This window comes from Neopsephotus bourkii, unplaced genomic scaffold (assembly GCF_033783945.1).
Source record: "Neopsephotus bourkii isolate Nb327-2 ecotype Australia unplaced genomic scaffold, CSIRO-AGI_Nbou_v1 NB_565, whole genome shotgun sequence".
NCBI lineage: Eukaryota > Metazoa > Chordata > Aves > Psittaciformes > Psittacidae > Neopsephotus > Neopsephotus bourkii.
In genome coordinates this window covers 787578-859666 of record NW_026901066.1, presented here as the reverse complement: position 1 = coordinate 859666, position 72089 = coordinate 787578, and positions in this window count along the sequence as shown.

The window sequence follows — 72089 nt, the reverse complement described above, 5'->3', positions numbered from 1 at the left end:
CCTAGTGCAAGTAACTTCCATGTTGTCCTGGTGGAAATCTCTGCTGCAAAGAGATTTATAGGAAGTATCTGCTCAGTATTTGTCTTTCTCAAGCAGAAAGTATACAGAGTTCTACATTTTACTCTGAATATATATAAAATGTAGATTCTAAGTCTAAAGCTTTTCTTCCCATGGTACATTTTAAACCTTCATTAAAAAGGAAAGGATCTCTGGAGTCAGCAAGAGCAGTAAGTTCCAAATTAGCTTTTTATCCTTCATGGACAATAAACATACTATATGGGTAGAAGGAATGAGAAACTTACCCTCCCCTTATATGCATATTCCCCATATTGATATGTGTCTTCATAGTACCATTAATTTCATCTTAAAAACTTTTGATGTTACATATTAATCTCAGTGGAAAATAGTCTTGTAAAATCTCAGCATTTAAAAAAAAATATTCTGTTCTGAACTGTAATTAATTCAAGGTTATTTTCATCCTAGGGTATGGGTTAAAAAGAGAGAGTATGCCAAAAATCCTCTTTCACATTGATGTAACATCAGATGACTTAAACGTGGATCAGATGACTAGGTGGATCTTCTCACATCTACAAAGAGTGTTCAAAATATCAAAATACAAGTGACGGATAGGTGTTTATTTTGGGAGCTGTGCAAGTCCATTTTTTTATTTCTGAAAACTGTCCCAGGGAAAGGATTGGAAAATACCACAATGGCAAAAGGTTTCAGTTCCAGTAAGCCTGTATTTTCTGGGAACAAACCCCAACCAAACCTTTAAAAACACTTTATTTTCAAGCCACTATGATTCAGTGTATCTTAAAATGCAAGAATAACATATGACTCCATGTAATCACACCCATCTCTCTTCTAGCATTTGAAGATCAAAAGCAAATTGAACTTTGGTGAGCTTTTGATGAAATCAGTTAAACTACAGCTGGCTTAAATTTGATCCTTTATATCTGCTGAAATTTAATATTTCACATAAAAATAAAATTTTACATGTGATATTCAAAATGTGATGTATAACAATGGAAGGAACTGGCTTAGTGTATGAGAAATGATTCACTCAGTTTCTAGGAATCAATAAGCCTGGCTTCCAGCTAGCTCCGTTGCAATCCAGAAATCACTTTCTAGAATCCAGGAAATTAACACTAGCTCATAATCAGTGAGAGTGGAAAACAAAACTTTGGTGTTCCTCTAAAAAGAGAAAATAGAATGGAAGAGTAGGAGGGCTGCATGGATAGACATGATTATTCCATATTTTGCAGAAGTAAATGAAAAGCTGGGACCACAGGCCCCTGTCTTTAGGAGCTTACAGCCTGGTAGGAGAGAATTGGGGCAAGACTGATTCAGATAAATAAATGATGCTGATACATACTGGTTATCTGTATACTGGGATACAGTTTTGTCAAGCTATATGTAAATATTAGCTAATTCCTAATTATCACAAATGCCTTTTTTGAAACTGAGGTAAAATATGAAGTGACATAAAAGTTGAAAACGTGTGTTTTAATAATCAGTAATGTTTTCTTCCTGAAACATTTCTACCTTCAACTCTGCTATTGCTCACAATTTGTAAGTTCCCTCCTTCCAAATTCAATTAAAAGATGTCAAACCAGTCAGATTTTATAAAGGTTATGTTTTATATGCATTCTTAAATTCTGTAGTATTACAGTTTGGCAATTTTGGAGTACTTCACCACTCCAGTTTTACAGGAAATAGTAGTTTCCTGCTCTGCAACCTCAGTCCGTAGTCATCATATATTTCACAGATATAGAATCATAGAATCATAGAATAGTTTGCACTTATATTGAACCACAAATCGTGTTTTGATCATTTTACATTTATAAGTAAGGTGTTTATTCCTCATCCATGGTGTAAATCTGAAAAAGGACATGCTGGCCCTGTCTCATCAAATACAGCATTTGCAAGAACTTATCCAGTTCAGCATCAGGGAAAGCGGTGGGAATGTCAAAACTCTTCAGCTTATGTATTTTCTTGGATGCTTGTTTGCTGAAGGGATAATATTATAATTTAGGGGTTTCATTTGCTTAGTTAGTGTTTAGGAAGCATGTAAAAGACCCACAGTGTTGTTAAATTTACATCCATGACTGTCTGAGATGCAGGTGCTCAACATGTACAGCCCTTTGCCTGTTTTTTGCAACCCTTTTTTCTATTTCATTTCCTTTTCCACTCCCCATTCCCATTTTTGCTGTCCTATAGCACAGCAAAAAGGGTGAAGCAGGTTAATCTTCCAGCTTTAAGTCTGGTTATGACTATTTCTGGAAATTGGTTTGCCCTCTCTGTGCTAAAAGTATATGAGCCTCTAAGCTTCGTCTGATCTTTATATTCCCTTTCTCCCCCCCAAGTGGAATTACAAATGTATTACCAAGTAAGACTGGCATAGAAATGCAAGAGATACTATGGCTTTTCTTTTCTTTTCTTTTCTTTTCTTTTCTTTTCTTTTCTTTTCTTTTCTTTTCTTTTCTTTTCTTTTCTTTTTTTTTTTTAGCATGCAGTTAAAATGTTCGTAACTTATCCATGAGTGTTTGCAAACTTTTTATTCAAGTAGATCGTATCAAGAAGCTCTTTACCTAGTATTTTATAGATTTTTTTTCAAAATTTAGATAAAGGAACTGGAGAAGATTTGTACCTGGCTACCAAAATTTCCATCTATAATTTGCCATTTCAGATAGGCAATGAACAGTAGGATTTTTACCTCTGCCAAGATTATGCTCCAATTCCAGTATCAACATCCTAAAATTCAAGTAATCTTTATGCCTAGTAATAGAGGATACAAAAAAACCCCAAGTTTACTGTAAGAATTTGTTAGGCTTTCAGACTTTTCTGGCACTATAAACAGAAGAGAATGCCTCAGGAATCTCACTGTAGCTGTTGGGCTTTCAGCTGCTTATCAGCTCACCTGGAAAATCAGTAATTGCAGAGTGAACTTCACAGCAAATTAACTAACTGTAGCTGTTACTGTGAGGCAGCTGCCAGTAGCTACTGTAAACATGATGTATTTAAATGAAAATATTATTGATAAGCAATTAATGTGCATAACTGGCAGCCAGTTTCTTAGCTTTAAATAATTCAGTGGTTTTATCCTTAAAAGCAAGATCTGTGTTTGTGAAAGCTCTGAGACTGGCAGGCAGTAGAAAATCAAATCGTATCTCTGGCTTTCCACTGAACACGCACTGCATGCCTGGGACAGCTCTGCTCTCCCATGCATTGACAATGTGCCTGACTCCTTCCTGGGAGACCAGTTATACCTAATAAAAACCAAATCCTTTTGCATATAGTTGTGGGTGAAAGGGCTGAAGAGTAATTACTGTCAAGTTCTTGCTATGTGTCTAAGCTGAGTCCAAACATGCTTTCTTATTCACCATTTCCCAAATTAATTGGTGGTCTGTCTCAGACACACCTGATTAACATGAAGGTAGTCTGAACCAGTATTGAGGAGTATCACCACAGCACACACTGGGGTGGGTTAACCACTATATTGCAGTTTTTTCACATCACTTGGAAAACACAAAGATAGCACAAAACCTGCTTTGCTTGTTCTTCCCTTTGTATGTGTGTGAGCAAAAACTGAAGGATGAGAAATCAGAAATATATAGGACAAGTGAGTTCCTTACCACCAGATGCATGGCATGAGTATATTGTATGGGTTATACTTTGCCTTTCAGGGTGGAGGATTCATTCGGAAATAAATGAAGTTTCTCTCCTCTTTTCATAAAGATTCAGGTCTCTTCTGCAGGTTGCAGGTGTAGGTCTTGTTAGTGTTGATGGGAATCCACACAACTGGATTTTTAGCCTTTGGATTTACATCTCACAGCCTAAAACAAGTACAAGTATGTTTTTCTTTATTTATTTAAATATCTTACATTTATTGTGTGGAATATGCAGAAAATAAGGAAAGCAAATTGTTCTGTCACTGAAATTTTAGGTGAAGAAATTCAGACTTGGAAAAATGCATGCATTTTTAACAGAGATTGTCTGTAAATCACAACTAGGACCATCTGCCAAGTCTTAGTCACCAGCAATATAAATTTTTCCCAAAGAATTTAAAGCATAATAGAATTTAGGTAACTTAAGTCCTATTACTTCTCTTTTGATGGAGCTCATTGATGTCTTTATTCCATGAAACTCTCTTGTGCAGCCTTTTGAACAGTTACAGAATTGAAAAATACCTTTGATAATTGATTTAAGCCGTATGTTATATTTTCAAATGTCCAAAACCCAACTAATTAGAAAAAAAGAATTAATTAATAATTAGTTAATACCAGAATACAAAACCACATCTGTATTCTCAATGGTGTCAATACATATTGCTATATCTTATTCAAGAGAAATATACAAAGAGTATAATCCATTTTCAGATTTATCTTGTCTACGCAAAGTTTACTCACAATCTAATTTGCTTGGTATTTCAAATAGCAACCTTAGTGAAGAAAAGTTAAGCTCTTTTCCTTACATTCAGGTTCATATTCCTGCTGTTTTAAGAAATGTCACCACAGCATGAGTCCAGGTCTCAAGCCTATTTTATACAGTTAAGACATATTTTGACAACTTTTGGAAAAGGTGTTGAAAGGAGGTTTGAAAAGGAAAGCAAAATAACTGCCTAGCCAGCTGTGGAGGGAGGAGACAGACTTTGTGGCATTGTCTGTACCAGGAAATTAAACAGACATGGGACCATTCTGTAGCATCTGTACTACTGAATCCTTTTACCCTTGGTATTCTTTTACCCTGAGCATTAGAACGTTGGAAGTGTTGCTCAGCCTCTGCTAAACTCTGCCCAAGTGGTCAGGGACCAGCCTGACAGTTTAACAGCACAGTTGATCAAGTCCCATGTCCCAGCCTGGTGTTTTTTTATTAACAGAGACTTTTCTGTGGTTCTGTAAGAGGTGTTATTGCTCTACAGTAAGGCAAAATAACTTTGTATGTTGTCAGAACAGGGTAGTCCGGCAAGATTAAACACAGTGAAACATACAGGGAGCCTAGCACATTAGTGGGGCATTTGTGATTTAATTAATATGGACCAACACTTACATTTTAGCCATTGCATTATGTAGAATAGGAACATGTTGTGGCTACTGGAGGTTAAAGATTTTCCTTTATATAATCTAACACCAGCACGTGGTTGTGGGTTTTTTTGTGTTTTTCTTTGTGGTGTTTTGTGTGTCTGTGTGTGTTTTTGTTTCTTCCTTAGGTTATAAAACACTAATTGTTAAGTAACAACTGTCAGTGCTCACTAATCCAAAGCTCCAGCTCTGTGCTGCAATGTGACATCCCAAAGTGACCCAGGCTCCAGCCAGATACGACTGCCTTTTCACACCCTATTACCCTCAGACTTTGTAGCTGTATTCCAAAGTAGGTGACTGAGGATACCTGGACTACCAAATTTTCCCAGTGAGCTTGAAAGTCAGATTTCTTTCCATGTTTGGTTATAGCTAATTGAAAAGGTGTGTACAGCTAGGTCTGGCCAGGTTAAGAGGGAAATAGAAAATCCCTCCAGACATTTCTGCTCATACCAGTTCTTGTACTCTTGCTCTTGTGTTTCTCCTTCTCCATTTCAATATTAAATTTCAAATGTATCTAAGATTAAGCTGCTGAAGTGAAGCAGTTCCCATATATGCAAGAACGATTTGGGGATCAGTATGAAAAGTGAACACTGTATTTTATGTTGATAGGCATAAATGCCCCTCAATAAATAAAAAGAAACGACAGCAGCTATAGCTGAGTGTATTTCCCTCTTTCAAACTGAGAAAAAAAAAATTCAGCCAAAAGAAATTTGATTAACCATTGAATGATTTTATTTTAATCAAATTCAGAGGGAAAGGAGATAATCTTGAATATTAAGATCTTTGAATAACAGATGAATGGATTTGGTTTTGGTTTTTTTTCATATAAGGTTCAAACTATATGTGAAATTTCATTCCAGCTCTTATGTGACTTTGGTCTTACACCATAGATTGATGTAATCAAAATTTATTTGTACAGCCCACCTCTATTACCCATTAATATGTATGAAAAAAAAATATTTTAACAGGGGAAGGTTCTGGGCTGATGTGCCTGTAATACTGACACTGGTGAACAGGGACTTACCTGTATTTTTATGGGAATGAGCAAAAGCCATTTTCATATCTTTACTCTTCTCCTTGAGAAAAGATTAATATTGGTCTTTGGAATAAAAAATGAATAAAGGAATCCATCAGTGCAGAAGAAGTTTTCAAGAAGATGTGACACTTGAGGAAACAGTTTAGTGATCAGCTACCCCCGGGGCAGAAAAGTAGATTTTTCATATTCAGTTTTCACAGAAGTATTTCTGAGCCATATACACAAATTTGCAATTATAAAACCAGGAAAAGAATATGCCATAGAATTCAAGAGGATGTAATTCAATTATTTCAGCAATGACCCTTCTTCCAAATAACTCTGAAATAAAATAAAATATGAAAGCATAAATTTATAGAACCACACAAAATGCCACTTGAGATTTTTTACATTTCGTTAATTTAATTGCTTAGAGTGCTCTGAAATGCAAGGTAAAATCAAATGCTCTTAAACTATTGAGACAGAATGCCCTTTCTCAATGACTATTTCTACATTAATTTTATTCAAAATTGAAAAATGAGGACTTATAAATTAATTTTAGCACTTAGTCTGTAAATTTCTCATATCAAGAATCCCCTTTATCTTCTGTGTTATCTTGTGTTGTGGCATCAGTGATACTTACATAAGATGATAATAATTGTCAAGAAAATTATTCTGACAGCAGCTGTTTCTCAAGATTCATCTCTAAATAGTATCACCAAAACATCATAGTATCCAAATATGTTTCCCCTGCTTAGCATTTATCACTGAACTCTTGGAATACATATTTTTCATTTTTGGTGCTATTGTTTTAATGACAGCCCCTAATTAGGGTTGACATTTCACCAGCCTTATTTCATAGTTCAATTCATTCTGACCTCAGTCAAGTTATTTAAAGCTCTTGAGGTTTAATTTTTGTCAAAAATGGTGTGCATATTCTTATTTTTTCAGAGCAACTAACATCTAAATTCCTCCTTCATTTATGCTATTGCTTTCCTATTGAACTCTGTGTGTTAGGGCATCATCTAGGATGTCTCCATCATAATAATATGCCAGGATCCTTGCAGCAATCCACAAAAGGATATTATAACTCCAATAGATGGACTGTGATGTCCCACAGTGATGTTTACTGAAAGAATACTAATGATGTGGGGGAGTGCCATTGCTGAGGTAGTGGGGTTCGCTCAGAGAAAGCTGACCAGGGGGACCTGTCCTTGCCCACTGCTGTGGATGCTCAAGAGACATTTCTGGGCTTGTAAGGAGCAGAGCTGGGAAAGGAATGGGTAGCAATAGAGTTGCCTCTATTTCAGTCTTACATCCTATGTCCCATATTAAAAGATATGGGAAGCATAGGAACTGAAGTCCTATATGTTTTTAATGTATAAGTTTCTGAAGTTAAAAACTCCTTGTTACATGAGGCACGTAGCAGACCATGCAGTTAGAGAGGTAGGAATGACTCCCACTTAACTTTCTTGGAATAGGGAGTCACAGCAACTGAGGCAAAAATACAAAAGAGGTTTTCCACAAACACTCATTTTGTGAGCCATATCGTATCCTGAGAGGGGACAATGATTTCAGAGGTAGGATTAAGGAGTGGAAGACACACTCTAATGCTTATGGAAAAGTCCTGTCTTCACGAGTCAAGAAAACAGGTGCAGAACATGAAAAATGGGATTGCTCAGGCTTGCAAGTTGGCAACAGAATTTCTTGATCTGGAATGCTGAAAATTTTGCACTTCAAATGAAAGTATCAAAATAATAAAAATCAATAAATATACCTGCCCGGTTTGTATTATACATGGCTTTTATTATACAAAAAGAAAAAGCGTATTTCTGAACAGGCTCAATCTTTGTCATTCACATGGATGGAAGTTAACAAAACCCTAGAGGATTAGGTGGAGTGGAAATACTGATGGTAAATATGTTGTTTACAGTTCTGCCTTTCATTGTTGCACTGAGCTATAGCAGCTTAAACAGCTTATGGACAAATATGTGCAAAGAAACTTCAAAGGTTAATTTAAACAGTTTAATGCTCTGAAAACTGTAGCAACTTATCTACAGTGAAAACATGGTGCCTACAATGTGCTCCGCTGGTCAGGGGTGATACTTTTTCCTTTCCATCAGTGTGGCATAGTAGATCATTCCACCCGGCAATCCTATGAAAAATAATTGTGCTGAAAATCTGTATTAAAATTATCATGTTCTTGTTTACTTCTCATGGTATTTGACAAGCATTTTTTTCTGTGTAAATTTCAATGTTTTGTGCAATGTGCATTCATAAATTTGATGCCAAGTCAAAGGATTAGCCTTAAAGATATGAATATTGTGACTACTCTTGGTAGTAAAATGTTAATTCCATTGCAGAAAGATATAAAATTGAGCAGAAAAATGACCAAGTAATGTTCCTTATGAAAAGATTTCACACATATCTGTTTGTAAGCCATAAACCCTCAGCTACAACTGCCTAACAAAACTACAGCTGTTGTGTAGCTCTTCTTGAACACAGACATATTCTGTTCTCTCCCTGTCATTTCTTTAAGATACACTTCAGGTTTCTTGTGTCCTCTCCAGCAGTCATACTTTAAAGAACAGAGGGTGAGTTGCTTAGTCTTCAGGACATTCTCAGAGAGATTAGTGAGAAAGTGTGAGATGCCTTTCCACTACAAAAAAAAAAGAGTATGGAAAGGATGAGTTTAGGATGGGAGGACTTTGGGAAACATTTTTGTCTGATTCTCCTTCCATTCCAATGAAACCATCATTCTTTTTACCTCTATTTTCTCCCTGCTTTGGAGACAGCCACAATGATCATCTGTTGCCTAGAGCATTTGTGTACATCTGTTGAGCTCCAGAAGCTCTGGTTTGAGTCTAGGTTTTAGAAGGCAGAACTTGTAGGAGGTCAGTACTTTATTAAAACACTGGAAGCAGAATTCTGTCTGCTTCTTTCATATCAGGCTTGTGTGCCTGAAAGCTTTTCTGCTTTCTCTGAGCATACCTACTTGTCTAATAAAAAGTGGTAGCACTGCCTATAATTTTTACTTTACCCTGTAGCATCACAGAGCAACAGAACCTCTATAACATATCTATAACGTAGCTGCAGCTATCCACAAAGGCAGATATACGTGCTCTTTTTTTCTTTTCTTCTGCTGCATATTTGTTCAGTATTTGTCTTTCTCAAATATAGTATTCCTTCATGATTTATTTTGTTTTTTTAGAATAATTTCAGAAATATGGAAAGTTGAAGAATGATACCATAATCTATTAGTAACAAAGCTTTATTTTTCCCATTTTCTTGTATATTTCAGTGTGGCTCAACCACACAAAAGGATACTGCATAATATAAGTTTAATGCAGAACATCTTATGATCCCTAATGCCCCAATATTGGACTTTTATATAAAATAAATATGCACAGAATTATATGTCCATTTTATCTCTCCACAAAAATAGAATGGGCATCTTCTGAGCATTGAAAAATTGAGAACTAGAAAGGCAAAATAAACAAGAATATGAGGCAGCCCTTTTTACACCGATTAACTCTTTAGTCTGATCTAATTGTATAATCTTTCAGTTCAAAAGACTGAGTTCCTTTTGAAATTAAACACAGACAGGAACAGATAGTAAACAGCAATTCATTTCTGCTGTCTCTGCCATGTGTGGTTTGTACAGCTCTGTCACACTCTCCTAGGTAATCTCTTTTTCAGGTTTGAAGACCCCCCAGTCTACTCAGCCCTTCCACATATGCAAACTGCCGAAGTGATTATCCTTTTCTTTTTCTAAATATTTTTGAACTTGAATATGCCCTTCCTTAGGCAAACAAACTAGAAATGCACACAGTGGTTTTGGATGAGTGAATAATGGATTTGTATAGTGGTGCAGTAGTATTTGTTCTCTTATTTTTTATTGTTCAACTAAGAAGTCTTAACAGTTTGGGAAGGTTTTGTTTGTTTGGGTTTTTTCTTTGACTGTTACTGAGGACTGAGCTGATGTTTTCAAGGAAGTATTTATCATGATTCCCAGGTCTCACTCCTGAGCAGTTATGCTTAGCTCAGAGCCAGTTGTCTTTTTATGAGAAACTAGGATGGTTTTTCCTCATGTGCTTTGCTTAATGTTTATGTACACTGAAGTTCATTTGCCATTTAATTGCACAGGTACTGAATCTTGTGAATGCCTGTGTAATTCTTCACAATTAGACCCTGTTCTTCCTTGTGTGAATAACCTTGTAACATCATGAAGCTTTTTCATGGTACAACTCACTTGCTTTTCCATTTTTAAAAATAAAACCACTAAACAGCACAGCCTTCCATTACTGTTGACATCTCTCCAATATTAGGGAACCTTAATTGTTTCTTAGCTTTTAGCCAATTATTTAGCCACATTAAATAGCTAGTGCATTTTCTCTTATACCAGTAAAAGTTCACTTCTGTTGTGACTACTTGGTTTCTTCAAAATCTTTTTGTGAGAGACTATCAAAAATATTCATGAAATTCAGATCATTTATTTTTATCCATATACCAGGTCAGCTGGCTCATTCAAAAAACTGCAAGAGGTTTCCACCTTTATGGGTTTCTCTTCTCAGAGGTTATATTTCACATCTTTCTTTATTTTTATTATTATAGCTCCTACTGCTTTGTCTTTTCCAATTCTCATCTTATATGACTGTAGTTCTCTCGGCCTTCCCAGATATTTCTTCTAAAGTTTGGTGTCATGTTTACTTGCCTCCATTCTTCAGGTATCAAGGAAGTTTTAGGTGAGAGGTTACACACTTCTGCTAGTAATTTAGCTGTTCCATCCTTCAGATCTCTTTGAATACTTTGATGAATTCTCTCTGGTTTTGGTGAATAATTTGAGTTCATTTGGTCTTCTTGTGCTGTATTCATTTCCTCTGTTCCTTCAATTTCAGGGAAATTCAGTGCTCAGTCCCTCCACTCCCCCATACAAACTCTCATGTGAGAGTCTACCCAACAGATTCTACAGCAAAAACGGATGCATAAAATTTGGTTTCTTTGCAGTGCCTTTATCGTCTCTGAGTGTTCCTTTTATGCTTTAGAAGTCAGCACTATTCAGTCAAACAAAGGAACTTGTTCATGTTTAAACTGTTAGTGTCTGATTGGTTTTGACAGTCAGGCAACTAGCAGCTCGCACGTTTCAGACATGATTCTCCAGTTTGGGTGAAGTTACCCTGCTGTAAAGAGTAAGATAACGTATGGGCATGCTCATGTTATGCCAGTAAGTTAAGGGACCAGAGAACATGTCCTTGTGCAGCTTTATTTAGCAGAAGAGATGTAGACTGGTTCTGTGATCCACAGTCCTATTTTAATCAGAACAGATTTGCCCAAAGTTGCATTTGATATCCAACATTAAGATTTTCTCCTTCGTCTTCTGAATAAGTGATGCAAGACAACTGTCCCTATGTTTTAGCCTGGCAAAGCATTTTCTTCCTTTACCCTTCATTACTGATGTGAAGGGCTTCCTAGTTTTAAAACTTGTAAGTTAGAAGTTGAATTAGAATAATAGAAATATATACATATATATTTTAGAAGAAAACAAAAAAAGCTGCCCCATTGTTATAAATATTTCTTAAAGAATATATTTCAATGTGAAACAGACACCCAGGGAAGGATACAGGTGTCTTGATGTTGGCATCTAGGGCTATCTATCTGAGGTGCTCTATAGTATCTTACCTGGTCTCCATCCACCACTCAAGGATATAAGTTGTGTCTATCTGCAAGATTATTTGTCATATCTGAGAGCCAAATGACAAAGTGTCTCAGGTTCCTTAGAGCATCTAAGATAGTACTCAGTACCTACACTTCAGTCAACTGAATTAAGCTTCTTGTCAGCTGAACTTCTTTCTAATTTCTTTCTGTACTGCCTGTACTAACTCAATTCATTGTCTGTAATGGAAGCTTACATACCTACCTCATACCTTCCATCAGAAACAGATATTTAGGCAGCTTCAATTGACAACAATAATTTGATTTGTTGTTGGAATAAGATGAACTGGGGAGACACTGGGATGAAACAGAAAGAAAAAATGCAGCAGATATTCATAGTGTGTTTAGGAGGTTTACAGGTGAAAGAAAAAAGGAGGGCACTTTGTGAGGCAAGCAAAGTCTGTCAGAACCAATTTAAATACATTAGTTCTTTGAAAAGGAATGCACAAATAAAAGCTGGTTTCACACTCTGTGGTGCCTTTAATACCTCTGGGTGTATAAAGGGACTTAAGGCAGGTATGATATCTCCATATTATTGCAGCAATGGGAAAAGACCCCACCGTAACTTAGAATTGAGTCCCAGTTTGGTAACTGCCACTGCTGAGTTCATGTATATTATCTGTCAAGAGAAATTACCTTGAAAAGAAAAAACAAAACAACAAGCCCTCAAGGTCTTTGTAGCAGCCATTAATAAAAGCTTCATCTGGGATATGAGAATTATCTCAGCTATGTTTGAGCTTGTTCAATGTCATTGGTAATCAACATTTTGGAAAATGGTTTCTGCATGCGTACCCTTCCCTGTATATCAGAAGAAATAATGAACATCCTCATTAGTGTCTCTTCACAGCCCATTCCTACACTGTCACCTCAGTCAATATCTAAAGGTCATCTTCTACTTTTGATCTCATGTATGTATGACAGTATCAATTTGAAGAAACAGTCTTTTGTTAAAGCAAATATCTCATCAACTTGCAAATTGGAGATATGTGGAAGCAATTGTTCCATTAACAGTTGTTTTCTTTAAGTTAAGCTCATGAAAATAATATAGTTTGCTTTGTTCCAAAGGGTTTGAAGCCTGCTGCGTCCCTCTAGCTTTATGGCTCTGCTGTATTTTCTCACATCTGACATAACGTGAGAAACACAGAACATCTCACTTGCAGCACAGAGTTTGGACCCAGAGTGTGTGGTACATACTTGTATCTGTTTGACTACCAAGTGCATTGCAATCAGAAAGACATTTGTGTCATTGTAGAAGCAGTTGGAACAGAAATAGAGGCTAAGAAAGGACTAACACTTTAAAAGCATGTAGCGCAAAATTCTGATAGCTTTTCTATTACAAACAATATACAGTCATCACAAGCCTTTCTGCTATAATAAGCTGAATTCATTGAACATTTTCTGCTAGCTACATTAAGTACCAATATATTCATTTCAGGCGTTCTGACTCTGACCTTTTTTATGTTAACTTTGGTAAAATGCAACTTTGTTCCCCTTGGGTTATTCCTGGATCATATCAGAGGAAATGGGAGGAGAAGCAAGCACTAGAATACACACTTTGAATCCTGCATTTTTGTTAAAAATATTTTCTTCCAAGTTCTAAAGTACATCCTTTAAAGCATTAAAAAGGAGAGTATACCTTGAATGAAAGATCAATCTTCATATGCTTAAAAAAATGCAAAATTCTGGGATCAAATGAAATGGAGGGAAGGAAGGAGGGAGGGAGGAAATCTGGAAAAAATTTAGTTTGATACATCTCTTTCATAGGAAAAATTATTGATGGAATAGAATTCCACAGAGGAATGAATGAATACACAGGAGGGTAATGGGAAGCCTCCAGATCATGACCCTTCTTTCTACCTCTTCTCTGTATCTGAACAGAATGTGCTCCCCATCAGCTGTCGTGCTGATAAAAATTGAATGGGGTCAGAGGGACATCTGCATCAAGCTGTAGCAGCACAGAAGCTAAATGCTTTGAAAAGCTATTTTGGCTGTATGTTGACTTGTGTACTCTCAGTCTGCCCAGTTCTGTCTGAAAGGAAAATGTATTGCTGTTGTATTCAGAACAGGCAAACAAGGAAATGCTTAAAGCTCTGGGAATGTCTTTTGGAAAGTCACCAAAACCCAATGCAAAGAGATTTTCAGAGCCTGCTTACGAAGGAGTATTTTGTTTTGAAATGATAGTGGCTGGGCTTTCTTCTGAGGAATGGCTGTTTCCTCACTTCCCCCTGGAAGCCAAATCAGCAAAGCTGCACGGCAGCATGGGCTCCTTGCTCAGAACAAGCAGGGAGCAGTGCTTTTGTGTAGTGTCAGCTAAAATTGTTATGCAGTCCCATCTGTTATATCTCATTGCAGAGCTTGCTGGAAATTGTTTTTGTTTTTTTTTTTGTTATCATCTCTAAAGAACTGTTAAAGGGAGTATATTTAAAGACAAGACTGTCTAGAGCAGGGTACCAATATCTGTACATTTCTAGCTCATCAGAGACCACCTGATATTTGTGGTATTGCTTTCTCTGTCATTACTTAAGGAAGACCATGATCAAGAGAAAACCCAGAGTTTTGAAAGAGAAGGTTTATTTTTGTTAAGAGAATGTATATCTTAGCATTGTGGAACTGCTTGAAGTTTGTCTTAGATTTATTTTTTAATGGTATTCCCAGAGGCTCACATTTCAGTGTGGCTTAGATTTTAGTACACAGCTTTTCTTGTTTATCAGAATCTCACAAAACGCATTTCCTTTATAGCTTTTTATGAAAGGCTATAGGGGACTTGAGTTCACAGTATGCCTGAAGATAAATCTGTAAAGGAGCTCCAGCATTACAAAGCTTAGTGCTGAAATGATTAACTCTTGAGTGTCCTTGTCTGCAGAAACCTTGATGTATAGCATCCAGTGTCTAACGTCTACCAAGAAACATCTAGGCAAAATAAAAGCAACAAAATGGGTGAAAATTTGTCAGAATTGCTTAGTGCTGCTGTTTAAAATTCTTCTGGACTTCAGTGTTCAAAGCAGGGGAAAAACAACAACAAAACCAAACAATAAATAACACAGAGAAAACACCAAGCAAAATGTGTATACAGCTAGTGGTTATGGAGTTCATGGGGGATGATAGGAGACCTCTGAATACTGTAAATAGACTTTCTGGATAGCTTAAAAGAGGTACAAAAGGAAGTGCTGTAAGTGCAGGGAGGCACAGCATTCAATAACACTATGGAAATCGCTCTCCTTTAGGTATTTAATTAATACCTGGATCAGAGACTTGAATCTGATTCTTTTTTCTCAGTTCTCATAGTGCTTCTAGGCCAAGAGCCTAAAAAGTCAACCTTTCTCTATGGCTTTGTCAGTAATCAAAAAAATTAAGTGAAATAATGCTAAAGTGAATGATGCAGGGCCATTTTCACTGAAACCCAAGAATCTGGAGAATTAGAAGCCTGTTCTGGTGCACATGGCCGTGTCTCTGCTTTAAAACCAGCAGGGAGAAAAGGAATAAAGGCCTACCTGGCAGGAAAGTGCTCTGGTAATTGGGTAAAATGGACACAGATGTGATCCTGGAAGGTCAATCATTATCATCTTTTGCAGAAAGTTTAATTTGAGGAGTATTTTAAAACCCAGTTGACCTGACTTCACATGAGCACCAGCAGGATCTGGGGAGCTGCAAGTGGAAAATTACACAGGGGTGTAAATGTTGGAAGAACATTATTTTTTTTGTGTGAGACATATGCCTAATACTCTTGTTGAACTTAACATCTTGAGATTAATCCTGCTTATCCTACAGAGGTATTCTACTGACTTAAAAATGCTAGCCTTACTGGAGAATCCTTTGATAACATTGGACTCTAGTTTGAAAGACACTTTTTTCCTCAGAGAAAGTGGATTTCCTTGGCAAGGAGTAAGACATAATCACTAGCAATACCCATCAGACCAAAGTAAGTACTTGTATTTCTGATGGAACTATAATGTTATCTGTGTAGTGAACCTTCATTCACCAGTGCTTCTGTGTGGTCTGAGGGCTAACTCTTGTAGCATGGGTCAAAAGAAGTGACAGCTGCCACCATAGTTTGCTATTCTTGTATATGTAGCCTTAAATTACCACATTCTTCACACCTCAGTATTCAAGCTTAGACAAGATTTATGAAAGATATGTCTAAGATGTGCAAATCAAAGCCATATGCTGCAAAAAAAAAGAACAGATATGTATGCCAGGCCTGTACTTAAACCTCTAAGAGAATAAATGTATCCAGAAGGATCCCCCCAGCTCTTAAAATAGCAGGTTAAAGGATGGGTAGTGGATGTAGCAGAGAATGCAACTAATATGCATGCAAAGATGTCTTTATGGAATATGTAAATAATATGGCCCAAATTAATCTCATCTAATGTTAGACACAGCAATGTACTACTTATTCTAGAAGTGTAGTTATCTGTGTCTCCCTCTGTAGTCAGCGGGAAGGAAAAAGCACTTCAAGATGACATTTCATACCACACAAGATCCAATGACTTTGGAAATCTCTCTTTGCTGCATGTTAATTTTGATTAGTAATGAACCTGGACATTTGCATGGAAAAGGTTGTAGAGCAGGAGGTGAGGAGATAGTGATCCTGAGAACACTGGGAACAGATTGCCAGCTTTTACAGTGTCAGGATTGTTCTTGCTGAATAAGGGTTTGGATCTCTGCTCTGTGGAGGGAACAGATAGCTTGTGATGGTTCATTGTGGGGTGGGAGAGTGGGCTGGACCATAGGAGAAAATAGACTGAAGCACAGAGACCAGGTAACTTCTTGAGGTCTGGGAGTGTTCATAGCTAGACCACAGGGAGTTTCCAAAGGCTGTGGAAGGGACTGTGTCAAATTTGTTGCAGCTTAGGAAGACTCCAAAAATAGGAAGACTCCAAAAAGTGCTGGACTCAAGACTTTCAACGACATAGCAGACAGGGAAGAGATTTGTTTTCAAATTTTTTTAATTTTTTTTTAGTCTGTCCGACTTTGTTTTTATCTCTTTAAAAAGTTATAAATCGTGACGTAGCAATTCAGAGCTCTCTGTGGTTTTTTTTTGTGTTCACTCAGAGAACAGCAAATCCCTCCAAAGCTCTCACTGATTTGAATGTCCTGTCTCCCCATGCTAGAGAGTTGTGGAGTCATTTTTCCTGGTTACAGAAATTGAAGCTTATGAAAAAGACAGATGTTATCTTTCTCATTTGCCCCTAGGCTCCTGAATTTCACTCCACTGAGCAAAGAATAAGATTCTTGTTACCCAGTTGTTTTACAGCAAGGGATTCTTGTGATCTTTTGCAGCAAAGCTAAGGAGCAGTTTGAGGAAACGCTTTCCTTTCCTTATTCCTCCTTCCTGCTAACCCCCCAGCCTCAGTATCTATCAGGCAGAGGCACAGGGTCTCTCATACATGCTCTGTCTTTGCTGCAGAAAAATGTCTTTCTGAGTTGCAGTGGTTATACATTGCCTCTGAGCCCTGTAGTAATTCATGGCAGCCTTTGGGCTGCTGTTAGTTGTGCTATAAGCAAAACCAGAGGGCACTGACATCCTTGGAGGCAATCCACCTGCTCTAGCGGATGGGAACTCAGTGTGGTGGAGAACAGGAATAGCCAATTTTTACATCTTTGACATACAGCTTTGGTCATGAGAGAGAAAGAGAGAACCCAATGATAATTCAGAAAGGCTTTAAAATCAAATGAAGTTTCATAGAATGGAAGGGACTTTAAAGCTCATCCAGTTCCAACACCCCTGCTATGGGCAGGGGCAACTTTCACTAGACCAGGTTGCTCCAAGCCCCATGTCACCTGGCATTGAACAGTTTCAGGGATGTGGCAGCCACAGCTTCTCTGGGCAACCTGTGCTAGTACCTCACCACCCCCACAGTGAAGATTTTTTTCCTTATATCTATCTAAATCTATCCTCATTCAGTTTTAAACCATTCTCCTTGTCTTATCCCTGCATGCGCTTTTAAGAAGTCTCTCTTCAGCTTTCCTTTAGGTCCCTTTAGGTACTGGAAGCTGCTCTAAGTTCTCCCCAGAGCCATCTCTTCTCCAGGCTGAAGAACCCCAGCTCTCTCTCCCTGTCTTTATAGGAGAATGAGCAGAATTTGTAGCCTGCCTCTGCACAGAAGCTATTATTAATTTTAAAATTCTTCAGGAATGTGTTTGCAGTGACTTTCATATCTATTGTTTATGACTGGGCCTTCGGGGATCAATGTACAAGTGGCAGCTGGACTTTCCTAACTCTTTTTCCATGTTTCCTTTCATTGTCTGTTCTGTGGCTAACTTTTGAGAACAATTTCTAACACGATTCTTGTGCCTAGTGCAACAAACTTGCTATTCATTTTGCAACATATCAGTAAACATTTTTTGGTTTTATAAACCTCTTTGGAAAGAGGTTAATTTATTTTTTTTTCCTAGAGACAGGCTTTACAGAGGAAAAGCTTTTTCCTTTCCTTAGGCTGTTATGAAATGTAGGTTGTTATCTGCCAAGTAAATTTCAGTCACACGCTTGCAAATGAATGTAGCCCTGAACTGCAAATTAAGGCTGAGTTGAAGAGCTCTTTGAAAACGCCTTTCTGAACGCCAAGGCATGGATTCCCTTCTCTTAATTTTAGGCCCTCCAGGGCTAGTCCGGAGTCATCCTCTCTCCCTCTCCAGTCAGTGGGAGAAGCAGGTACCGCAGGAGGGTTTATGTGGGCTGGGTTGGCCGCTTGAGGCACACGTGTCTGCTGGTGTGGCTCGCTGCTGCTGCTGCTGCTGCTGGAGCTCTGCAGAGCTCTGACACCTCAGCTGGCGCTGCCGCAGTGAAGTAGGAATGTGGCGGGAGGGAGGAGGACGGGCTGCTTTTTTTTCTTTGGTTACACAGCCTGTTTAAACCCCTAAGTGGGGTGATAATCCTGCTGCGTAGCCTTCTTGTCTGCTTTCAGGCAGCCCAGGAAATAAGAGCCATCTCAAGACTCCCTGAGAGCTGTCGGAGGTCAGTGTTCTCTATCCCCAAGTTAGTTGGGACCAAACTCCAAAATTGTTTCCATTGTACTTCCTAGAAATGTTTGCAGAGTAAGTAGTTACTGGCTAGAAATACCAGGAGTCCAAACAGAGCTTCTAGAGGAAAAAAACAGCTGTGATATGGTAAAAAACACAGGCTCCTCAAGTGAATGTATTTCTGACGATCTTGAGAGAATAAAATGCTTCAGTAGTTCTTAAATTTAATGAATGACCTTTAGTATTCAGACAGAGATCAAAGGGAACAAAAATCAAAGAGAATCACAGGCAGAGTTAACTACAGTATGTCCCCTTTTTCCACTGGAACGTTAAAAACCCCCAACAAATAAATGTCAAACAGTTCTCAGATGACAGTTTTAGCAAGTTAAGAGAAGATTTATCATTCTTCCTTAAATTCTAGAGAGATGGTAAAGAGGATCAGAAGACCACCATAGAAGATGCACTCACTGAACAGCCACACCATCTTATAGTTCCTACGCTGGTTTGGTTCAGCTTGTATTTCATGGAGCTGTAGGATACACATTACTGAATAAGAACAGTTGGTCAAAGTACAGACTGCAGCGTAGGAGGCAGAAGAGGAGATTAGATCAAGTAACATCTACATAGCCATAAAAGTGCACACTATGGGTTTGTAAGACTAAGCCAAAAGAATAAAAACAGGACTCGAAACAAGGATATCATAGGGAAAAAAGCCCCACAACCCCACAGCATTATGCTGACCTGAAAAGACTAACACTGAGCAGCATGTGAAACAGGATTTAAACCATGACAGAATTCCAGAGGGCACCTTCAGCAGCACAGGGCTTGCTAAAAGTGTGCTGGAGCAGGCTGGTTTAGCACTGAGGAAAGCACATCCTCTCGCACAACCTGTGACAAGCTTTCCTGCAAGAAAAGGGATCCTCTTTCTTTCACTGCAGTGGCTGATTATGCCTCAGTGCTTAGCCAAAGCAAGGCATTTTTTTCGTGGGCTAGCTGCTTTGCACAATAAAGGAACAGACAGACAGCTTAGCCATCTTGAGGATGTACATCACTATGCAAGAACGGACCAGCATGGTTATATTTCTCACTAAGTTTAATGTAGTTAACATAAGTGATAGGAATATAATGTTATTCCAGTGTTTTAGAGGGGAATTTAAGCCAGCAAAGCACACAGGCTATATTAAAAAAAAGAAATGAAGGCATTATTTCAGTGAAGGCTGCAAACTCGACAGCTAAGAGCTCTGGAGGCAGAATTTATACTGCTAAGGTAGGCATTTAAACTAAAACAGCTCACAGGCATCACAGGACTGAGGACTGTGTCCAGACACCCAGCTGTCTGCCAGGCTCAGACACTCACCGGCAGCCTGGCAGCAGATGCTTACATGAAGGTAGGATTCACGGCTTGAACTTCCGCAGATACCTGTGGCTATAAGGTGGTGACAGCCACCTAGGTCTTGCACAACCTGCTATTGAAAGCACTGACCAGAATGTGAGACCTCCGTTTTAGGTCTGTCCAAGATAGAAAACTTGCAGGGTTTAAATGAAAAGTGCATATTTCAGAGAGGAGTATACTAACCACCAGGACAAGAATGGGCTGTTCTCCCTCCATCTGTTGAAAGTAGGTCACCACAACCCAAATGCAAACTAATGTAAGCAAAGGGAGCAGGCTTCTCTTTTCCAGTGAGATAAGCAGAACAAGTGAAGGAGAGAAAAGGAAGAGATCCTGATATTCAGGGAATGACAATATACTCTTTGTTCTGAAGAGTATGTCTGTCTACCCATTGCTTTGAAGATACACATCAAGAGATTGCTTAGTAGTAGATGTAAATCCCCTTGGTCAACACACAAGTGCTGCGTTATTAGCCAGTAATTCAACTGGGCTTCTCATCATGAAAATATGTATTTGTATTAGATATCTATTTTAACTTTATTGTAATCATAAGACATTAAGCAGTACTGTCTGACACCCACAGAGTACTGGGGACTTATCCAATACAATTTGAGAAAAAAATACAGAAAAAATTCCATTGCGGTACTGAGAATTTCTTCAAGATTTATCTTTTTTTTTTTTTTTTCCATATATCTGTTTGAAATAAGTTTTCACTAATTAAAAGAATGAAAGCATGAAACTCCTAAAGATATTAAAAGCCTTCAGTAATATCTTTGTATGTAATATTTTTTGTGAGTTGCCTAGGAAATTGTTTATCCACATGTAGGAGAGATACCATTTTTAGGTTGAGACATGGAACGTTTATCACAGCTTTTGAAATATTTTTCTGAAAGAAGGCAAGAAACAGGCTCTTTAATCTTATTGATCAAGATGCAAGTGAATGCATATCCAAAAGGCAATTGAAGTGTGAACTAGGCTGTATCCAAAAGGAGAAGATCTGTTTTATATATGTAAATTGAAACGACCAGATCTCACAGTATTAAGAAATATTCACGGAATCCTTTGGGATATTCATTTTCAAGATATTATTTTGGAAATAATAGGAAATGGCAATCTTTGCAGGAGAGTCATTCACTTTTCATTTAAGACTACAATCTGCCAGGTACTTAAGCGTGTTACAGAAATAGAGCTTGGATCAATCCACTGCCCTTTCATAACTTATATAAGGCAGGGAGACATTCCACATCCAGAAGCTGAGAACGCAGTTTTACCATCCTCTCAGCCTCATGGTTCTTGGTGCCCTGAACAATGCCAGGAAAGAACATGGATCTGTGATGATGCAGCCCCACACAAACCTCTTCTGTTTCTAAAGCTGTGGGATAAATAGTGACTCAGACATATACAGGGCATCGCAGTCTAGTTTGAACATGCTTAAATTATCAGTCTCCATAACCTGTCTGAAAATAAATTCTCACTACATTCTATATAAAAAAGAACTTTGTTGTATCTACTTTAAACTTACTGCTAGTTTCAGTGCCCCCTATTTTTAATATTGGACTTGGTGAATGGTAGCTCCACACTCACCTAACCTGCAACCTTCTAAGTTTGAAGTTGCCCTGCTTAGAGTAGGGGGCAGGACTAGCAGACTTCCTGAAGTGAAAAGACGACCTCTTGAGGTCTTACATATAGTTGATCTTCCAGCCTATTCTATGAATCTGTTGGGGTTTTTGTTGTAAATCCTGACCATATCACTCTCCAGTCTTCCCCTTGTCAAACCGAAATTTCAGCATTTCTTGTCTCCTTATAAGGCAGCTGCTTTATCATTTTAGATGGCCTTCTCTGTAGTTTCTTTAATGCCACTCTGTCTTTCTTGAGATGTGGAAACCAGAACTACACACCATAATCAAGATATGGGCATCCCAAAGTTTTATATAATATCTATCTGTTTCATCTCAATATCCTTCCTCATGTTGCTCACTGTTCTGTTGTCTTACTTCAGCTGTTGCTGCACACAGACCGAATGATTTCTGAGACCTGTCACTGATGACTCTAAGATCTCTTTTCCTGTGTTGTAAATGTCACAATCACTAAAGCTCTATGACGTGGCTTTCTGTGGTTCATGTCTGTATGACATGATCCAATGTTTATATCTTTGCTTTAGCTAGTGTCTTTGATAAATTTCATATCTCCTGCTTGACATTTGTAATACAGCCTGGAGATAGGAATGTGGTGATTTCACATTTGTTGGGTTGGGGTTGTTGTTTTTTTGTTTGGATCTTTTGTTGTTTGTTTGTGTTTTTTTGTTTTGGTTTGTTTTTTTTTTTTCCCCACAAAAAAAAAGGTAAAGAAAAAGAATAGATAAAGATAGCATCATCTCCAGGGCTTTAAAATGATCGAGTGATATGAAGCGACAGCATTGCTGTGTTTCAGTAATTATAATGCTGTTGGACTGTAACACACATCTATTTATCAGGTAAAATATTATGCAGTCTCTGTGATGTGTTTATTATTATGATGACTTTGCTTCTCCATATACAGGGTTGCTCTGATTTTTGATCCAAGAACAGAATTCAATGTTTTTGCTATGTAGTAATAGCCTCCTAACTACTGTTCTTATTCTTTGAAGAGAATAGAGTTTTTGAGATTGTTTAAGTATGTTTGCTAATGACTCCATGAGTCAAATTTAATTAAAAATACCTTCTTAAAAGAATTAGTCATGTACAGGACTCCTTTCATCTTGAATGATCTTGATAATTGGTGAACATGGGCTCTTCAAACCTTTCTGAGTTTAAGTGATTAGTTTCAGTTAAGATGCTTATGACTGTCATATACAATTGTTGCCACTGGTAAGTAACAGATGAAAACAAGTCAGCAACTCACATTTTCCAAGCTATGACCTGCCATGCAGGTATGATCTCTTACATCATTGTGATATTGGAGATGGCACAAATGTTAATTATCCTTTCTCATCACCTCGTTTTTATTTTGCAGCTCTTTTTTAAATGAATCCTCAATGACAGTTACTTCTCAAGTCAAGAATTCATGTCAGCATCAGTAAAATAACTTATTTCAGTGAAGTTGCACTTTTTTTTTTTACTAAACAGGTTTTCTCTTCCTGGACTGAACCACATTTTAGTCTATTTTCATCCTTCAGAGAACTAAAAGAACAATGAAACACTGGTGAGTTTGAAAGAGCAATCTGTTATCTTTAAGCGAGTGTGTGGTAAGGCATTCACTGCTTCTCTATGGAAAGATGTTCTGGTGAAGGACTGGACCTCACATGCTTTTCCCTGCACAGTCAGAGGGATGCTGCTCGGTAAGTGCTGGTGCAGGTTACAGGAACAGATGGCTTTTCTAAGCGTGAGTCTCACCTGCTGCCAGCTATTATTCCTTACTGCTCAGGGTGGTCCTTGTACAATATGTGCCATCATCTCCTAAAAATAGTACCCTTTAAGGAACACGGTGAACACACAGCCTATAGCATAACTTATGATGTTACCAATCACTATTATGACATTACCAAGAAATAATTTCTATTATTTCTTCTATTCAGCTATACATAGAGAGATTACAGACTGAGACTGTAGCTCTAATAGTTTAATTTCTAAAGGAGATACTTTTATTTATTGTTCTGATAATTTCACTCTTATTCTTTCTGTGGCTGGATTCTGATATCTTGACTCTGCAGTCTTTCTTGCTGAATTCAGTAGAACTGCTTTGAGAATCCTGGCCAGAAATCCATGGGACCTTGGGTCAAGCCAAAAATAAAACAGTGTTCAAGATGAGGATATATTAAATGAAATCACACCAACACAGATGAATGAGAAGATCAATTGTAAGTTTTGCTAAGAATGAATATAGTAATTTATTAAATTGAAAGCAAGTTTCACCATTGACATTTGCCAGCAGTTTACAGCTGAGATTTGACTGCATGCCTAAGAGAGAAAAAAGATTGTTCTACCTGGCCGTGCACCTTCTCCAAACTGTTTTGTTGAATTGCTTATATTGTATGTTGTATTGTGTTTGCATGGCAAGGTTTTGGTAGCAGGGGTGCTACAGGTGTGGCTTCTGTGAGAAGGTGCTGGAAGCTTCTTCCTGTGCCTGGTAGAGCCACTGCCAACTGGCTCCAAGTTGTACCCACCACTGGCCAAGGCCAAGCCGATCAGCAACAGTGGCAGCATCTCTGGGATAACATAGTTAAGAAGAAGTTAAAAAAAAAAGCTGTACAATGGCAGCTGAAGCTGGAGAGAGAAATGAGAACATGTGAGAGCAACATAAGCCCTGCAGACACCCAAGTCAGTGGAGCAGGAGGGAAGGAGGTGCTCTAGGCACTGGAGCAGAGATTCTCCTGCAGCCTGTGGGGCAGCTGTATCCCTATAGCCCATAGAAGTCCGTGGTGAAAATGTTTAGATGCTCAGACTATGCAATGTAATAATAATCAGTACTGTTCCCCTAATGACATATGGTTATGATGTAAGAAATTACATTTATGAGGCTGCAAGAGCTGGACAATGTGAGAAAAGAAGACAAAAAAGGAATTGAACCAAGAGGATACAGTAGTAGTAAAACCAGAAGGTCTATAAAAATTAACTCAAGGAGACTCCATGCTACTCCATGCAGTACTGTCATATTAGAAGGATGGTATATTTGATTCACACATCAGAAGACAATGATACAGTCTAAAAACATTTGGTCTTTGTACACAGTTCTTTAGCATTGTCCTGTTCAGAGTGCCATACTTTTCTCCCGACAGAGTTTTCGGACCACAGATTTTTTCGGACCACCTATGTAACTAATTCTCTAACCAGAAATGACTTAACATGGGTATTATAAATTTTAGACTTTGAAAATATAAAATCTCTGCAGCAACAGACTTAACCAGAGAGACATATTTCCTGGTGTAACCCATGTTGATCATGTCCTAATACATAGCAATTCTTTTACCCTATTCTTAGTGCAATTTCTACACTTTAACACTTTGTTTCTTCATGAAAGAAGGTAATAGGGGATTTGTTATTGATGTAAAATATTGTTCCAGGTTCTGAATTCAAATAATAAAGGCAAAATCCAAAGTAGCCTCTTTTTGTTTGTTTGTTTGTTTTGTTTTGTTTTTGCCTAAGTCTGGTAAAAACAGTCATACTTGCAGCTGCTGTACCAAACTGCGTATATCCCTAGAGCAGATAATATCATAGGTCAACTAGAGATATTTATAGTAATGATGCAGAAGGATACAAGTATATTGCTCAGAAATCAGAAGTAAAGGTCAGTGTTCTGGAGGTTCTTCTGTCATATGACTGGTTCCTGAGAGCCTCTAACGCCATCCTGATCATTAAGTATACTATTTTTATTTTTATGAAAAAAATTATCCCCATTTTAAGCATGAGAACTCATTTCATGCTGTATGAAGTGAGAGTGTGGAGGACTGGATGCTTCATTACTTTAGCCCAGTTGTGTTTTTGTGAATTTGCCTTTTAGCAAGTTAATTTGAAGGCTGAGAAGGATTTTGTCCCTTAATGATACTTCTCAACAAATTTAAGAATCTTGCTCAAGAAAGCTTTAAACATAGGCTTAAACACAACTGGCTATACTCTGCTGTGTGTGCTTTGGTATCACCTGGAGTCCTGGACATGATCTTGTCCAATGGACTCCCTTGGGTTAACACAGTGGGCATTCTTCCCAGGACATTAGAAGGAGAAAAGAAACAATTATTACAGGATTTGGTAGTCAGAACTTGCCTCAGCACAGACATGAATGGAAATATTCCAGAATTTAGGCATAGCCATTTTGGAGCTATTTGCATCCTGGCACACAATTCTTTGAACTGTTTTATGTTGTGTGTTTACCTACTGTTGAAAGATTATTATTTGGGAACACGGCAGTCAGGAGTTCCAATAATCATTGTTTCCCAGGAGGGAATCAAAAAGAGTGGAAGAGCATCTGTGCTAAATGATGTTGTTCTCACCTAGTGTGAGATCAGAGCTTGAGTCATTGCTTATTTCCTTTCAGTGTCCCAGAGGCTTTGCTCTTCTCTGCTAACTTGCATCATGGAGGCAATTTATTAGATAGATACTGTCTAGGTTTTTTTCCACAATCAACATGGAGTTGAGTTTAACCAGATTAACTCGCACTCATACCCTTCACTTTTAAGGAACAGAGTAATGCCATTGTGTAAGTAATGATATTTATGGGAAATAATTAATGAATAAGTAGAGTTAATGAACTTTCTCTTCTGAGAAGAAATTCAGCTGGAGTTGGCTTGGACAAGTAGGCTTAGCCTGGAAAGTAATTAGTTTGACTTCACTATTCCTTGAAAGAACAAGCAGCTCCTATTGAGCCATTCAGGTCTCTTGGGCAAATATGTAATAAAGCATTTTTGTAATGTGGTTAACAATTTAGCTGAAATAAAAATGAAGGAAACAAATTAGTAGAAGTTATGTCATTCTTAAAGTCTTGTACTTTTTATTACAGAAAAAAATGCCCTAATTATAATTAATATCGTCTACTTAGAGTTCATCAAAATGCATAATTGAAATATGCTAATAACTAAGCTATTTTTACATTGCAATATATTTTAAATTTATATTATCTAATTAATGTTTTTTTAATGTTCACTGTTTACCCCAAAGATTTAACCAGCTTCAAAATATTTAAGGTAATTACAGTACCACACAAACCTTTTATGAGAAACTCTCATGTGTCACCTCATCACCACCTGTAATGATCATTGCATGGATGGTGTGGGAGTGAATCACATTCCTTGGCCTTGTAGGTGGAGAATTAAATGCATACTACTGCTGCTGCTGAATATGTGTTCATGCTTTGCTTGATTTATAAAGGGTCTTATATTGTGCTTCAGCCTTACGGTTCCTAAGCATTTCTTAGAAATGTTCTAAAGGAATTGATTAACACCTGATATTCTTTCTTGCACTTTCCTCCAGGGAAGCATGGCCAATGACAGCTGACCAAAGCAAAGACTTGGAACATTAAATGTGTCAGATTTGAGCTTTTGTATATGGTGTATTGACACTTTAGGGAGAAGTCATGCTAAAGTCCAGCGCTGAGCACAGGTGCAGTGTAAATAAATGTCTTTGGTAGCCTGTGGCTTGTGGGAGCAAGGCAGGGAAATAGAGATGCTGGAGGGAAGCACAAGAGGGGAAAAGAGAAGGGCTGACATGAAGCTTTAGAGAGTCTGCCTAATTGCCTTTAGATCTACAGGAAAGTGAAGGCCACCAGAGCTGCACAATATGAACATATGTGGGTGTCCTGGGTTTAGCAGTAGCAGTCATTTTTCTTCTTCTTGGTAGCTGGTGCAGTGCTGTGTTTTGACTTTCGGCCTGGCAGCAGAGCTGATAACAATGATGTTTTGGTTTGGCCAAGGACTTCGTGAGCCTCATGCTCTGCCAGGGACGAGGGGAAGCTGGGAGGAAGCAGAGGCAGGACACCTGACCCAAACTGACCAAAGAGGTATTCCATACCACAGCACGTCATGCCCAGGAGGTAACGAGGAGTTACCCAGAAGGGCGAGTGGACTGGAGGGTTGGAGGAGGTATCGGTCAGTGCTTGGTCAGGCTGGGGGGGGCGAATTATTGGTCAGCAGGTGGTGAGGTGTTGTATTCTCTTCCCTTGTTATTTCCTTTATCATTACTATTATTGGTGGTAGCAGTAGTGATTTGTGTTATACCTTAGTTACTAAACTGTTCTTATCTCAACCTGTGGGAGCTGCATTCTTTTTGATTCTACTCTCCGTCCCTCCAGGAGTAGGGGGAGGGCAGGAAGGGGGGGAGTGAGTGAACAAGCTGTGTGGCTGGCGTTAAACCATGACAGCTCTTTTTTGGCGCCCAATGTGGGGCACAAGGGGTTGAGATAACGACAGATCTGACTGGATTAATAGTCACTCGTCACAATGCTGATTTATTGGCTCTCAGAGTTGTTCCTCTTGATCTCACAGCTTCAGAATGTAGTACATTACTTAGAGCCAGTATCTGCTGTGTTAGTGTTTATCAAGTGTGGGGCTTGGGCTAAAGCTCCTGTCTCAATGTACTTTATGGCAATGACTTGTAATACGGGCAGGCTCCAGCAGCAGGGCGGGACAGATGTGGCCGTGGACTGCTCCCTGGCCGTCCGGCTGCTCCTCACCGTCCTGGCCCTCGCCCTCGCCTCCGTCTGCTTGAGGCTCTGGGAAGCCGAGGGGGAGCCGCCCCCGGAGCCGGCAGCTGCTGAAGCGGCCCGGGAGAGCAACCCCGGGGACCAAACGGCGGAGGGACCAAAGGCCACGAGGGGACGGCTGCCGGTGGAGGAGGTCGGGGCGGTCGAGGAGCGGGAGGAGGCGGCTGCTGAGCAGCGGGAGGAGGCGGTAGAGGAGCCGAGCCCCGCAGAGGAGCCGAGCCCCGCGGCCGAGTCCAGTCCCGCGACAGCCGAGAGCATTCCCCGGAAGCCGCCCGCCGAGCCCCAGGACGCAGGAGACCCCGCAGCATTTCCCAGCAAGGCAGAGGAGGAAGAGCTGGACTCAGGAAAAGAGAAGCTGGTGGTGGGAGAGCCGGCAAGCACAGCAGCTACACCAGCCCCAGTGACAAGTACAGGAGCATCGCTTGAGAGTTCTGAAGGTTTTGGATGGCCTTTGGGTATCCTTAGGACCTGCCTGCTGATTGTGATGGGGATCAGCATGTTGGCACACACACAGAGTGTGTTTTACCCACAACCATTTTGTCTGGTCCCAAAATTTAAGCAGAGTCGGGTTTGGGTCTTCTCTGGGGTTAGACGGCGATATGGGAGGACCAAGAGGTTTCCCCCAAGGCTGGACAGCCATGAGTGGCAGGTCATGTGGGACAGTATGGGCAAGTATCTGGTCCACTGGGCCCCTCCAGTGCTTTGGAAGCGTCGGAGATGGAAGGCAGCTGGATGGAGTCCCCAGCAACAAGCTGCAGAAACTGCTGAAGGGGACAGTGAATTATTTTAAGCCTGGTGGGCCCATGGCACTTCAGGCCAACAGAGCAGAGATGCAACATAGAGATGGACTCATGATTGAGGAGTGGACTCTAGCAATGGACACTGTTGCCCAGGTTATTCACGAGTGTGAACACTGCACACAGTCTCTCCTGCTCTGGAAAGACTTGTTACAAGAGATGGAGCCTGACATCATGGACCAGATGGACTCAGCAGCCTTACAGGGACTGGTCCATGCACTACGATAAGAGTGCACTTAGATAAGAGTGATGGTATATTGAAAGTGTGGGGTCTGAACATGACATGAATGGTATGGAATAAGGGGTGGATAATGTCCTGGGTTTAGCAGTAGCAGTCATTTTTCTCCTTGGTAGCTGGTGCAGTGCTGTGTTTTGACTTTCGGCCTGGCAGCAGAGCTGATAACAATGATGTTTTGGTTTGGCCAAGGACTTTGTGAGCCTCATGTTCTGCCAGGGAGGAGGGGAAGCTGGGAGAAAGCAAAGACAGGACACCTGACCCAAACTGACCAAAGAGGTATTCCATACCACAGCACATCATGCCCTGGGTGTAACTGGGAGTTACCCAGAAGGGCGAGTGGACTGGAGGGTTGGAGGAGGTATAGGTCAGTGCTTGGTCAGGCTGGGGGGGGGGGGAGGTTATTGGTCAGCACATGGTGAGGTGTTGTATTCTCTTCCCTTGTTATTTCCTTTATCATTATTACCTAAGAGGGGTGGCATTCCGAGGAGGAGGCTCAATGTTGATAATCTTCAAATAGCTGCTGTGAGGGACAGCTTTCAGGCTAACCTTCAAACTAGGCTTGAAGACCAACTTACAGATTCTTCTCCTGAAGCGCTTTGGCAACATATCAAAAACAGCATCCTGCAGTCCTCCGTAGAATCCATTGGGTTCTCCTCAAAGAAAAACAAAGACTGGTTTGACGATAGCAACCAGGAGGTCCAGGAATTGCTGACAAAAAAGAGATCTGCTCATCAAGCACACCTCGCTCAGCCACTCTGCCATGTAAGAAAAGCAGCCTTTCGTCTTGCATGTAGCAAACTCCAACAGAAACTTAGAGACATCCAGAACAAGTGGTGGGTCAACCTAGCAGAAAAGACTCAACTATGTGCAGATTTGCGTGACCACAGAGGATTCTATGAGGCTCTGAAGGCAGTGTATGGACCCACATTCCAGGTTCAAAGCCCCTTACTTGGTGCAGATGGCCAAACTCTTCTTACAGATAAAATCTCCATCCTGAATCGCTGGTCTGAACATTTTCAAATCCTCTTTAGTGCAAATCATGTAGTCCAAGGCGAAGGAATCCAGCACATTCTGCAACATCCGGTGAAAAACGAATTGGATTTAGCCCCTACCATGGGAGAGACTCTTAAGGCCATACAGCAGGTGAAAACTGGCAAGGCAGCTGGGGTTGACGGAGTCCCACCTGAAATATGGAAGCATGGAGGCCAAGCACTTCACGCTAAATTTCATGAGCTAGTTGTTTGCTGTTGGGAACAAGGCAAAATACCGTCAGACTTTCGTGACGCAATCATCGTCACTCTGTATAAGAAAAAAGGTGTCAAGTCAGACTGCTCAAACTACCGTGGTATAACTCTGCTCTCCATTGCTGGTAAAATTCTTGCAAGAATACTGTTGAACAGACTAGTACCTGCTATTGCAGAAGAACTTCTACCTGAAAGTCAGTGTGGTTTCAGGGCTAATAGAAGTACCACAGACATGGTATTTGTCCTCAGACAATTGCAAGAAAAGTGTAGAGAACAGAATAAGGGGTTATACGTAACTTTCGTTGACCTCACCAAAGCTTTTGACACTGTGAGCAGGAAAGGCCTGTGGCTGATCTTAGAACGATTAGGTTGTCCCCCCAAATTCCTCAAAATGATTATTCTGTTACATGAGGATCAGCAAGGCCAAGTCAGGTATGGCGATGCACTCTCTGAGCCTTTCCCAATAACCAGTGGTGTGAAACAAGGTTGTGTTCTCGCACTGACCTTATTCACAATCTTCTTCAGCATGATGCTCCAAAGGGCTACAGCAGACCTTGACGAACAAGACGGCATTTATATTCGATATTGTACCGATGGTAGCCTATTCAATCTAAGGCGACTGAAGGCCCACACTAAGACCCTAAACCATCTTGTCCGTGAACTGCTCTTTGCTGATGATGCCGCCCTTGTTGCCCACACAGAAGCAGCTCTGCAGCGTTTAACATCTTGCTTTGCGGAGGCGGCTGAGGTTTTTGGGCTGGAAGTCAGCTTGAAGAAGACAGTAGTCCTCTACCAACCTGCACCGCAAGAAGATTATCGCCATCCCCATATTACCATCAGCGAGTCAGACCTTAAGACAGTTCAGCAGTTCAGCTATCTGGGAAGCATCATTTCCTCGGATGCCACGATCGACAAAGAGATAGACAACAGAATAGCAAAGGCATATAGAGCCTTTGGAAAACTCCATAAAAGAGTCTGGTGCAATAAACACCTGAAGAAAAGTACAAAGATCAGTGTCTATAGAGCCATTGTATTGTCTACTCTTTTATATGGGTCTGAATCATGGGTCATCTACCATCATCACCTGCGACTCCTGGAACGCTTTCATCAGCGCTGCCTCCGTACAATTCTAAACATCCATTGGACTGACTATGTGTCTAATGTCACTGTCCTTGAACAGGCAGGGGTCACCAGCATCGAGGCCATATTGCTGAAATTGCAGCTGCGCTGGGCAGGGCACGTCTCTAGAATGAAGGATCACCGCCTCCCCAAGATCGTGTTTTACGGTGAACTTGCCACTGGTAGCCGCAAGAGAGGTGCCCCAAAGAAGAGATATAAGGACTCCCTGAAACAATACCTTAGCCTTGGCCATATTGACTACCATCAGTGGTCCACCTTGGCCTCCAATCGGGAGACTTGGAGGCACACCATACATAATGCCGCTGACTCCTTTGAGAGCTCACGAAGAACTAGTCTCGAGGAGAAAAGACAACACAGGAAGAATCGCGCCCCACCTGTTCCACCCAAGGAGACCTTCTGCTGTGCTTTTTGTGTCCGAATTTGCCTATCCCACATTGGGCTTCTTAGTCATCAGCGCGCTTGTAGTAAGCGTGGGTAAATGCCCTTCCCAAATCTTCGTTCGCGAAGTCAAGCCATGATGATTATTATTATTGGTGGTAGCAGTAGTGATTCGTGTTATACCTTAGTTACTAAACTGTTCTTATCTCAACCCGTGGGAGTTGCATTCTTTTTGATTCTCCTCTCCATCCCTCCAGGAGTAGGTGGAGGGCAAGAAGGGGAGGAGTGAATAAACAAGCTGTGTGGCTGGGGTTAAACGACGACAGTGAGAAAAAAGCTCTTTAATAGGAAAAACATAGAGTCTTTCAAATGCTGCAGAGAAATGGACGGAAAAAAAATCTGTTCATTCTGTGGGAAATTACATACATTTTTTTATATGCGGTGCCAAGCCTAGTTGTACTCCCGTATTCTGGGCAGGAATCATGCATCCTAGTGTGGAGAGAGATCCAGTGATACAAAATCTTCAGTATGAGGGTTCAGTGCTTGCTCAAGAGCCCTCTTAATAATATGCCAGCAGTTCTGAACCACTAGCAGATTTTTATATATTCCTGCTTTCCTACAGATCCCTGAGGATTTCACCAGCCACTGCGGTGCCCACAGCATACTGACACTCCTGCAGCATCTGCCACAGAGCAGCTTCAGGGCATGTGAAAGCAGCACCTGCATCAGCTGTGTCCATATCTTCCTTAGATATCCCTACAAGTACAGGGACCACAGGAATACAGGTTTCTGCATTTGCCTAGGTTTGTAATGAATAGATACTTCTGTCACTGCATTGTTAGGATGTTTTTTAGAGAAATGTACAGATTAGAGCAGCAGTTGTTACCTGCTTCTGATTATTCTTCCCTTGTTGTAGACCTGCTGCAAAGTAGTGATGCTTCTGTTGCTATTAGTTCCCCTTATTTTTCCACATTAGATATCAAACACTTGTCTTTGAAGCAAAGATGGGTATTTGTATGAATTGCTAATTTCCCAATACTGGGAGTTGTGATCTGAACCAGAACATTCTAGACAGGATATAAAGTATATGAGATAGGCCCCGAAGATAATATTTATGGGGAATTTGGAAATCATTACAATTTTTAAAAGATCGATGTTCTCTAAAAATGAATTTTGCATTCATGGCTAGTATCCACAGGTATAATAACTATGCTTTTTGTTCCTCATAGCAGCTCCTGATCTGCTGTACTGAAAAATAAAAAGGGAAGCAGTAATCATTCTTGCTGTTAAATTTCATAAGAATATTATGTTTACCTTATATAATCAACATCATATACTACAAAACAGCCACAGTTAGGAGACACTATTGAAAAAGGTTCAGTTAAGTGGAGCTTCATGGTTAAACTAATGTTATCGAAAAAACAACTAGAATAGAAATATGACATTGTATGGGCATAAACAAGTATTTGAAATGCTGGGCAAAGCTAGACTGTCAAGTATCCAGACTGTCATATTATCATTCATGAAGACACAGTCTGATGTTAAACGTAATTCTTTTTGTTCTATTATTTGCTGTTTAAAATGTAAGGAGAAATAATTGTTCTTTACTTATTCAGCCTGTCACCTCAGATCTGAAGATTTCTGTCAATTGCAATGACAGGTGAAGACATGGGTTATGATCCCTTACACTCAAATTTGAGCATGCCTATAGAGAAAAGAATGAAAAGGAGGTAAAGGCAGTATGTTTAATTTGCTTCACTAGGCTGATTCTTCTGCTCTACTAGAGCGATCCCATGTGGGTTACGAATTCTTTTTAAAGAACCTACAATGGATTTAGGATAAAGTGTGACAATACTTGATGTTACCTGACACTTCTCTACACCTGATTAGAAATTCAAATATTCATGTTAAATGCCTAAATCCATAGATGAAACACATAGATGATACACAACTGTAGACAGGATATTTAAACCTTCAAACAGTAAATGAAAAAGGGAGAAGGACTGAAAGCCCTTCACTCTCCTGCACTTTACAGGAGCTAAAGCACTAGTTCAAGTATAGAAATTGTGATTTAGGTCTTAGCTTCAAAGGATGCAAAATTTTTATCTAGAGAAAGAAAATAGGGCCATAGACTCTATATAGGGCCATAAGCAAAGCTATAATGCTCTACACTAAGCTGAAAAATAAATGTTCTCCACCTATCCTGTTGAATCTGGGTCTCTGCTCTGAAGGACAGGGATGACGTGCAGAGGGAAAAGTGGAAAGTTATCTGACTTCATAGCCAATTGGAAGAAATAGCAGGGAGGTTTAGCTATGGGAATAAAATGGGATTTGCTAATGTGATCTAGATGGAAGCTGAAGTGCTTGGAGATAAATGATTAAAGAAAACTAAGACTGTGTGAACCCAAAACTCAACAAAAATTAAGACATTTATAAACAACTAATTCAAAAACAAGATCAAAAGTACCAAAATAGTGAAAATCAATTTCCTTAGTATAAAAATATACTAATTTATTAAGGGTGAAATCTTTTAGAATCATAGAATAATAGAATAGTTAGGGTTGGAAAGGACCTTAAGTTCATCTAGTTCCAACCCCCTGCCATGGGCAGGGACACCTTGTGCTAAACCATGCCACCCAAGGTTTCGTCCAATCCGGCCTTGAACACTGCCAAGGATGGCATATTCGCAACTTCCCTGGGCAACCCATTCCAGTGCCTCACCACCCTCACAGTACAGAATTTCTTCCTTATATCCACTCTAAACTTTCCCTGTTTAAGTTTTAACTCATTACCCCTTGTCCTGTCACTACAGTCCCTAATGAACAGTCCATCCCCAGCATCCCTATAGCCCCCTTCAGGTACTGGAAGGCTGCTATGAGGTCTCCATGCAGCCTTCTCTTCTCCAGACTGAACAGCCCCAACTTTCTCAGCCTATCTTCATATGGGAGGTGCTCCAGTCCCCTGATCATCCTCGTGGCCCTCCTCTGGACTTGTTCCAACAGATCCATGTCCCTTTTATGTTGAGGACACCAGAACTGCACACAATACTCCAGGTGAGGTCTCACAAGAGCAGAGGGGCAGGATCACCTCATTCGACCTGCTGGTCACTCTCCTTTTGATGCAGCCCATAATATGGTTGGCTTTCTGGGCTGAAAGCGCACACTGAAGCCGGCTTGTGTTCATTTTCTCATCAAACAAAACCCCCAAGTCCTTCTCCGCAGGGCTGCTCTGAATCTCTACTCTGCACAACCTGTAGCTGTGCCTGGGATTGCTCCAACCCGGGTGTAGGACCTTGCACTTGTCATGGTTAAACTTCATGAGGTTGGCACCAGCCCACCTCACAAGCATGTCAAGTTCCCTCTGAATAGCATTCCTTTGCAGAAGTCCAGGTAGATGACATCAACTGCTCTGCCCCTGTCCATCAGTTCTGTAGCCTCATCATAGAAGGTCATCAAATTGGTTAGGCAGGATTTCCCCTTAGTGAAGCCATGTTGGCTGTCACCAAGCACCTTGTTGTTTTTCATGTGCCTTAGCATGCCTTCCAGGAGAATCTGATCCAAGATTTTGCCAGGTACAGAGGTCAGACTGACTGGTCTGTAATTCCCCAGGTCATCCATTTTCCCCTTCTTGAAAATGGGGGTTATATTTCCCTTTTTGCAGTCATCAGGAACTTCACCTGACTGCCACAATTTCTCCAATATGATGGACAGTGGCTTAGCAACTTCATTTGCCAGCTCCTTGAGGACCTGTGGATGGATTTCACCAGGTCCCATGGACTTGTGTACATTCAGGTTCTTAAGATGGTCTCGAACCAGATTCTCTCCTACAGTGGGACTAAGGTCTTCATTCTCACTGTTCCTGTGTCTGCCTTCCAAGACTTGGGTGGTGTGGTCAGAGCATTTGCCAGTGAAGACTGGGGTTAAAAAAGTCATTAAGAGCCTCAGCCTTCTCCAAATCCTATGTAGCTAGTTCTCCCAAGAGCTTCTGGAGGGGGCCTATGTTGTCCCTAGTCTGTTTTTTATTTGCTATGTACCTATAGAATCTCATCCTGTTATCCTTAACATCCCTAGCCAAGTTTAATTCTAAGTGAGCCTTAGCTTTCCTAACCTGGTCCCTAGCTTCCCCCACAACATCCCTGTATTCTTCCCAGGCCGCCTGTTCTTGTTTCCACCTTTTGTAAGCCTCTTTTTTGCTTTGAATTTTCCTCATCATCTCCTTATCCATCCAAGGAGGTCTCCTGGCCCTCCTGCTGCACTTCTAGTTGGGACACAACAATCCTGAGCTTGTAGTTGGTGATCCTTGAATATCAATGAACAGTCTTGGGCTCCCCTGCCCTCTAGGGCTAGAGAGTAGAGTGGCAAAATTTGTCTTGAGAACATCTGCTTAAAGAGTGAGAGCTGCACTACAGAAGTGATGGGTGAAGCTTGCAGAAGAATTATATAGCTGCTGAGCTTTGAATCAGGGATTGTAATTAGAGAAAAATGGGGGAGATTTTACATTGCATGAACCTTTTTCGCAGGTGTTAGTTAGCTCTAGGCAACGCAACATCTGCTTCAGTTCTTCCCTGATCTTACTAGTCATAGTCTTTATAGAGCCATTTGGAGAATTTCGAGCCCTCTGTGTTTAAGCTAACAGAAATTAAGCAAAGATGTACCTAAGTGTTGATTAAACTCATCCCTTTCTACAGAATAATGGAAAATTTAAGAAGTATTAAATTGCATTGTGCCTTCCCCCTTTCCAGTTCATACGTATTGTTTTCAGTGTTTTTCAGTAACTTAAGAGCCATAAATAAATATTCAGCATTTTTTCATGTGTTCCAGGTTCTGTTATGCTTCTAGTGCCAGTAGTTCCAAAGTGATAGGAAAGGGTGCCTACTGTTTCATGGTCATGAGTAAATCACTTCTACTTTTTACACAAATAGCATAAATGTATAACCATCCTGGACTAGGCTGGACAAATACTTGTGAGATAGTTGTTTATCACTTACAATAGATGTCATAGCAATTTACTGACTCTCTTCCTAAACAGATATTTGTTGAGGAAATAAACATTTAAATTTTAAATGTAAGTTGTTTATTAATAATAAATACTAATAAACCCCATGCCTATTTCTAGCACAGTATTTTTCATCTTTAGATTCAAAGTACTTTGTGCAGGATGATAATACTTTGGTTTGTCTTCCTCTCACAGTGTGGACATGAAAAACTGAGTTAGAAGAGGGATATGCCAGCAGTGACAGAGCCAGGGATTGGTCTAGGGAAGTTTCTGTCAAACAGTTGAGAAATAAACTACCTCCCACAGAAACTGGTAGCTCTGGAACAGCAAAAGTCTTTTTTTCCTGTATCCAGGCAGAATGTCCCCTGAAGTGATTTGCTCTGATTGCCTCTTGTCTTGTCACCATGCAGCCATGTGAGGTACCTACGTGCCTCTTATTTTATTCTGGCAGATTATGATTAGATCACCCTGAGCCCTGTCTTCTTGAGGCTAAACAACCCTACTCCTTCAGCCATTTTTCCTTTGTCAAGTTCTCCAGCACCCTGATTGTTTCGGTACTCTTTCCCTGGACCCTCTCCAGGGGAAACAATGAGACATAGACACTGGGTGTAGAAAACAATGTCTTTCTTGCAGTGAGGGGCCCAAAACTGGTGCTGAATATAAAGGGACAATCGGTTCACTAGTGTATTACTGATTAAACTTTTTAAAACCTCATGTAACTTTTTTGGCCCAGTACTTTCACTCACCTGCATATTGCATACAGGATATAGAATATCTGTAATAGTCTACTGTCTTGATTTAACCCCTACCAACAACTAAGCCCCATGCAGCTGCTTGCTCGTTTCTTGCTGCTGGGATGGGGGAGAGAATCAGACAAGTAAAAGTGAGGAAATTCATGGGTTGAGATAAAGACAGTTTAATGGGTAAAGCAAAAGCCACGCATGCAAGCAAAGCAAGACAAGGAATTCATTCACCACTTCCCATCATCAGGCAGGTGTTCAGCCACTTCCAGTAAAGCAAGACTCCATCATGCGTAATGGTTGGGAAGACAAACACCATCACTCCGACCACCCCCCCTTCCTTCTTCTTCCTCTAGCTTTATATGCTTAGCATGATGTCCTATGCTATGGAATATGCCTTTAGTCAGTTTGGGTCAGCTGTCCCAGCTATGTCCCCTCCCAGCTCCTTTTGCACCCCCAGCCTACTTGCTGGTGAGGTGGATTGAGAAGCAGAAAAGGCCTTGACTCTGTGTAAGCGCTGCTCAGCAGAAACTAAAACATCCCTGTATTATCAACGCTTTTCAGCACAAATCCAAAACACAGCCCCATAGCAGCTATTGTGAAGAAAATTAACTCTATCTCAGCCAAAACCATCACAACTACCTATCTTAATTCCAATTTTCACACTACTGTGGACATTTCTTTTATTTTGGTTGTCCCTGTGCTGTACTTCAGTGAAAATTGCAAATGGTTCCATTCTAGCTGTCTGTATCTATTGCTAATGTACTGCCACAAAGTTACGCTAGACCTATCTTCAAATTAGCTTGCTCAGATACCATTCAGTAGAGTCTGTCTGGCAGGCAAGTAAACAGTGAGCTACAATACTGCCAGTACCTGAGCCACCTCCAGCACTGTGAAAATGTTTTGTAGTCCCAGAAGCAAATGTTGTGTTCCCATGCCTTGGCAGACAGCACTGAAATCTGCAAGAGAGACTGTCTTAAAAGATACCAGTATCAATTTGACCTCACTTGATGTTCTCCTGAGGTCAGTAGTTTAGTGTCACTCACAGCAAGACTGTTTCCCTTGTGCAATAATTCAAACCTATTTCCCATTTGGTTTTAGTTTGTAGGAGTACAGTGGAAGAAATGTACTTCTGTTAAGCATTCAAAAATAGATAAGATGAGAAGTGATGGAAAAGAGGAAGATCTTCCAGTCAAGTTGATTCTGGAGGGATGCAAACTTCTAGTCAATAGCTTTCAAAGTCTTGGTATGTGTGCTGGGACTCTGCTGGACACACAGGATCTCTGCACATTGGAGCACAGGAGTAATGAGACCTGAGCACTGGAAAAGCAATACTTCTATGGTAGCTTCTCTGTCATTTTTAAATAAAGTTCAATTCTTTTGTGCTTTCCTGGTGTGTTAATTTAGTCCCATTTGAAATGAGGAGATTAAAAGATCCTTGCTGGTTCATTGTAGAAAGTAGAGGATTTGCTGAGAAAAGAGGAAAAAATAAAATAAAAGGATACCAGCTTAATTCTCAGTTCCAAAGCTTGCTGATTTTTTCTGAAACAAGAAATCATTCCTTGTTTTAGACAACCTGTGGATATCATTCAAGCTATGTGCTGTACATAATGAAATAGGTCAACCAAAGTCTTCCCATATATCTTGTGCTGTTATCTTGTTAGAATGGTAAGCACAGGTGTCTTTTTTTTCTACCTTTCTTTCCAGATCTGTTGTTCACACATTTCTGTTGTACTTCACACTGGCATATGCTTGGCAGCCACTCAGCTGTTGCTAGAGTTATGCTGTTGTGCAGGTTTGGCTGTCCTACTCTACCTCCCCAGATGCCTTTTTAATTGACTTAATTTTATTACTGAAAATTAATTTAAACATAATAGGCACAACCCTTAGAACCATTTGCTCACATTTGGCAAAGCTCCTTTATAACCCAAAGAAAGACATCGTAATTACATATTTTTAGCATAATTCTATTTCCTGTTTTTACAAATTACTTTTTATTGATTCCAATTTTTATATACATAATATGAAAGGATGCTAAGATGTATAAATAAACTGCTATTTATGTGTATTTATGTATGTATATAGTTGATTAAAATGGCTATTTTTTAACAAAGAAAAAGGGTGATTCTATGTGTTTGCCCGCAGCCTCAGAAAAAGTTGTCATTTTTCTAGGGGCTGTATGCAGTGTTATGCTTGAGAGGTATGGATTCAGTTCCTAAGTCTATTATGAGGTTTCTGTACAATCAGCTGTAAAATGAGGATTGAATTATCTTACTTGCTTCATCTTAATTTTCTAGGTTTCTAGGATAGAATAATCAGCTGAAACACACCAACTGTATATCACAGTGGGCTATGTCTTTGCCTGAATCTCACAAAATGTTCTGTACAGACACTGAACTGAGGAAAAAGGGAACAGAATAAGGTTTATAGATGTGTGCAGTGGAAGCAGATTTTGTTTTTTGAAATTAGAAAATATCATTGTTTTCTGACTGTTCCTTGCTGAAAGCTTTCCAAAAAAGCTGTGTGTTTTACATAAGTATTGTGTTATTTATAATGAAATTGAAAAAGTAGTTTAAGACTATGAAACACAATTTATTTCTTTATTTTGAAGGGCAATTAATCATTAATTGTCTGTGAGAACCTGAACATTGATCTTGTGCAAAACACCACTTACTTTCTGTAGTGTGAGTCAGAGACAGGAAACTGAAATTGTCTCAGGCACCATTTGCATTAGGCCATTGGAGGGCTTCAGCGTAAAAGAAATAAATAACAAGGACTTTTGCTATTGATAGGTTTATTCTGCCCTCTTTGTTGGAAGCTGATAAGTCTCCAAAGGAATGTGAAAGAATGACTCAAGGATAAGCTGACTCAGAGGATGGAGTCAAAAAGCAGACCACCACACCACCACCACAACTTAGTGAAAATGACCACCTTGAGGCACCTTGAGAGAACCCCAGCTTCAGAGCTGCAAAAGTGTTCACTAAACTATGCCCATCATTACCATAGCAATGTCTCTCTACACTTCCTATGCAAATTATGGATAACACCTCAGAAGAATATGAACATAAAAGTGCAGGGATCAGATCAGAGAGAGAGCTCCCACCAATGACGATACCCTAGGTGAAAAGGACCAGTGAAATGTCACTGGACCCACAGGTGGTGATACCTCTCTGTCTCTCCCTTTCTCTTTCTCTTCTCCTCTCCTCTCTTTTTCATGGAATATTGACTAGATCTAAGTAAAAACACATGGCATGGACTTGCTGATCCAGTTAATCATTGTTATATCTAACCACATGCCTTGTATTTTGTATTAATAAATCATAAAACTGGTTGGTGTTGTTTCACCTTAATTCAGTACAAGGGTATCACAAATTTGGTCGTTGTTCCCAAGGGGTGGAAGGTTGTCCTAAATGACTCCTTTTGGGTCTTGACGTAGTCAGATCAGTGTAATACACTATTTATCCCAATCTTTGTTGATGCAGCTTGGCTAAGCTACGTAAGTATATAGAGATGAATTAAGAACCTTCTTCAAAGGGAAATGGAAAACCTATAGTCTTTGAACTTTGAAATCTGCACCTTTTGGAGTCTTTACTGTAAATAAGGAAGTAGCACCCAAAGGAACTTACGTTTTGTTGTTTATCCAGCCTGAACTGCAACTTTAAACACCTATGCACAACATTTAAACCATACTGGAGTCTTTAAAAACCATTTACAGTAAGCTTTTATTCTTGGCAGTGGCAAAAAACTACATGAAGATTAACATCAGCAGGTTCTCAGACCAGGTCTTCTGCCCTCATTCCACCTGTGGGCTCTCAATAATAGGCATATTCAGACCTTAGCTGGTGAACAGCCAACCAAACAGGTGAAAACAAGATTTGGGAAATTTATGGGTGTGTGTCATATTGGAAGCATAGGGGTTGAAGGGCTGAGGCTTTGGGCTTGGGAAGCTGTTTTTTACATCCCTTGCACTTGAATTTAACTTCAATTAAATTCAAATTCACTTGAATTTTACCTGCTTGCACTTAAATTTAATTTCACAAGCTGCTTCTAGTGCATTAGCTTAAAAGTGCCTTTTTCTCCTATTTTCATAAGGGTGTGATTTAACTCAGGCGACTAAGTCCAGGAAATGATCAGTGGTTGAAGCACTCCACCTTAGAATAGCATTCCTGCCTAACAGAAATTAAAACCTAGCACATAAATACATGAGAAAACTGACCCAGCTCTGTTTGGTAGCAGATCTTCAGCATAGTTTTAAAAGCACATTTATTTTGGATTTCTCCCACTCTTTGAGGGAGACTGTTAGTGTAACCCACTGGGCTACTCTTCTGTACTGTACCATCAAATTAAGTTCTTCAAAAATAATGGTAATACAGAGGACTACAGATATTACCTCCAAAGGTAATTACATTCCATCTGGCTCACATTCCTGACTTGCATATAAGCAGGGAGTCTGACCCCCCATCCCTGTCTAACTTGAAAGCCCAAGGCTTTAAAACAGTTCCTTGCTCTTTAAGCTGTACTTACTGTTCTACCACCAGCAGAAACATCAAACCCTTACACTTGGGTTGTCTTCATCTCCTAACCTCAGAGGTTTCTTCTGCAACCTAAAAATATTTCCTAAGTTAGTATGTTGAGCCCGCTTCTCAGTTCTTACTCTCGTACAAAGTCTTCTGGGAGAACTTGGAATTCCAACACACCTGAGATACATCTGAGAGCATCATACTGATGCCCAGCTGTATTATCTGAACTAAGTTCACACCATTATCTGAATGGCAGCTGTGTGACGGATATGGATGGGATTAAAGTCCCAGTAAAGTCTATCCATGCTTTAACTGCTGTCTTCAGAAAGCTCTGCCAAGCATGTGCCACATGATACTGAAAAATTACAAACTTGTTACTTTTTTCTTTTCCCACAAAAGTGAGGGAGAATCACTAGGTCTGGGATGTTCATACATCAACAGGCAAAGATCACTTTCCCTAACAGTTTTTTTTTAAATGTATCTTTAAGCTCACATAACTAAGACAAAATAAGTTATGCATGTATGTATGTATAAGACATTGTCAAAAACTTCATGATACCCTTGTAATATGTTATTTTGTTTCTTTATTATTTTCTGGAATTTATTTTATTTATATCTACCTAAATCTCTGCAGAGACCATGGGTTAGAAACCACCTGCTTTTCTAAAGCAGTCTGGTCCCAGGCCATCTGGCCAACTCACCACATAACAAGATTGAAGGCATCTGGGGTTGAAACAGAAATTAAGAGCAACTCCTCATGACTGATTCCCTTTGGTTGCATGAGAGATATCAATGCAACAGCTTTCAATAAAGACAAAACTATGGGGCACACCAGAGCCAGGCATATGATGAGTGATGTGTGGGTTGTGAGTCCTGATTTATTTGCTAATGATGCAGATAATATACTATACCTTCTCCCACTTGCAATATTTGTTGAAAAGTGATTTGTCAGCTGGCAGTTCATTTAAGGAAGAAGGTGATCTCATGAGAAATTAATGAGGTTGGCATATTTTACATTAGTTCTAATGTATTAAATCACAAAATCACCAAACTTATGGATACTGAAAAAAATAGGACAGCAGCTCTCTTGTACCTCGATCTTACAATGCATTGCTAGAAAAGTTAAGTTGTTTGTCACAAACATAGCAAAATTGGATTGCTATTGAAAGCACTAGTTCACAGACGTCTGTGGCCAACGTGAATGCATTTAACACACGTAACACCATGCGGCAATCAGACATGCCCCTACTCAACTTCCCACTTTAAGTGGAAAGAACTGATTTTGTGAGTGAGGAGACTGAAAATGTGAGGTTGGAATAGTGAAGGGATAGAGAGGAAAGGAAGTATAAAAAGACTTGGAAACTGAAGCAATTTTTGAAGAGGATTGAAGGAGAAAAAAATATATCATCTAGAAACTTTTAATATCTAGAAAATTTAAAGAAACAAAGGGAGGGTTTTTTGGTTTTGGTTGTTTTTTTTTAAATAGTATGTCTTGACATTTTATCTGTGAGATCCAACTCAGAGCTAAATTTGTGCTGAACTGTGGAAATATCAGCATTCATTCATAGGTCTGCCATAATGACTCTAGAAGACAGAAGTTATTTTAGCTTTCAGATGGATGAGTATTCACTGTGTAGGAAATAGACTCCAGTCTCTTCTTTAGCTTTGCCTGTCAAAACAGTCATGAAGAATCCATATTTTAAGCCACATAATCTATTCACTCCTTCTACCATGTTCATGCTACTAATAGGTTGCATTATTCTCTTTGTCTTCATATGTTTAGGAAAAAATCTCTCCCCCTCTCTCCCAAATCAGTGGGTGCATATCCTATATTTTATGGGAAAATGAGAATGTGGCTCTGTTCTCTCAGTGAAATCTGACTTATGCACTGTGTACTGAGTGTAAGATTGAATAATAAAAGACTAAAAAATGTAAGAAGAATTTGTGAGCATGAGAAAATGTATTAAGCAGCTGGTAGACTGTGCCAGAGCCAGATTTATAAGTTGAGTTCCTGATCCCCAGGAGAAGTGGTATTAAAAAAGCCAAGCCAAGCCAAGCCAAGCCAAGCCAAGCCAAGCCAAGCCAAGCCAAGCCAAGCCAAGCCAAACCAAGCCAAGCCAAACCAAACCAAACCAAACCAAACCAATCCAAACCAAACCAAATCCCCAAACAAACCAACAACACACCACTTTTTAACTTTGAACCTTACTTTTAGACATTTTTTCATGTGACAGAAGTTCGGGAAAGTTCTGATTTTGAAAATAAGCTGCTGGATATGAATATGAAAGTATGAGCATATGAACAGGGATTGATACTATTCTGAAAGTATTTATTTCCACACAGGAGTTACAGTGTTAACCTTGTGTTACATTTTCAGATGTTCAAACCCACACTATCAGTCTGCCTCAAGCCCACATCATCTAAAAGTGGGTTTGACAAATATCTGCCCAAGATAATTAACTTAGACTAGATGTTTAACTTCAAAAAATCCAAATCTGGATGAACTGAGTCCTCCTTGAAGTGTTTTGATGCTACAGGATGAAATAGAAATGTTGAAATATGTGAATTGAAAACATCAGAAAAATTATTAGATGTCTAAAAAATCCTTTATTTTTGTTAAACGTTTTTAGTCTAAAATTATTCTACTGATTTTAACTAATATTGCTCTCCTTTAACACTGATAGCCACTGTAAATGAGTTAATATAAAGGGAGACTTTTACTTGGTACAGTGTAGAAGCAGTTTTTTTCTCCTCATATATTAATTATACATTTGGATATTTAGGGTAATTTTTCTCCAGCCATCCATTCCTTTAAGAATGAAACTTTGTTTCATATTGACCATAGAAAATGTTGCATTTTATATCTGGATCTTTTCTCTACAAAAACATCAAGCAAACAAAAAAGTCAGTACAAGTATTTTGAAACACTCTCAATGTGCGACTTTAAAGTGAAATCTGAATTTGCAAACAGTGAAATCAAAGTATCTCTAAGTACTATTCTAGTCCCTGAAAACAACTTCAATTTTTTTTTTGCCACTAAAAAATTAATTTCTTATTTTAAAAATGTCCCTTTCTATTTTTTCTGGGCTGAAAGGTCTCCCACATCAGCAGAAGTTCAGGGGTATAAATGACCCCAAGCATTTGGAACTGCTATGGAGTATAGCAAAATGTGAAACCAGAAAATAGTTCTCTTTACTTTCAGTAATTTTATTCAGAGATTTTTTTTTTCTTGGTAAAAACTGTCAGCTAATAGTATTCTAGACTTTGGAGCTATCATGTCCCTCAAGAGATCATCTAAGTCCAGCCTCTAAATGTTCACTGGGAGTGCTGAGGCTCTTCTCACTGAATGTTTGTCAAAGCTCTACTTAAAAATTAAACATGATAGTATTCTATAACCTGACTCATTAATCTGTTCCACATCTTAATTATGTTTAGTATTTTGATAAATTGCAAGTGAAATTCAGACCTTCCTGCTGAAGAAAGCGAAAGGACATTTATTCATGGTAGCAATCTACATGTATTTAGGGCCTGAGATCTTATTGAATAAAATGGGCATTGGGTAAGTAGAAAATAATCTTATATTCCATTGTGACTGATGGGTAACCTGGGTACATAACAAAATATAGCTCAGAAACGTTTATATAACAAAATACAGTCCGGCTGCATAGACCTGGCATTTGCTTTTCTTAGGAAGCTGATGGATGAAAGACCCATTGGTCAGAAACATCATGAAGAGAAAAGGTATAATGATTTTATAAAATTGCTTCACATGCTAATTAATACAAGCTCAACAGATCTATTATAACTGAGACGAAATGAAAATGAACAAAAATATACTGCTTATGATGGAAATCTTTTCTGTGCAAATTCATCTTCATTGAAATGTCCAGGAATAACTTATTAAAAATCAGTTTTGGAAAAAAATCAATCATCTCTAACCATCTGTCATCTTGCTGGAAAGTCTATCTGCAACTTTCAGTTCTCTGTATTAAACATTATGATTAAAATAATTTAAGTCATTAAACTATCGTAATTCTGTATCATTTTCTACTACTGCAAAAATGGTTAAGCTGTAGGCTAAGCTCTCTGCATCCTCTCCTTCACTTAGTCTTCCTTGCCCAGGGAGGCAGGAAACAGGAGCAGTTTGCCCTCCTAATGATGGGGATGGGTTTTAAGATTTGTCAGAGGTTGTCCTCTCAACGTGATTGCTTACATTGCACTGTCAACCCCACATTCTCACACTGGTGAGTCAGTGTCAAAACAGTTACAGCTGGCTTTTAAAAAATCATATTTAAAAATAATATTTGTGCTTGCTTGGTTTTGAGTTCAGATCATTCATTTGCTCTGATTGTACAAGTCTTTTGATTAACCCTCAATGCTCTGGTAATTAAGGGCAATTTTGGAAAAGAACATTTAGATCTCACCTGAGATCTCCTGACTGGGATCCAGAATATGGTGCTGTGAGAAGCCTATCATGTACAGTGACATGCACAAGAGAGTCTTGTGAATGGTAAAACAATGTGCAGTGTATTTTCAAGGGCTTCCCAGTCAGATTTGTGGGTAGAATATTCTGGTCTTTTCAGCTTGTTTACTGATAGCCTACATTTTCCTTTCATCCTAGTTATAGCCTTATATATCACCCTAAGTAATCTCCCCAGTTGTTACAATTTATGTTTTATACATCTTTCCCTTTTAACCTCAGACTCCATTCAGCTCTGTGCCTGGAGAGACTAAGATATCAAAGTCAACCACATTCTGAGTGGAAAATAAATTAGGAGTATCAAACTTGAAGACAGCTTTGATTATCTTTGCCACCACTGGTGCTTTTTGGCTTTTTCACTTTGTTCATCCACACTGTATTCAGTTCCAGAGGTCTGTTAGAGCAAAGAGAGGCTATAGCATCCAGACCTATTAAATAATTAAAAATGTGCTGTATGGGTAATTTTTGTGGATGCACGGCATAGCCTTTACAAAGGAAAACCAGTCCCTGTCTTTCTGTGTGATGAGGCTTTGTTATTCTGTTGGTCAGAAATGGGGCCATAGTAGATCCAGGCAGGAAGAGTTCATGATTATTCTTCTTTGAGAATTTTTACCACTGTCCATTTAAGCATCTTGAATTATGCTTTATTTATTTTTAAGTCTGGCAACAGCAGACTTCATGGAGTATCTGGCAATACCTGGCATCTCTTTCACATGAAAATTGTTGCTTGAGGCTTGAGATTCTGTGCTTGAGATTTCTTTGAAATGTCTTTATTTCTCACAAAAAAAAAAAAAAGAAGAAGACATTTCTGAGAAGAAGATTACGTAGAATGGCCTATGACTATGGTAATGCTAGACTCCTTGGGACTTCGGCTGAATCTCCTGAAATGGGAAGGGGTTTAGCTAGAGGGGAATTTAGGAGGATGCATGTGTATGGGGAATGTGCAAAGGTCACAGAACATAGTTCCAGCCGTTAGGCCCCACTCATTGTTTTCCTAGGAAATAAAAGTCTCAGGAACTAGATCTTAATTCTGGGGAGTGAGTAAGATAGATACTTCTTCCTCCCTATTTATTGGCTCCCTAATTATTGGCTGTGTCTTTATCCCCGCATCTCTTTTTGTGTCTACCTGAGAACTCTTTATATACCTACCTAAACAAGAACTGGTATCTCTCCATCTCCATCCAGACACTGCCAAAATTTTAGACCCAAATTTACCAATACAAAATAATTTGTGGAATTCCTGAAAAGCTTCAAAAATTCTTTGGCTTGCAAGAGCTCTACTCCCACAGGACCATCCCCACCTGCATCAGTGAGGTCATGTCTCTTCATGCATAGCCTATGTGTCATTGTGGCTCTTCAGGCAGCAGGTAGAGATTTATGCGAACATGACTGCTGGGTGAGCATATTGCAAACATTTCAATGCACTGAAAATTCCTGGCAAAACTCCAAGCCAAGTTCGAGTTATGTGGTATTGTGAGTGCTCACTCCTTGTACATTTCTTCTCTTTACCAGAAATATGTTTTCTGCAGTGAAACATACATTATGCACAGTATTACAGTGCAGAGAAAGAAGCTGTCAGTTTTATTCCTCACAGTTTTTTACTGGAAGATAAAGAAACATGCAAAGTAATTTCCCTCTAAGACAGAAAAAACAGCTACACGAAAGTGGTAATATATTTACACAGAATGGTTAGAATCATAGAATAGTTAGGGTTGGACACCTCGATCTAAACCATGCCACCCAAGGCACTGTTCAACCTGGCCTTGAAAACTGCCAGGGATGGAGCATTCACAACTTTCCTGGGCAACCCATTGCAGTGCCTCACCACCCTTACAATAAAGAACTTCTTCCTTATATCCAATCTAAACTTCCCCTGTTTAAGTTTTACCCCATTACCCCTTGCGCTATCACTACAGTTCCTAATGAAGAGTCCCTCCCCAGCATCCTTATAGGCCCCCTTCAGATACTGGAAGACTACTATGAGGTCTCCACGCAGCCTTCTCTTCTCCAGGCTGAACAGCCCCAACTGTCTCAGCCTGTCTTCACACAGGAGGTGCTTCAGTCCCCTGATCATCCTCGTGGCCCTCCTCTGGACCTGTTCCAACAGTTCCATGTCCTTTTTATGTTGAGGACACCAGAACTGCACACAATACTCCAGGTGAGGTCTCACAAGAGCAGAGTAGAGGGGCAGAATCACCTCCTTCCACCTGCTGGTCATACTCCTTTTGATGCAGCCCATAATATGGTTGGCTTTCTGGGCTGCAAGCGCACACTGATGCTGGCTCATGTTCATTTTCTCATGGACCAACACCCCCAAGTCCTTCTCTGCAGGGCTGCTCTGAATCTCTTCTCTGCGCAACCTGTAGCTGTGCCTGGGATTGCTCTTACCCGGGTGTAGGACCTTGCACTTGTCATGGTTAAACTTCATGAGGTTGGCATCATCTCACCTCACAAGCGTGTCAAGGTCCCTCTGGATGGCATTCCTTTGCACAAATCCAGGTAGATGACATCAACTGCTCTGCCCCTGTCCATCAGTTCTGTAGCCCCATCATAGAAGGCCATCAAATTGGTCAGGCAGGATTTCCCCTTAGTGAAGCCATGCTGGCTGTCACCAAGCACCTTGTTGTTTTTCATGTGCCTTAGCATGCCTTCCAGGAGAATCTGATCCAAGATTTTGCCAGGTACAGAGGTCAGACTGACTGGTCTGTAATTCCCTGGGTCATCCATTTTCCCCTTCTTGAAAATGGGGTTTATATTTCCCTTTTTGCATTCATTGTGAACTCTACCTGACTGCCATGATTTTTAAAATATGATGGACAATGGCTTAGGAATTTAATTTGCCATCTCCTTCAGGACCTGTGGATGGATTTCATCAGGTCCTTTGGACTTGTGCACATTCAGGTTCTTAAGAGGTCTCCAACCAGATTCTCTCCTACAGTGGGCCTAAGGTTTTCATTCTCACAGTCCCTGCATCTGCCTTCCAAGACTTGGGTGGTGTGGTCAGAGCCTTTGCCAGTGAAGACCATGGCAAAGAAGTCATTAAGAACCTCAGCCTTCTCCAAATCCTGTATAGCTAGTTCTCATGATAACTTCTGGAGATGGAACATTTCCAACCAGCCCTTCCCTGTTGGTGAGCATGAAGCACTTCTGCTTTTTGGCTCCTCTATTACTTTCAGAAGGACATTGTCTTCCTCACAGTTGAGGAACCTTCTGGATTGCTTGTTCTGGGCCTTAGCGTCCCTCCAACAGATATCAGGGTGGTTAAAGTCCCCCATGGACAAAGCGAGTGTGATGCTGTTTCTATTTGTCTATAGCTTTAATAATAACTGATAATTTGTTGTGAAAATATTTTTGTATCAACATTTTTAAGTCTATCCCCTACAGAAAGCAGATGCAGAGAAGTGGAAAATATTAGAAACAATTATGTTACTTCTAGCCACATGGAAAATTATCTTAACAGAGCTCAGCATTCATGAAGTTCCTGCATATGTTCTACATAACCCTCTTTCTTCCTGAGGATCGCATGTTTAATCAATTCTTGAAAGTGTCCTTACTCATTTCAGAAAAAAAAATCTAATTCAATGTCAATTCATACTTCTCAATTCAGAATTTTCTAGAGAAAATTCATTTCCAAATGAAATGCAAGAGCATTAATTCAGAGCTACTCCTTAAAGAATAACATTTCCTTGAGGTGCAAGGGAAGCTCTAAAAATCAATAGAAGATGATTCGCTTGAAATTTAATTCCCTTTATAAAATATAAGAAACCTTATTTGCACACAATTATTGCCAGAGACAATCCTTTGCATTGTGTCTATGAGAAGCTATTACTTCAAATATACTAACTGGATGTAAGATACCTTTAAAAAACAAAGCAATGAATGTAACTTCTAATTTTTTTTCTTATTATATTTGTAACTATCTGCTTTTCTATGTATGGTATTTTCTGAAGGAACTTCAGAGGGAAAAAAAAGAAAAATGTGAGCGATTGTAGCTAACAAGGTGACGACTTAGTGGTTAGGGCACTTGTTTGAAGAGTGCTTGTCCTATTTTCTTTAAGGAGGGATTTGAGTACAAATCTCCCTTTATATCTTGGCTGTCTACTGCATGCATTCAGCTATTATCGTCTATGGACTTATTGCAAAAAATCAATTCAGAAGCAATATCATTCTTGGAAATCCTCATCTGCCATGAACAGTGTTTATTTCATGTGTCACATTGCTTTATTCAGAATGCTTCACTTTTTATCCCTCTTGGGTTGAGGAGTCCTAGGCATGAGCAAGTCTGAAATAACTAATGCTGAAAGACATTTCAAGTTAAACTGGGTTGTACCTCGCTAATTAAGTAAGTCCCCTCTAAATTATACAAGATCTGAGGAGATGTTTTCTGGTTCATAACCATGGACAGAAGCAACTTGTCTATGTTTTGGTTTTTTTTGTTGATGAACTTTTAATGAACTTTTTTTTTGTTTTCACATCCAACCATTAAGTTCATGAAACATGTAATACCAAATACCTAAATTTCGAGGATATTAAGGTGGAAGCTGAAGGTATGATCAAAAGAGATCTTTCAAAGGTAAACCTGAGTGCCTAAATTTGAAAGTAGGTTTTTAATTTAGGAGCTTTAATTGCTGTGTGGAAGCACACACTTCTCTCTATTGACTGTAGAGGGAACCTGGGCACCAAAGGTAAGTGTTTGCAGACATGATGTCAGTACTCTCCATTGTCTGTAGACTGTATGGAATGGCAATTAAAGCAAACGTTATATGTTCATTTCCTGGATTATTCTGAGGTGTATGGCAGTAAGATCTCTCCTGCACCTTTTCCTGACAGTTTAATTTGGACATAGAGTTTGCGTTACACAGGTGCTCATCGTTTGCAACTTTTAGCATGAAACATTAATCTTTGAAGTTAATTTTTAAATTTATGTTTTAATATTAGAAATGAATATAGCTTCTCTGTCTGTGAATTTGTTTGGAATGTTTAAACCTCATTGTAAGTGGTAACAGAAAACATACTTTTCTAAATTTTTATTTCCGATACATGTGTACAGACTAAAACTGTGCACAAGCTAAAAAAAAAAAAAAAAAAATTAAAAAATTAGTAAGGTTGAAAAATATTGGCCTGAAACTTTATAGTTACAGCTACAAAAACTTTCCATGATACAGTTCTGCCAGTAATATGACTTTGGTGAAGAATCAAAGAAACAGTAACTTTTTCTTTTACCACTAAATAGGAAATTTATTACAAAAAATAAAGTCTTCCCTCTAAAAATATTGATTTCTTTCATTTGCTGCATATGAATGTGGATTTGCCAGGACTTTTCTTATAGAGTGTTTTGTTAGTTTGTTTAATTTACACTTATTTCTTCCTTTCTTCCACTTTTCTCTATGTACACAACCTTTCATGGAAATTGGTGAATCCAAATCCTATTCGCCTAGATTTAGTTGGATTCATGCCTTGAGGACAGCTCTTCCCAGCTCATTCTATGGCTCCAGCGGTACTTTTCAGGTCAAAGTCATCTTGCTTTGCTCGTTTTTTTGTGCCAACCAGAGTCTGTGAAACAGCAATAATGTTATGCTGAACTGGAGCTAATAAATCCAACATCTCAGCAGGATTTGTTTTGTCTGAGGGGTTTTACTCCCCACTAATGCAGCCACAGCCTTTGGCTCGTCAGCAGGAAGGAACTACAAAAAGAATAAGCCTGTGAGACTTCAGACATTCTTGCTGAATCTTGCTCAGCAATGTGAAAGCTGATGTAGTGTCTTTGCACCATATTTAGCTGAGTGAATTTCCTTAGAGATATTAAAAAACTGTTTAGACATGATCCTGGACAACTGGCTTTAGGTGACTCTGCTTGAGCAAGGAGATTGGACAAGGTGACCTCCAAAGGTCTCTTCCAATCTTAACCATTCCATGATTATGTGAATTTCATGACAGTGCATTTTTGCATTTCATAACATGAAAGTTTTGTTTTCTTGATAGGACAAGTGCAATAATAACAAAAAAAGTGACTTAATTTTTTTTCTAGGTTAGTTAATTATGCATGATGCCTATGTCTTGAGCTTTGGTTTGAGTTACAGCGGATTATACATAGGGCAAAAGGAAGTTTGCACTTAGCATCAAGATTAACAACCTCTGATAAAATAGAGAAGTCTTAATAATACTTCAAATAATTAAGACAATACACTTGTTTTGCTTTGCTGTTACTTGTTCTTTCATAAATACTAAAGAGCTATCTGAGAAACCTCCAGGTTCCCTGTTATCTCTAGATAACTGATGGAAGATAAAATGATTTGAATAAGAACTGTCATACTCTATTAATTGCACATGGCTGAATTACAATGTAATACCATAGCAAAACATCTGCAGGCTATGCCAAATAGCTATCTAAAAGAGTTACTTTACAGAGAACTTCTTGGAGAGATATCAGTTTGGCCTTCCTCTTGTAAAGTCTGACAAGTCTGCTTGGGTTTCAAAGTACGCTTCTGAGTGGCTGCTATACCAACGCCCTCAATGGGTAGAGCAAATGCCCCTCCCAGCCACACAGAACATACAAGAATCTTCTGGATTTTAGTCACCCACAGGAAATAGTTTCGTGAAGGCCAGAAGAAAGCCTTCACATTCCTTCACATTCAGAAGAGGTTGGAAAGACCCATGTTACTTTTCTGCAGATTGAAGACAGCAGCTGATAGACAATGAGCAAAGAGAGTTCTGGAAATCAGGTATCTATCCAAGTGAGGTGAAGGGGTTGAATGAGCAGTAACCTATAAGGGGATATACAGGTGCATCAGCACATCTGTTGTGCTTGCAGACCAGTTCAGGTGAGACTCATTTCCAGATTCAGAGAGTTAAATAGAGGGCTTAACATGTAAGTTTTTGCATGTAAGTTGCTCATTTACCTTGTAGGTGAATTTAATCTTGACTAGATCTCCACTGACTGTAACAACAGCTTAGGCACTGGTGTGTCCACAGGCACTTACATTCAGCTCCAAACAAGCTGAAATCTTGCCACTTGTCTCTGAGATGCAGATGACCCTAGTGCTGGGAGAGGACAGCTCTATTTTGGTAATTGCTACAGCCTGCCCTTATGCATCATTCACCTGTTGGTCATTAGTCCCATAGCTATGTATGAAAACTGACATGGGGTGCCCAGTGTTGTCTGAAAGAGTCAGTAACAGCATCCTTCTTTAAAGGTCTGACTGTCATAGCTGTGAAAATTCCACAACTTCTCAGTTTCTGACAACCCACCTCTTCTTACCCTGGTTCAGTGTGCTATGACTGGTGGCCTTTCTGCCACCTCTGATTCAGGGGAGTCTTCTCTCTGGCCAATGCCATCCTCTTGGTTGTCTCTTCATTGGAACAAGAGGGAAAAGAGAGCACTGATCTGCAAATGTGGATCCCCACAGTAGTTCACGTTTTTTTTTAATGGGAGTCTACACTGGGGAGTTCAGCTCCAGCAAGGTGCCATCCTGCCCTTGAGGGACAAGGGCATGAGGAACCTTCAGAGCAACTTGTGGCAGCTTGAAGCTGGATATAGCCCAAAGCTTTTGTGTGACTGTCAGCACTGAAAAGGTTATTCCTGTTGTGGTGTGCTTGTAAAATGCCCTTGGAGATGATGGCTGCTATACAAATAGCAAGTAACAAAATACCATTAGAGTGCAATTAGTTATTATTACCTCAGATGGCTAAGATTTAGTTTCTTATTCCATCCTGACATGGTTTATTATAGAAGAAGAAAATACAGGGAAAGAGAAAGTGGAAGACAACAGTGACAGGGCAGCATCACTAATAACCTAATATTTCTAAGAAGAAATACGCACCAAGCCAAATGCACCAGAAATGGACAAGACCACAGAAGTGACTTTGGAATTGAATTACGTGAATGAACATATAACACTTTCTATCCAATTCTTGGGAGTTTTCACCACCTCACTCTGAACTCATTCTGTAAAATATTTACTTTGCTTTCCAAAACAGAGTGACAGCAGCTTTATTAATTAGAACAGGGAAGAAATCTATCATGACTTTGATCAGTTTGTTCAGTTGCTATCTTTGTGCTGCTAATTGTGACTGTATCAAGGAGGTAAGGGTACACAAGTCTTGCTGTTCTCTTCCTGAGGCCAGGACTTACAGGACTTTTCTCATTGAAATGTTTGTTCCATGGCAGGTTTCTTTATGCTAGTAGCTTCAACCTCACTGACTGGTGACTTATACTGGGTCATTTTTTAAGCAGGTTGTTATTAAAAGAATGTTGGATTATTTATTTGTCAGATTCTTTGGAATGAGCACAATGTTATGTCCCTTTGATTCTCATTCTCTGTTCACAGACATCAAAATTCAAATTGCACTTGTGAGATGTAGTTCTCCTCCCACTGTTCATGAATTTAAAGGTAAATCTTTACTGTCTTAATTGGAAAAGATTTAGAACCATTCAAAATTTAACTCTTCATACTATTACCATATGTAACAAGTTCCCATTACAGGTTTATAGTCTGAGTGTGAAAATGAGTTCACTTGAAACTGAGAGAAGTGTTTGTAAGTTAAAAATCTTTGAATATGGTGGGACACCATGTTTTTGAGTATGTGTTTAGTTGGATAGGAAAAATACCAGGTAGCAAATAATCATAACTTATCGTAGTTTTCACACCATGTGCCTAGATGGTACCCAGACTGATGCACAACTCTGTATGTGCAGAGGCTAGAAATTCATCACTGCACCGAAGACCTAGCATCTACCAGTATTTAGGGTACTTCCTTGAAGAAGAGCTGAATAGTGAACTTCTGCCATCTTTAGGGAAAGCTGAGGACAGTCTGTGAAAGAGCAGTTTAAAAAAATGATCTTTTTTTTGTGACTCAGTTTCCCATTAATGCTCATAGGGAGGAAGAAATTTCCTTTTCCTGTCCTCAAAGTTTAAGTATTTACTTTCTGAAATGTTGCTGTGATGTTTCAGAGAGGTTTTAGCTGTTACTGTTGACCTCTTCAGGAGTTCCTTCAAGGTGCACTAACTTGTGACCTGACCAGTCTTGGTGGTGTGTAGAATGTGCATGTGATGGCAGATTCCCCACCCCTGCCTTGCCAGCGTGTGTGGAGGGAATGGGCCTGTGTGAGACTGTGCAGAGGTACCATACCAACTTCAGAGTTAACCTCTCAATTTTCACCTTATTTTTCGTTTTTAAAATAAAGTATATGATGTTTTTGAAAAGTTTGTTGAGAAAAACCTGTAATTTTATGGAAAATTTTCTGCAGTTGCTGCTCAAACTCTAATGGATTCAGGCCTTCATTATTTCCAGGACTGTCTTTGCGGTGCCCTCTGAGTAACCAGATTTAATAAATTGCTGTATTTTTAGATGCATAGTAGCAGGTTACTTGAGTTTCAACACCTGTATTAAATAGATAAGTATATATTTGTATATATAATATATGCAAATTAACCCCATAACTCCATCCCATAACCCACCTATTTCTGATCTTCCACAGACTACTATTTTTTTCCTAAAGAAACCCATGTTCCTTGGGAACATTATTTATACAGTTTGACCTGTACTATCTCTGACTAATCCTGCCTTGTCACAGGTGCTGACTTTATGCTGATTACCTTATGATACGGAGTAGTAGAGGACTAATTTTGTGTTCAGTATTTTTAAAACAATATACATTAATTGGTGCAGGTTGTACACAGAATAACACAATAGCATTGTTGGTCTCTCAGCAGAACAAAACTGATGGTCTAATGAAAAATTAAAAATAGAATCAATACTAGAGAGTATTTATCTTTTATTACCTTTTACAAAAAAGTATTACTAAGCATATTATGGAATTAAAATATCAGAGGAGAAACACAGTGTAAGGGAGAGAAATGAAGACATAGAAAAGAGGGAAGCATGGTTTTTTTTGAGGTTAGAAGAGAGCTAACAAATCAATGAACCTGTGGGATAAAGGAAGGTAGCACCAAATGTCAGGAGCTGCATTGACCTGTTTGAATGATGAATTGTAGCACAGAGAACACTATGACACAGGGCATGTAACAATATGCCAGTGCAAGAAAGGTTGCAGAAATGTCACCTGTCAACAAATCTCACTACACACCTTTATTACTGGTGTCATCTAGTATCATGACCTTTTTGCTTGCAATGTTAGCGGCTGTCTTGAAAACACACGCTTAACATATGTTTTGATAAATATTCATCTTTGAAAACATGATTTTAACACAACAAGCACAGTGAAAAAAATACAGAATGAATGATCATGAAGTGTCTGAACCAAACTGAGAGTGTGTGACATGGATGTAAAAATCATGTTTTTGTTCACGTGTTCTTCGCAATCTCAGAAAACTCAGTTTGGGAAAGCTGGGGGTTGGGCTCCCTGGAAACATTTATTTTTCATAATATTCTGATCTGGTTAGCATTGCACGGCATTGAAAGTTATCAGCATTTCACTAAGTAATGATGGAACTTGCACAGGTGTGACACAGGGTAAGGAAAGCTTTGGGGTAGGTAATGTGCATGGTACACACAGCTGCATGTATGTGGCTTCTGTCTGTCTCCGGGAGCCCTTTTGCGCAGGTTTCCAGCTGTCACCAGCACAATCACAAATCACAGATTTATTTTGAGAGGTTTAAGTCCCACCAGGAGAAGATCCAGGAATCCCACTAGAAGGTGCATGTCCAGTTTTCCAATTAATTTTGCCCTGTAGCTAAAGCAGAAAATGTGTAATAGCCAATCTGTAGAAGCAAACTACAAAGTTAACAAACAAGTTGTCATGGGTATTTTTTATTTCAAGATTAATTTATCTATGTAATGATCATGGGACATGTTTTTTGTGATCAGACAAGCCCCCCTGCTTGCAGATGAAAGGCATAAGTTTTCTTCTTCCTTCACCCTTCTTCACCTTTCACTGTTACCATTTCAAACCTTTCAGTAGATGTAGTCTATGAAAAAGATCTGGGCTAGAAACATAAAGCTCTTGGCATCCTCCTCCAAGCACTCTGTGGGACAGCAGTAGTAAGAGCAGTTGTGGCAGCAGACCACAGAGAAACAGCTCCTTGGACGGGGAAATGGGGAGTGAATGTGTGAGCAGTAACCGATGAGCTTCATGAATACCAAAGGGTAAACCCAAGAAAATACCTGTTTACAGACAACGGTCTTACACCAGCCAGGGATTTTGTGTTGTCACTTTACATTGAGTAGTCTCCTAGGGAATGGGAGTAAACGGTTACATTCTATCTTGCTCCACTCATGGATGAAAAGTCTCAAATAAGTAAACTTGGAAGCAAATTGTCTTCACAGCATGATGCCATTTTCTGCCTAGTTTGCAGTTTCCCCAATTGCTCCTGCAGAAAATGTGTACAATTCAGGGTTATTCTGCTATGCATGGGAGGCATCACAAGTATTACATGGGAAGATGCACAAAATCTGCTGAAAGAGACAAAGATGTTTGGACCACCATGCCAACTAGATGTTTAAAAGGGCCAGTAGCTTTCCTCTTTGCACATAGCAGTTCTTAAACTGTCACCAACTTCCTTCTCTCAGACAGCTGTTTATGATACTCTTCAGACCCCTATCTGAGGTGGAGCTCCTGAAAAGTAATAGACTAGAGGGTCTCAATGTCCTTAGGGACCATGGTATTATTACTTGCAGAGCTGCATAAACTGGCAAGGGAATAAGGAGAGCTTTGCACTGCAGGTACCTCTGCTGAACACTTTACAGCCATGAGCAAAAATTGTGTATGATCAATACTCCTGGGAAGAATAACCCAGACAATATGTGACATTATATGTAATAGTATTCTTCTGCAAGGTCTTCTTGCTTTCAAGGGGAGATGTTACACTTGTAATAGCAGAAAAATGGTTAAACAATTCCCATCAAACATGTACTAAATTGTACTCGTCCAGCCTATCCTTGTTTTCTGCTTCAGGGATCTGTTCCTGGCAAGCTGCAACAGGAATTAGAACAGAGATCCAGGTAATATATTTAGACGTGTAAGGTCTGTTCTTACTTCCTTGTGTGGTCAAAGCAGCAGATCTCACAGGGATCAGGAGATATCAATCTGAAAGCTAAGGCTTTCTAAAGAGTAGAAAGCAGCAAAATATCTGATCCAAAATCCATAAAATATTTTAGTTTCTTTTTTCCTCTCCAGGTCTCAGGAAAAAAAAAAAACAAGCTTACTTTGAAATGGAAGTTACACACATTGGAAAAAAGAAAAGTGCTAAAAAAATTTATTGTTTTTCCATTTTCATTTCGCTAGAAAAAAAGGAGTTCTTGGTCCATGCTTGCTGTTCTTTCATTGCTCAGGTCTATTCTTTCCATCTCCAGCTACCTGCTTAAGCTTTAGTTCTTGATTTAAAAGAGAAGTAATATTCAGAATGTGATAGCAAGAAACTTAACTGCAATGTTTAGACCTTTACTTCTTCAGTTTCATTAGCTTTTATGCTCAGGAATCTTTTACATATCCCCAGGTCAGCCTGTATGCTTTATTTGCAGTGTGTTAATTTGACACTTCTTGGTCAGAAAGCACAGTTATCAGGTGCAGGCTTGTGAAAAAGAATAAGCTTAAAGACCAAAGTGTGAGAAGGTGTTATACTTTCAGAGCTCTTGTCTCCTATCTAATCTGTGGATTAGCAAGTTTTTACAGGTATGCAATTGAAATCTTGGATAGTAAGCATAAAAAGGAAGAAGGCCAGATATTGTAAGTATTTAAAGCATCAACCTCCCACTTAATTCAGTAGACATTATCTGCATTAAGCCTTTAGACTTCTAGGTCAGTGACTGATTCAAGGATTCCCACTTGGTGTTTGTAAAGAAATGTGTGTTTCTGTAGATACAGAGCTTGGGTCCTGCAGGGTCGAGGCTGGTTTGTAGTGAAAGTGAGCAACTTTATTAGGTGAAGGGAACAGTTTTGTCCTCAAGTTCTTGTTTTCACTTTGAGAAGAATTTGAACTTTGAGTCTTTTTAGTTTCCAGGTACAATTTTGAAATGTTGATTATTTTCAAACTGAAGTCAACAAGATACGAAAACAACACTAAATTTTAATCACTTGTCAGACATGTACTTTGATAACCTAGCAGTCACTGGATCCCCACAGTGACTAGATAACCCTATAGGGCTTAGACCCAGCAAGTCATCAAATTTGGTACCACTAGAATCTTATCTCAAAGTGGCAAAAGTAAAGCTGAGTTCTATTTATTTCTATCATCAATAAATGGAGACTGTGCAGCTTGATGGCAGAAGAACTTCAAAATAAAACCAAGGATTTTATTTCCAAAGGAGTTGTTCTATAAGAACAGGCCGTGCTGTTATAATGGTGCATAATGTGAGAGAATGTGTGGACTTTGTAAAGAGCCCTGTACTGGCAGATTACATTACTTCTAATAAGTATGAAGAAGAGTCTTTTGCATAAAGATCACCTATTAACCAATGTTATTCAGTAGAAGTATCTGAAATAGTTCCATAATATTTGAGCTGCTTCTGGGTAGTAACATTACTGCCTCAATCCTACTCTGAGCTTTCAAACCTGCAAGACAAATAAAGATGTACTGAAAGCCCAGGGCTGCAGAGAGATGAAGGTTTGCTAAAAGGTCATTCACCTTTAAATATGATGCTGCAAACACTGAGGGGTTTTGGAATAAAAGTAGCCAGTGGAAGAACAGAACAACATGAGACAGCTACAGTCTGCATGGTGACACAAAACATGCAGAGTAGACATTTATATATCAAGTGAATGTTCCCAAGAATCCCTGAGCAGAGAGGAGAAGTCTATTTCCTAGGCTTTGTACTTCACTTTTTTGAGACAATATTTGATTTTCAATTCCACTATTCTGAAATTGGAGTGTTAATATCATGTTTATTTTTAATAAAGAACGCGAGACCAGAAGGGGTTGTGGGAAATATATTTGCTGATTATTTTTTTGATCAGAATGAAAAGAGTGGCTCAAGAAGACCCTTGCAAAAGGAGAGAACAAAAGCTCACAATGGTCTGTTTTCTCCTATTCTCATATAGCTCCATGTATGATACTGGTGGAAATCACGACTCTCTGTGATTTGTTTCTTACAGTTATTGCATATGTGAGAAAAGATGATGACATACATCTGAGATGAGAAGAGCACAGTTACTATAGTTAGTGTTTGTGAAGACATCACTGATATCCCTGATAAGGGGAGTCTTCTGTCCCAGCCATATATCAGTATCCAAAACCTTAGAGCTCACATCTCATCTCTCTGCTACTAATGTTTGAGGCTAAAAAAAAAAAAAAGTATTATTCCTGCAACTCAAAGATTAGAGGAAGACTATTGGAGTCTGCCTGTAGCTTTTAGCAGAATAGGATGCATGTTTTTTTGGTTGGTGCTCATTCTGAATGCAAGCAAATCATCTGGCAGAGAGCAAAATTACCCAGTGACCTAATGTCCTGTCACTGATACACAACTAATTATATGAGCACTGATCCACATAACATCCGTTATGTGAATTTGAATGCCCATCTGTTCACTCCAGATTAATTGTGACACTGATAGCTCCACATTATGAAACTGGATTTTTTTTAAAACCTTCCACAAAAAGCACCACCCTCCCTTCCGCTCCTCTAAACAAAACAAAACCCCAAACCCAAATAGAACCCCAAAATGACCACTTTTCAAAAAAAAAAAAAAAAACAAAACAAACAACAGGGTTATAAGTTCAGGTGTTCACTTCACTGCCAGATAAAGCACAGCAGGACCCAAGGGAGTAGCTTATAGCATAAGACATGCCTAGCAGTTAGAAAGAAGATATTCTTTACCCAACTTTTTGATAGTAAGTAAGGTTTAAAGAAATATTGAAAGGTTCAGTTGATCTTCCTTAACATTAGATATCAGATGTGGATGCCTGTATCTGAACTAATTGTCCTTTCAGGGAATGATTCCATTGACCTATTTTGTTTAAGACAAGACAGATTTGCCCCATAAATGCTTTTCTCTCTGCTTCTCCAGCTCTCTAAGGGAGCTTAATATTTGAGATCTGGTATAGCTACTCTACTGTAGATGTCTGTATTTGGTGTGATTAGTTGCACCATCAGTTAATTTGTGGGTAAATTTGTATATCACATCTCTTTTAACTGCATTTTTTCTTTGACAGCCTGATCTGGCTGAAGGTGTCCCTGCTCTTTGCAGGGGTTAGACTAGATGACCTTTGAAGGTCCCTTCAAAACCAAAATATCCTGCAATTTTTTGATTCTAACTGTTCTCAGATATTTTGATTCTTTTATCTTTTGACACTTCCTCAGGAATCTGTGCAATTTTTGCTAAAACTGTATAATGAGCCAGAGCAAATATTCCAAAGAATTTATATTATTTAATGTTTGTATCGCTTTAAGTGATCCCACTTGTAACATATGTCCCAAGACCACTTTTAGTGAATTTGAATTCCACTAGAAATCTTCCTCCAGAATTTATGGTTGTGTTTTTAAAAATGTTACATTTTCTGATATTTTATAATATATCTATTAATTCCTGAGCTATGTAGTTTTAAAATAATGGCATGAATTTGTGTATATATGTAAATATATATATACTTGTGATTGTCTTTCATCTAGCAAATTGAATGACATATTTTGATCCATTGACCATCAGCTGATGGCTTATGTGAAGTCTATTAGTTATATAGTAGCCGTTGCACCATTTTGCTTCCACTAGTAATATACATGAACCGGCACTCAAACTAGATGAATGAATCCAATGGAGTCATGTGAAGGATGCGCCTCAGTTTTGATAAAAGCAAAACCAGAAACTGCAATGTTTGTTTCATAAGAAGAATTCATAGTGCTATTTATTATTGACATTATTTCAAAGGATCCACAATGATCCTAATGTTTAAATATGAAATAAGAAATATCTGTTCTCTGGACTATTTTTCACTATTTCCACAAAGAGCTTTTCTATGGATAGTAATGAGAAGACTTTAGTTCTTCCTAGTTTTTGCAAGAAAAAAGTTGATATCACACTTGCGATAAGAAGTTATTATAGCTGAACATATAGCTACAGTACTGTCCTTACACAGAACCTTAGATTTTAGTTAGACACATGAAAGCTGGGATTTAATTTGTTATATTTAAGAGGTTGATCAGATTCTAGCATTCTTGGATTTGTCTCAATTCTAAACGTTTAAAATGTAGACTTATTTATTTATTTATTTATTTATTTAGAGTCTGGCCTAGACATTCTATGAACCTTTACTGGTATTGGAGAAAAATAGATAGCTCTGTAGAACAATGCATCTCATCCCAACTCAGACAACAAGAACAGATTATATGAATAATTTACTTGTTTTTATTTTTGCACTGATCATGATGTGGGTCCCACTCCTAATGAGTTGATTTGTCAAACACAAGTACTTAATTCCTTGTATAGTCAAGTAAGAGAAAAGGTTGCATTTGACATTGCTTCAAGACCTACAAAGGGAGAACTTACCTAAGTGTAGGTATGCATCTCATGTAGCCTGCAGAAATTCCAGGAATACATATTGTACAGGCAATACAAGAACAACCAATGGGATGAAGAGGTTTTACGGACAGAAAAGGGACAATACTGCCTGGCCTTAAAATAGAGTCTACTTTTATATGGATGTAACATGTTTATATATATGCCAAATACATAGTAAACATCTTGAAAAAGCTCAACTTAAGACCTCCATTCATTATTATATTAAGGTGCCAGGTACTATGGATGCAATTCATCTCACCTGTCTTGTATAATAAGCATGTACAATGTTTAAAGGGGAGACATCATTTATGTTGTCTTTATAATTAACTAAGAGAGGAAGACACTTCTCTGCACACCTAAGCCTTTTTTTCAGTTCAGCTGATCTATTTAAATACCTATCTCAACATGAGACAATCCACTTGCTAGAAGCCAATTTACTTCCTGTGCACGTCAGACATAGATTTTTATGTTAGAGAGACCTACTATAGATCCAGTGAATCCCATCCAATTCATCCCTGGGAAAAAGATGTCTTAGGCTACAAAGAATGTACAATTTTACTTTAGTTCAAAAAATGTGAACCTCATTAAAGGACAAATGAGGTATGCTAGGGAAAGTACAATAGAGTTTTTTTTACTTCAGGACTGAGAAGAGAAGTTGAACAACATACACTAGGACACGGTACACCATTCCCTGCACATGTACGTGGATTTTCATGGTGTAGTCTGAATGATCACTCTACACACAAAATAATTCCATTATCATTATGAAATCTGATATAATTTTTAAAATAGCTGTAGATCTTAATACACAGCTTGTTTTCAGCCTAAATTACTAGAACAAATCTCAGTTTGTGCAGACCATATGGTCTCATGACGTTGCCTGTCTTGTTGCCTCTGTTTTTTCTGTAGGTATCTATATTCTTTGACATAAGAGAAATAATAGCAAATCTATGTCAAAAAATATATTATTTCACAGAGAAGAACATGTACACCAATTTTTTGCATGATCAGGCACTAAAAAGTATTTTTTAAAAAAAGACTAAGGTTATGGCTATTATTTTTTTTCCCCCAAAAACATTACTGGAAAGCTTAATATTGCAGCAATATTAAACCATAAATATGTGATTCCTTCTAACTGTACCTTATACCATCTTGTTTTTCTGTGATATGATCTATCTACACTGTGGCTTTTTTTTAGGACATTTTTGCTAAAGAAATAACCAGTATTTACCTTATAACAGGTATATTTGATTCAGTTTAAAGGAGAGCCATCATCTGGGTTGTCTTTATAATTAACTAAGAGAGGAAGATGCTTCTCTGCACATCTAAGCCTTTCTGCAATTCATCTGATCTATTTAAATGCCTATCTTAACAGCCATTGACATTAGCTATTTAGTATTTCAACTTGTATAAAATAACTTGGATCAGTTACTGAAACAGGAGAATTAAATTCAGGAGTACTAAAGCTGCTATGGTATTTTTACATGGTATTTTCTGTAAAAAAAAACAAAAAACCAAAAACCAATGAAGATAATGAAGATAAGTTTTTCATGTGTTTATGATTCTATTAAATATAAGACAACCTGTTTACTGCTGATGAACAGTTTAACAGCATCATGTTTGCTCTTAATGAAATTCTGTGATCATAATGTATTATTGTAGGACGTCATAGTGCTTAATTTCTTACAGAAATGAAGTTTCATATTTAATAGTGCCTCCTTTTCCCTGTGTTTGAACGATTATTCAATTTACATATAGATAGAGCTGAACACTTCAGCAGGAAATCTTATTGTGGGAACACATATTAAAACAGCAATTTTAGGAAATTAGATAGGAAGTACACAAGCTAATTTTATATTTTCATGTGTCAAGTTGAAAGTTTAAGAGCTGTTTTGCAAATTAATTAAAAGCCATAACCAGTAGAAAAAGGTATTTACAACAGCATTGTTCAAAATTGCTCCTTATAGGTACTTATTGGAAAAAGCAAAGAAATAACCATTATCAATTAAAAGTGTAGTTTATATAATAAAATTACTTTTTCCTGGAATTTATATTTTGAAATATATAATCAAATTTACTGGTTAGAGGACATTTATTCAAAGCAGAGTTGATGAGGAAAATTTTCACTTGAGTAAATTTTGCAGGCTACATTTGTATCTTGAAAACCAGTTTGATGGTAAAATCCAGCTGAATTGGTTCTCAAGCTACATCTTAGTAGATATACAAAGAACTGATGTACTGCAAGTAATAAATCATGAATCTCTGTAAGTAAGTGAAAAGCAGTTTGAAAAACCTGTAATGGATGTTATAATTATATCTTAGGTTTTCCAATTAAAACGGTAAATTTTTATTGTGATCATTGTCTCAGCCAACCTGAAAAATAATGCCATTAAACTCTTGTGGAATGGCTTGCAGCCATCTTGCGTCTTGAACTGATTATTTTTATTTTGCTCTGCAGTTTGCTGAAAATGTCAGAGAGGGCTATAAAGGTCAAAAGAAGAAAGCTACCTTTCACAATAAATTTTCTGTATGGCTTTGGCAATGAGTCTGTCAACTGCTTACAAGCTATCAAATATGTTAGCTATTTAAGCTTTATGTTCACTGCTTTTGAAAGAAATAACTTTGATAAACAAATTCCAACTCCAAAAATAACAATTGTATTTTTGTTTCAATCAAATATGCATCTAAAGAAAAATAATAATCAAAAAAATACTTTTCTACATAGTAATAATTGGAACTAGGTTAGTTTTAAGATTTCTTACTTTAAAAAATCAACAATTATTTTTTAATCAATACTAATGCCTCCATTACAAAGGTAATGAATGTTCACTGTTTTGTGTTGGCATGAATAGCTTAGCAAGATCTGGCAAATTCCATTATTACTTCTGAATGATTTACTCATATTAGTTCCTTCTGTGTGTAGGAGTTTATGAATAATCAAGTTGATGGAGAGGTAAAATACAACATAATATAAAATCATATAATGGAAGCTTAATGCACCAATCAAATGAATGAGGATGATGATAGTAAAAGAGAAAGATATTTAAAAATACTCCTACTTACTCAGAAAAAAATGAAGCAAGGAAGTATGTGAAAAGCTTTACTTATGATGGAAAAGACACAGTTACTTAAACATTGTATTTCAGTGTTTTTTTCAGGTGCCATGGATGATTTGACATGATCTCCATCTGTCTCTCTAGAGAGGTACTGAGCTGCTAGTGACTTTGTCCTCTCTGCAAGCACTGTGGTGGCTGTCCCAAGGATACCTCAAAAGTCAGCAAGATCTTACCTGTGGGCAACTGGAGTGAGGCCGTTTTATTTAACAGGCTGAGCTGAATGGCTGGCTAATTTGTTAAATGTCTTGTCCAGATCTCTGCAGACTGCAAAGGGAACTGGAGTTGTTACTGCCCTGGAATAAAACGCGTATTTAGATGATTTATGTTTGATCTGAATTCTGCTGTCTTTTGTCATGTGCTGTATGTAGTGTAAGAGGCAGGAACGTAAATGTAGGTATTAATAGCATCAAGAATACACCAGGGCATGTGTCTGGCTAAGACAGAAGGTATGGGACACCAACGCTCTTCTGGAGCAGCAGCTGAAGGCCTAGCAGGTACTTTGGGGTGTCACTTGAGGGATGGCCATGTTCAGGAATCTGAATTTTTCCTGCAGACTGCACAGTCTTAATCTCAAAGACAAACTTAAAGAAAATCTTTTGGATTTTCTGTGTACTCCATGTTTAACACAATCGTACCCAGGTACTGAGCATTTTACCGGTTCCCTTAGATACTGTTGTTGTACAAGCATTTATGGAATATCCATTTTTGTATGCAAGAATGGGGCAGATTTTCTTAGTCTCATGAAGTAAGGTAAGCAACACCCAAGCATTTTTAAATTTTCTTATTGTTTTAAAATGCAGAGTATTGGCAGGAAACAAATATTACACATGTAAAATATTTTGCCCTGGACTTTCTAGAAAAATCTTCACCCACTGAAGCTTTCTGTGGAAACTTCATCTGTCACATCTGTAGACCAAGGTCCTGGAGAAAAAAAAAACAAAGAAACCTTTAGTCCTTAAATACAGTACACTATAATACTTGCTGCAATATATCAGCCAGTAAGATCATTCTGCAGAGGACAAATTGTATAATTTGCTTGACTTGAATCAACCAAGTGATGGTAACTTGGATCATCTACTTGACTTATATTGTTTACAAGACTATTAAGCTGCAAGTGCAATCACTGTTTGTTTGATATACCTTTTGGGTTGACAAGGGAAAAATGCTTTCAGGAGTAGAAAAAAAAGAAAAAAGAAGATAGTGCTTGCTAGTGCTGATCGCAGCTTTTCCAGTCCAGTATATTTCAGTGGACAAATTCAATTTTCCCAGATCCCTCTACGTACTAGGAGAGGGTGGGAGAGAGGCACAGAGCCAACAACAGAGGAACAGCAGTTTAAAGACCACATAGAGAAGCTGTATTGAAATACATGGGGCTGTAGGGGATTTCCCCAGGGGTGCTGGAAGAAGTGGCTCACATGATTGCGCAGCTTCTGACTATAATCTATGTAAAATCATTGAGATTGGAAAAATTAAATGAGAAACGTGAAACAGACAAGGGAAGACTAGACCTTAGCAGTGCTTTTGATAACATACTTTCCTCCCCACCCCTTGGAACCTGAGGAAGTGGCTGGACTGATAGATGGGTTTAAAATTGTCTAAACAACTGGGTTCAAAGGATACTTTAATCCATCACTTGCTATCTCTTTGGCAGTTGCTAACATTCTAATGGTCTGTACTGAGGCTGATGTTCAATAGCTTCATAAATGATCAAAGTAATGAGACAAAATACCCCTCAGCAGATTATAGATGTGCCACCATCAGTGGATGGCACATCACAGTGTAAAAACAACCTCAGTTTGAAGTTCTCTGAGAAACTTGAGGAGCAGAGTGCAAAGTTCAAGAGGGAGAAGTATGACGTTTTTCATCTATGGAGGAATAGCTGCATAAGTTAGGAACTGACTGGATGGGTACCACCTTGCTGAATAGCACCTGAAGATTACAACGGAGATCAATTTAAGGCAACAGTGTGCTTTCATCTCAAATAAGTCAAACTACATACTGGTATTTATTAGGAAAATCATGGCAGGTAAAGCAGGAGAGGTTATTGAATGCCATAGAAAGCCAACCGTATCCTGGGTGGCATCAAAAAAGGAGTGTGACCAGCAGGTCAAAGGAGGTGATCCTGCCCCTTTATTTTGCTCTCGTGAGACCTCACCTGGAGTGTTGTGTAGAGTTCTGGTGTCCTCAACATAAAAAGAACATGGATGTCTTGGAACAAGTCCAGAGGAGGGCCATGAGAATGGTCAGGGGACTGGAGCACCTCCCATATGAAGATCGGCTGAGAAAGTTGGGGCTATTCAGCCTGGAGAAGGCTGCGTGGAGACCTCATAGCATCCTTCCAGTATCTGAAGGGGGCCTATAGGGATGCTAGGGATGGACTCTTCATTAGGGACTGTAGTGCTAGGACAAGGGGTAACAGGTTAAAACTTAAAGAGGGGAAGTTTAGATTGGATATAAGGAGGAAATTCTTTCCTGTTAGGGTGGTGAGGCACTGGAATGGGTTCCCCAAGGAGGCTGTGAATGCTCCATCCCTGGCAGTGTTCAAGGCCAGGTTGGACGAGACTTTGGGTGATATGGTTTAGAGCGAGGTGTCCCTGCCCATGGCAGGGGGGTTGGAACTTGATGATCTTAAGGTCCTATCCAACCCTAACTATTCTATGATTCTATAAAGTGGTGGTGAAGCACACCTGGAAATCTAAGTCAACATTCTGGTCACACCAGTTCAGGAGTGACTTGGAGAAAAAGGGAAGAGTCCAGGAAAATAAAGTTGATCTGGGACATGCGGTGTAATGGAACATGACTTATTATACTGGGAGAGCTGCTTCATGTGTGTAGTCATAATGGAGTCAGCATTCACTGAATGTAGTTAGCCTAAGGCACATAAACTTAGTGGTCTGAACTTGCCAATGAATCCCTTCACTTGAAAAATGTATCAGTGAGTATTTGTTGCAATTCTCTAACTGTTCCAATTTCTTTCTCTCTTGGTTAAGATTGCTCTCTTTAGAGGAATTAGCATAAAGTCAGTGAAGTTTAAGCAGAAAATATTATATGCATTTTAACAATGACAGTAATTTTACAGTGAGTAAATAAACATTTGCATATCTTCCCAAAAGATGTCAACTTCGTTTGAAATCTTTATGATTCAATACCTATCTAAAAATAAATGCTCTGGTTTAATCAGGAGTAGCAGGTCCAATTCAGAGATTGCATAACTATGTCTACAATTTTTTCTATAGTCGCCTTAAATGATCATCTTCATTCCAGTTGGCTCTAATATGGAAGATTGGTTCCCCTTTACAAAACATATTTTTTTCAACACCACATTGTGCAAAAGTAATTAAAATGCAGGCATAAGGTTCTGAACATAAGCAAATAGACAGCACTTTTCAGCACTGTGAAAAATCAGCGTCTTTAGACTATTGAATTTTAAATTTTTTTATAATGTTGCAATCTGAGGTTCAATCTACAGCATAAAAGTTTCAGTCTTCTAAGAAAGCAAAGTGTGTTTCAGGATACACATACAGTCTTTGGAAGCAAATTTTGTTTAGAAGAGAACAAGTGGTGTCCCTCAGGGATTGATGTTGGGACCCGTCTTGTTCAACATCTTTGTCGGTGACATGCACAGTGGGATTGAGTGTGCCCTCAGCAAGTTTGGAAATGACACCAAGCTGTGTGGTTTGGTTGATATGCTGGAGGGAACGAATGCCATCCAGAAGGACCTTGACATGCTTGTGAGGTGGGCAGATGCCAACCTCATGAAGTTTAACCATGCCAAGTGCAAGGTCCTACACTTGGGTCGGAGCAATCCCAGGCACAGCTACAGGTTGGGCAGAGAGGAGATTCAGAGCAGCCCTGTGGAGAAGGAGTTGGGGGGGTTGGTTGATGAGAAAATGAACATGAGCTGGCTTCAGTGTGTGCTCGCAGCCCAGAAAGAAAACTGTAACCTGAGCTGCATTAAAAGAAGCATGACCAGCAGGTTGAAGGAGGTGATCCTACCTCTCTACTCTGCTCTTGTGAGACCTCACCTGGAGTACTGTGTGCAGTTCTGGTGTTCTCAACATAAAAAGGGCATGGATCTGTTGGAACAAGTCCAGAGGAGGTCAACGAGGATGATCAGGGGACTGGAGGATCTCCTGCATGAAGACAGGCTAAGAAAGTTGAGGCTGTTGAGCCTGGAGAAGAGAAGGCTGCGTGGAGACCTCATAGCAGCCTTCCAGTATTTGAAGGGAGCTTATAAGGATGCTGGGGTGGGACTCTTCATTGGGGACTGTAGTGATAAGACAAGGGGTAACAGGTTAAAACTTAAACAAGGAAAGTTTATATTGGATATAAGGAAGAATTTCTTTCTTGTGAGGGTGGTGAGGCACTGGAATGGTTTGATCAGGGAAGCTGTGAATGCTCCATCTCTGGCGGTGTTCAAGGCCAGGTTGGACAGAGCCTTGGGTGAGATGTTTTAGTGTGACGTGTCCCTTCCCATGACAGGGGGGGGTGGTACTTGATGATCTTAAGGTCCTTTCCAACCCTAAGTATTCTATGATTCTATGATTCTGTGAAAGAAAGTATTATTAAGCAAAGCAAAGGAGACAAACAAAATCTCAGTGTAAATAACAGTTGAAAAACACCTACTTCCCTTGTGGCTAGTCTTCCATCATAAAGAATAGTTATGAGGGGTTTATTCAGACTGTAAAAAGGAAGTGAGAGGAAAATGCCACCAAAGTACATGTAATAAATATCTGATGGATAAACAGTGTCAAATACCCATCGGAAATAGCACATTGAGTAGTTCCTTAGATACACTGTTCAGTGTAAGCAGTCTGCCTATGCAAAAATGCCATTGTGTCTGGCAGGGTCATGAACAAAGCAAGTCTCCAGCAAAAAGTCTGAAATTTCCTTCCCCAAAGGGCTCTTTGAATCTAACTAAAATGACACATGGGTGCAGGAGCATTTCTTGGGGCATTCATAACATGCCACCACTGGTGCAGATGAGGACATTTAAGTGAAAGAGTGTTCTGAGAACACAAGTGCATTAATCAGCCCAGAGCAAATACCACCCCTGCAAACGACAAGTTATAAGACTGACATAAATAGTTGGGATTACTGAAAATCTGCTGAAATTGCATCAGGAGTGCATAATTATACTACGTACTTATATGCACACCGAAACATATTTTTACATGAACACAGAATGAATTTACAGCACAAATACTGCTGATCAAAATCTTTGTTGCATGAATACGTTGAGACTGTAATGGAGAAATAAGTTACTGTTGCAAGAAACTGATTGCAAACTATTAGTATTTAATTGATGTAATTTGTTTTCAGAAATACAATTTAAAAGAGAGAATTTGAAAGTTTTACAGTTGTTCTTTACTTCAGATGATGTTCATCTCTGAAATTTTACTTAAATATGTGAAAATACAAAATATTCCTAAAACTTTTCCAGAAAATGCACATCACTGACATGTTTTCTCAGTGCAAGCACTAAGCAAAGCACTACATTTCTGGGGTACATACTGTGCTTTCTAAGCAACTCATTTGAGAGTCACGTAAGGATGCTTTTCAGCTTTTCCTTATGTTCAGTATCCCACTGTAATTTTAGACAACATAGCTGAAAAGTGGAAATTACCATTAAATTACACCATTTCTTTCTCTCTCCCACCCCAGGACAGCA